This window comes from Phyllobates terribilis, unplaced genomic scaffold (genome assembly GCF_046119375.1).
Source record: "Phyllobates terribilis strain yellow unplaced genomic scaffold, ASM4611937v1 Scaffold_11__3_contigs__length_659146591, whole genome shotgun sequence".
NCBI classification, from domain to species: domain Eukaryota; kingdom Metazoa; phylum Chordata; class Amphibia; order Anura; family Dendrobatidae; genus Phyllobates; species Phyllobates terribilis.
The window spans coordinates 529,929,911-530,001,999 of NW_027362771.1; the positions used below are offsets into that span (position 1 = coordinate 529,929,911).

At 46.1% G+C, this 72,089-nt stretch overlaps 1 protein-coding gene across 1 annotated transcript; it reads right to left on the minus strand.

The window, feature by feature from the left end:
- Positions 1-25,145: 25,145 nt before the first annotated feature.
- Positions 25,146-49,420, minus strand: SLC25A37 (solute carrier family 25 member 37). The gene is made up of 4 exons (XM_073653730.1): positions 49,010-49,420; positions 37,899-38,127; positions 35,313-35,369; positions 25,146-32,414 (listed from the first exon to the last, which is right to left on the minus strand). Exons 1-4 carry the CDS (start codon positions 49,187-49,189, stop codon positions 31,915-31,917), a joined length of 966 nt encoding a protein of 321 aa, XP_073509831.1. The 5' UTR covers positions 49,190-49,420; the 3' UTR covers positions 25,146-31,914.
- Positions 49,421-72,089: the final 22,669 nt, after the last annotated feature.

Here is a 72,089-nt window from a genome sequence, read left to right on the forward strand (position 1 = left end):
GCAAGAGAGAGACAAGAGAGGAATTACAACCAGTATGCTCCTGCTGTTCCCCTGGCACCTGGAGAGCAGGTCTTGAAGAGGAAGAGACGGCTCCACAAGTTGGATGACCAGTGGGAGAAAGACCCGTACACCGTACTGCCCTCAAGCCATGAAAACCCAAAGGTATGTGTTATCAGTAAGGATGGAGGAGAGACCACAGCCACTGTCTCCAGAGACCACCTGAAGAGGTGTCCCGAGCAGCTGCAAAGCGCTGAGGAAGACCAAGATAGCCCTCAACCCGCAGAGGAAAGGGAAGAAATGGTCAGTACAGTGCTCGGAGAATTTCCCCGATCCTGGACACAAATCAGCAACGCTATAGTGGTACCCGTCCTCACCTTTCTCCAGCCAGCCCCTCAAGAGCCTGCAGAAGAGCCAGTAGTGTTGGAAGAGCAAGTGGCCCCGGAGGCAGAAGATTCCATACCAGCAGCTCAGGAGAATCAACCCTCTGCTAGTAGTGAACCTGCCATGCCCGTGGTGAGTTAAAGAGTGCGCAGAAAGCTGCCCAACCTACCCGTACCATCTGCAAACACCTCTAGTGCAGACACGAGCACACCCAGTACACAGGGGGTGGACACAGGGGACCCGAGTAGAGTACCACCAGACAGTGGGTTATTTAGGTCCACCAGGAGCACTAGAGGTCAAATGCCCGCTCGCTGGAGAATTTAAAATGTAATATATCTACCTGTACATTGCAAATGTTTTGTGTTTGTTGCCTGAATACTAATTATGTTTTTCTAGTTACCCGACAGGGTTCATGGACTAACAGGTCATGGACAATGAATAACCGGAACTGTACCTTGTACATAGTTGCACCTGGTAAGAAGCTGAAACTCCTAAACCCTTCATCCAATTTTAATGTGGATACCCTCAAATGAAAGCTGAAAGTCTGAACTTCAACTGTATCTGAAATGTTTTGTTTAAAATTCAATGTGGTAATGTCTAGAACCAAAATTAGAAAAATGTTGTCTCTGTCCAAATATATATGGACCTAACTGTATATATATATGACGCGCCCCCTGGGCCGTGGGGTACTCGGTGCCGGGCCGGTCGTTGCTAAGGGAGATGTCACAGTGGCGGTGACCCGGTCAATCAAAAGGGGAATTATTTACAGGGGATTTATAGTTCTTGTATAGAGTTTGTGACGCCACCTGTGGTATGCGGCTAAAGGGAGCCGCCGCTGCGGAACAGGTCCTCTGAAGCTGGTGTGAATGCAGCAGAGTTGGTTTAGCTCTCCACAGGTAGAGCTTAGCTCCAGGACAGTGTAGATGTTAACGATGTTCCTGTTGCAGTTGTGGTGCAGTGTAGTGCAGGGGGTGATGGCGCAGCAATAATTTCACAGAGACAGTGGGGTGCAGTCCTCAGGGTTTACTCACAGTTGTTAAATTCCTCAGGTTGTACTTTCCGGATTACGACCTCCCATGTCGCGCTGCCTTCACCAGGCAGGGGTTCAGCAAACTCCCAGGTGTTTCAAGAGTGCCTGACAGGACCCCGTTCTATATGACCCTTCTCAGCCGTCTTCCTGCTCTGGCTCTCACCCTTCTTGCCCTGCGCCTCGCCAAACAATGTCCCAAGCCGGTATCCTCGGATCTTTCTGGGCAACCTGGAGTTCCCTGGATCCTATGTGGTTACCTTTTTGGCGACTTGAGTGCGGATGTGGCAACTGCACCCTGAAAGTACAGAAGCCTCCGGTTTCCAGTTGAAGTTTGTAATTCTCACCGGTCAGGGGCCGGTCCCCTCTGCGGCTTGATCCCTCCACCGCCTGGCAGATTCGGGCGTACGGGTGGCCTCCAGCACTGCCCGTACCCCTGGGATCCCTCCTTCGTTCCTGGAGCCTTTCTCCTACTCCTCTCCTCCTCAGTCTGTCCTGGGCCTCTCTCTAGGCCCTCCTCCTGAGCAGAGGTCCTGCAGAGCTCCTGCTCCCACTACTTCTCCTCACAGACTCCACATACTAGAATGTTCCACCCTCTTTTTATATCACTTCTTTCAATGCTCCCCTGATTTACTTCCTCCACCCACACCCACTACATGGTTCCCCCTACTTTGGATCCCCCCACTCCAGCCAGGGACAGGGCTCAGCAGGAAAGCGATGCATCTTGCCCCTCCTGCTGGTCTGGAGTAGTGTAGTGTTGGATGCAGGTGTTAGGGTCCTGGGCAGCACTCTATCCTTACCTGAGAGTGAGATACCACACCTCTGGGTGAGATGCAGTACCTCTGTGGCGACTGAACCCTCAGGGGCACCACATACCCCGCACAGCATACATACACAGCACTTCCGTGGGCTGGAACAGAGTAAAAACCATATTTTAGACATACAATTTTTAGATGCATCACATATAAGAATTTTCAAAACAACTTTTCTTCCCTTTATGGGAGGCACATTACTTGAACGTTGCAGGTTACCATATAAAACTTTTTAACCGCTTCCCGACCACCCGCTGTATATAAACGTCGGCGCTGCCTGGGCTCTGTGCAGTGCCGACGTTTATAAACAGTCGGTGATCCTGCAGCGCTCAGGACCCCCAGGCTACTGCAGGCACGCCGGTTACGGTTCAGATCAGTAGCAGTGACAGGGGACATCATCGGGACCTGATTGTATCAGGTCCCAATGATGTTAACCCTTTGCTATCTTCTAGATGCCACGATCTATAGCGATCGCGGCATTTAGAAGATAGTGAGAGGAGAGGGGGTCGTCCACTTACCTCTCCGACGGCCCCCTGATGTCTGACAGGACCTGCTGTTGTCATGGCAGCCGGAGGTCACATGACCGCCTCCGGGTCTGCCATGTACGGTGTCCTGCTAGACTCAGCCTGCAGCTGAAGTCTAGCAGGAGACACTGACTGTGAAACTGTCAGCAAAGCTTTCATGCTATGCAATACATGTTTATTGCATTGCATGAGAACAGCGATTCGAAAAATCAAAATTAATGTCCCATACAGCGACTAAGTAAAAATGTAAAAAAAAAGTCTAAAAATGTTTTCAAACTGTTTAAAAAAAAATCACAAAATAAATAAATAAAAAAAATAAAATAAAATATTAAACAAATAAATCCGTATATTTATGCAAAAACAAAAAAAGTACACATATTTGGTATCGCCACGTCCGAAACAACCCGATCTATAAAACTGTCACACTAATTAACTCCTTCTCTGCACACCGTAATAAAAATAAATAAAAAACGGAGCAAAAAACTATGCTATTTCATCATATCGCCAAACAAAAAGTGGAAAAAAATGCGATCAAAAAGCAAAATGGAAATAAAAATGGTACCGCTGAAACGTCATCTTGTTCCGCAAAAAAAAAGCCGCCTTACAGCTCCATCAGCCGAAAAATAAAAAAGTTATAGCTCTCAGAATAAAGTGACGCTAAAAAATATTTTTTCTATAAAATTGTTTTATTGTGTAAAAGCGCCAAAACCTAAAAAAAAATACGGTAAGTGTAGTATCGCTGTAAACGTACTGACCCAAAGAATAATGCTGCCTTATCACTTTTACCACACGCAGAACGGCATAAAAAAACCTCAAAAAACATTTCCTGAATTGTTGGTTTTTGTTAATTTTACCACCCAAAAAACAGAATAGAAAGCGATCAAAAAATGTCACGTACCCAAAAATGGTACCAATAAAAATGTCAACTCGTCCCGCAAAAAACAAGCCATCACATGACTCTGTCGGCCGAAATATGGAAAAATTATAGCTCTCAAAATATGGCGATGCAAAAACTAGATTTTGCAAAAAAAAAGCGTCTTTTAGTGTGTGACAGCTGTCAGTCATAAAAACCCGACATAAATCTGGTATCTCTGTAATCGCACCGACCCGAAGAATAAAGTAATCTAATCAGTTATATCACACGAGAAACGGCGCAAAAAATAAATAAAACCAATTCTTCACCTGCTACTGATTTGTTTATTATGTCTCCCAAAGATCGCAGTAAGGCTCTGCTCACATTTATCCTGCGCTCTGCGCTGAGCACTTACACCAGAGTTTCCGTGTAAATCTCTGAAATACGTGATTCAGCCGGAACCCATGACGGAAGATTCCCTGTAATGAGGCAGATATAGGCCACTGTAGACGCCGTCTAGCCTGGGATCCCACGGTGTCATTTGTTTTAGGCATGCATAAAAGTGCGGTTGGCCACAATTTTGAGCACTTCTGAAAAAAAGGACACCACTAAACAGAGGCCAGACGGAGTCCAGAGTAACTCTGCTGCCTCATTACAGTGAATGGATCCCGCAGGGGTTTCATCTGAATTACATCACTTGGAAATTTAGATGGAAACCCCGATGTAAGTGCTCAGCCTAGAGCGCTGGATAAACAATATGTAAAATGTTCCCAATAAAAGCTTCAACTCAGTCCTCAAAAAAAGCTAGTCCCCACTCAGGTCCGTTATCTGTTAAAAAGATAAGGAACTTCCAAGTTACTGGTAGCAGAAAGGCTCTGGAAAAGCAAAATGGCCCTTGCCCCCCAAAAGAAATTCAGAAAATTTTGTGCTCTCAAATCCAAATGCCTATTCTACAATAATTTGTTCTCCAAATGTCAAATAGCGCTCCGTCCCCCCCAGATCTCGCCGTATGGCTGAGCGGTACGATACAGCCACATATGGGGTATTGCCGCGTTTAGAGCAAATTGTGTGACACATTTTGGCACCATTTTTACCCATTGCCCTGTGTGAAAATGTAAAATCTGAGGGTAAAACATTTTTTTGTGGTAAAAATATAATTATGTTTACTTCACTGCCCAATGGTATAAATGTAAAAATTAAAAAATACTCACTACTTCCCTAGATGAATTCCTTGAGAGGTGTAGTTTACAAAATGGGGTCACTTGTGGGTGATTCTGCTGTTTCGGCATGTCAGCCACTCTTCAAATGTTACATGGTGTCTGCAACTTATCCCAGCCAACATAGCGCTCCTTTCTCTTCCGAACCCTGCTGTACACCAAAGCAGTGGTTTTCCCTCACATATGAGGTATCGGCGTACTCAGGAGAAATTGCACAACAAATTTCATGGTGCAATTTATCATGTTACCCTTATGATAATGCAAAATTAGGGGATGAAAAACATTTTTTGTGGGGAAAATGTGAAAATGTTATTTTTACGGCTCAATATTATAAACTTCTGTGAAGCACCTGGGGGTGCAAGGTGCTCACCACACATCTAGAGAAGTTCCCTAAGGGGTCTAGTTTCCAAAATGGTGTCACTTGTGGGGGGTTTCCACTGTTTAGGCACATTAGGGGCTCCCCAAATGCGACATGGCGTCCACTAATTATTCAAACAAATTTTACATTCAAAAAGTCAAATGGCGCTCCTTCCCTTCCGAACCCTGCAGTGTACCCAAATAGTGGTTTTCCCCCACATATGGGGTATCGGCAAACTCAGGGGAAATTGCACAGCAAATTTCATGGTGCAATTTCTCCTGTTACCCTTATGATAATGCAAAATTAGGGTATGAAAAACATTTTTGTGGGAAAAAATTTGAAAATTTTATTTTTATGCCTCAATATTACAAACTTCTGTGAAGCACCTTGGGGTTCAAGGTGCTCACCACACATCTAGATAAGTGACCTAAGGGGTCTAGTTTCCAAAATGGTGTCACTTGTGGGGGGTTTCCACTGTTTAGGCACATCAGGGGCTCCCCAAACGCAACATGGCGTCTGCTAATTATTCAAACAAATTTTGCATTCAAAAAGTCTAATGGCGCTCCTTCCCTTCCGAACCCTGCAGTGTACCCAAACAGTGGTTTTCCCTCACATATGGGGTATCAGCATGCTCATGAGAAATTGCACAACAAATTTCATGGTGCAATTTCTCCTATTACCCTTATGATAATGCAAAATTAAGGGATGAAAAACGTTTTTGTGGGAAAAATGTGAAAATTTTATTTTTACAGCTCAATATTATAAACTTCTGTGAAGCACATGGGGGTTCAAAGTGCTCACCACACATTTAGATAAGTTCCCTAAGGGGTCTAGTTTCCAAAATGGTGTCTCTTGTGGGGGGTTTCCACTGTTTAGGCACATCAGGAGCTCTACAAACGCAATATGGTGTCCGCTAATTATTCAAACAAATTTTACATTCAAAAAGTCTAATGGCGCTCCTTCCCTTCCGAACCCTGCAGTGCGCCCAAACAGTGGTTTTCCCTCACATATGGGGTATCAGCGTGCTCATGAGAAATTGCACTACAAATTGTGTAGTCCATTTTTTCCTGTTACCCTTGTGAAAATAGAAAAATTGGGTCTAAAGTAGCATTTTTGTGAAAAAAAGTTAAATGTTCATTGTTTTCTTCCACATTCCAAAAATTCCCGTGAAACACCTGAAGGGTTAATAAACTTCTTGAATGTGGTTTTGAGCACCTTGAGGGGTGCAGTTTTTAGAATGGTGTCACTTTTGGGTATTTTCTGTCATATAGACCCCTCAAAGTCACTTCAAATAAGATGTGGTCCCTAAAAAAATGTTTTTGTAAATTTTGTTGGAAAAATGAGAAATCGCTGGTCAACTTTTAACCCTTAGAACTTCCTAACAAAAAAAATGTTGGTTCCATGTGGGAAATGTTATTTATTAACTATTTTGTGTGACACATCTCTCTGATTTAAGGGCATGAAAATTCAAAGTTTGAAAATTGCAAAATTTTCAAAATTTTCGCCAAATTTCTGATTTTTTCACAAATAAACGCAAGTTATATCGAAGAAATTTTACCACAATCATGAAGTACAATATGTCACTAAAAAACAGTCTCAGAATCAGGGGGATCCGTTGAAGCATTCCAGAGTAATTACTTCATAAAGTGACAGTTGTCAGAATTGAAAAAATTGGCCTGGTCACGAAGGCGAAAACAGGCTCTGGCGCGAAGTGGTTAAAGAACACATTTTCCTTTATACTCATAAAACATTTTTCACGCAGGTAAAACACTTCTCTCATCAAAACATTCTCAATCAAATACAGTGAAATTTTACTGCCGAATGTCCTTTCCACTGGTAAAGTGCACTTTGAAAAACATGAGGGACGCGTCCAAAAATCCTCAACGTAGGCCCTGGGCGTGGCTGCAGGGCACAGGTGATCCAGGTGTTGGACCACGTCTTCGGTCACGCCAAACGGGTTTTTGTTCTGAGGTCAGTCTTGTTATATAAAACCAAGAAGTCCCGCGCCATGTTGGGCTCTCTTATGAATCCCCACCCGGCCTCTAAGTCAAATTTCACCACGGTCCCGTCCGCGCGTGGCTCAGGCGTGGTCGACTTTGCCTTGCGGGCCCGGGTCTTCTCCTCCATGTTTCTCACTTCCATTTCCTCCCGTCTGAGGACGCACATACAGTTGAAGTGTATTGTGGCGCGCAGGTCCACGCACCATAACACACTCTGGCGGCCAATCAGAGGCCAGCAGCTAACGTCATGTGATGGGGTGCATGGCAGTGATGTCACACGCTCCCGTCCACATGTGTTAATTCATAGTTTTGATGCCTTCAGTGTGAATGTAAAATTTTCATAGTCATGAAAATACAGAAAAATCTTTAAATGAGAAGGTGTGTCCAAACTTTGTCTGTACTGTACATATCACATAAAATAGATAACAGTCACTTATATAATGAAAGAGACACCAGACCTGCATATAAGATCCCAAACCATAAAGGGATTAAATATACAATGATAAGGGGAATAGAGGTAACGTTACCTGTAGTGCACCACACCAGTGATCCACCATTCCCAACGCGCGTTTCACGAGGAAATGCTTTGTCCAGGGGTGATGGGTGGCTGGCAAAGGGAAGTATTTAAGGTGTCACTAGCCAATAAGGAGAAATCCAAGTTTACACTAATGGGTCTGAAATGTTGACGGCGAGTTTATTTTTGTTTTTTTCACTCTTAGGGCTCGTTCAGACAAACATATTTTCAGCTTGTGCTGGCCATGTACTCACAGACTATTTGTAGCCAATCTGCTAATCCACTCCACATGATAGACGGGAAAAAGAAACGGCAGCATGCACTATTCTTGTCTGTATAAGGGGCCAGAATTGTGCATGCAATAGCAGGCAGCTCCAGCATCTGTCCACAATGCGGACCAGCACATGGAGCGGATCAAAGCTGCAATTTTTGAACATGAAAAGCTCAATTTTTTATGTGGCCCGAACCCACTCGTATTCTCTTGAGGACTTCTCCTACACAAGACAACGTACACTCCTTTATTATTAAGGAATCTGGGAACATTTGCATCAGGTTTATTGATTCATGCAAATGTGATTTGTTGGGTGTAAGGTGATAGGTTTTCTTTATCGCATGTAACATTTTCTGATCTCGGGCTTATTGACTTATTATTGGTTTAACTCTGCATGAAAAGCAAGACTCCCAGAGCAAACAGTCAGTGCAGCGGTTTGGCCCGGCGCTCGCTGTACAGTTGGCAGCCGGCTTACTTCTCGTCCTGCCTGTCACAGAGGTGTGAAGTGTATGGGTACCACACGCACAAACCTCATCTGAAACAAACATTTTGCAGCAATTATATCCACTGCTACTGAGACCGGTCCATGCAGCCCCTGTCCTGAGCTTCTCAACGTCTGTAGACTATCGAAATTCCAAACTTGATAAAGCTAGAATCCCAACAATATAAGTGAATATTCATAAACGTACTTTTCAAATGAACTTTTCTCGTAGACCGGATTGTTTCAGGGGTGTCGCAGGGGACCTCCTTGGTTGCAGGAAGAGGTGCCAACAAGCCATTTTTCTACAGCTTTCGCCCAAGGTAAATTAAAGGGGTTGTCCAGGAATAGAAATACATACTGTCAAGCTCATGTCAGGAGAGCAGTCGGCCAGTCCGAGGATTGTGATGCGATTCTCGGGCATAAGGCAGTCTGACTCAGGAGGGGAAAATATTCATTTACATAAGCTTGACTTGCCGGCTCAAGGCAACAAAATTTGTTCGGGGCTTACAGCAAGACAAGGGGGACACAGAGAAATAAAAGCTACTTATCCTGAAAGGGCTGCCCAAGCCCCAATTAAGGTTACTATTAGTATACTACAAAGAAAGTACCTGACAGATTCCCTTTAAGAACCCTTGGATGCAGCCCATCTGGACCCAGGGCCTTGTTCACATTAATTTTATATATCTTTGCTTGGACCATATTAACATTTAACCAACTGAGAATATTGGATGTCACTAGGACACATATCAATCTCTGGCCCTCAGGGTGATTATATTTGGCCCGCAAATGCCTGCTGGGGACTATGTGGGGCCCATTATTCTGTATGGAGAACTATGTGGGGCCCATTATTCTGGATGGAGAACTATGTGGGGCCCATTATACTGTATGGAGGACTATGTGGAGCCCATTATACTGTATGGAGGACTATGTGGAGCCCATTATACTGTATGGAGGACTATGTGGGGCCCATTATTCTGTATGGAGGACTATGTGGGGCCATTATTCCATATGGAGGACTATGTGGGGCCCATTATTCTGTATGGAGGACTATGTGGGGCCATTATTCTGTATACAGGACTATGTGGGGCCATTATTCTGTATGGAGAACTATGTGGGGCCATTATTCTGTATGGAGGACTATGTGGGCCCATTATACTGTATGGAGGACTATGTGGGGCCCATTATTCTGTATGGAGGATTATGTGGGGCCATTATTCTGTATGGAGGACTATGTGGGGCCATTATTCCGTATGGAGGACTATGTGGGGCCCATTATTCTGTATGGAGGACTATGTGGGGCCCATTATTCTGTATGGAGGACTATGTGGGGCCCATTATTCTGTATGGAGGACTATGTGGGGCCCATTATTCTGTATGGAGGACTATGTGGGGCCCATTATTCTGTATGGAGGACTATGTGGGGCCCATTATTCTGTATGGAGGACTATGTGGGCCCATTATACTGTATGGAGGGCTGTGTGGGGCCCATTATTCTGTATGGAAGGCTGTGTGGGGCCCATTATTCTGTATGGATGACTATGTGGGGCCATTATTCTGTATGGAGAACTATGTGGGGCCATTATTCTGTATGGAGGACTATGTGGGGCCCATTATTCTGTATGGAGGACTATGTGGGCCCATTATACTGTATGGAGGGCTGTGTGGGGCCCATTATACTGTATGGAGGGTTGTGTGGGGCCCATTATTCTGTATGGAAGGCTGTGTGGGGCCCATTATTCTATATGGAGGACTATGTGGGGCCCATTATTCTGTATGGAGGACTATGTGGGGCCCATTATTCTGCATGTGGGGCTCATTATTCTGCATGCAGGACTATGTGGGGCCCATTATTCTGCATGAAGCACTATGTGGGGCCCATTATTCTGCATGCTGGACTATGAGGGGCCCATTATTCTGCATGAAGGACTATGTGGAGCCCATTATACTATATGGAGGACTATGTGGGACCCATTATACTATATGGAGGACTATGTGGGGCCATTATTCTGTATGGAGGACTTTGTGGAGCCCATTATTCTGTAGGGAGGACTATGTGGAGCCCAGTATTCTGTAGGGAGGACTATGTGGGGCCCATTATTCTGTATGGAGGACTATGTGGGCCCATTATACTGTATGGAGGACTATGTGGGGCCATTATTCTGTATGGAGGACTATGTGGGACCCATTATAGTGTATGGAGAATATGTGGGGCCATTATTCTGTATGGAGAACTATGTGGGGACATTATTCTGTATGGAAGACTATGTGGGGCCATTATTCCGTATGAAGGACTATGTGGGGCCATTATTCCATATGGAGGAATATGTGGGGCCATTATTCTGTATGGAGGACTATGTGGGGCCCATTATTCTGTATGGAGGACTATGTGGGGCCCATTATTCTGTATGGAGGACTATGTGGGGCCCATTATTCTGTATGGAGGACTATGTGGGCCATTATTCTGTATGGAGGACTATGTGGGGCCCATTATTCTGTATGGAAGGCTGTGTGGGGCCCATTATTCTGTATGGATGACTATGTGGGGCCATTATTCTGTATGGAGAACTATGTGGGGCTATTATTCTGTATGGAGAACTATGTGGGGCCATTATTCTGTATGGAGAACTATGTGGGGCCATTATTCCGTATGGAGGACTATGTGGGGCCCATTATTCCGTATGGAGGACTATGTAGGGCCATTATTCTGTGTGGAGAACTTTGTGGGGCCATTATTCTGTATGGAGGACTATGTGGGCCCATTATACTGTATGGAGGACTATGTGGGGCCCATTATTCTGTATGGAGGACTATGTGGGGCCATTATTCTGTATGGAGGACTATGTGGGCCCATTATACTGTATGGAGGACTGTGTGGGGCCCATTATTCTGTATGGAAGGCTGTGTGGGGCCCATTATTCTGTATGGAGGACTATGTGGGGCCCATTATTCTGCATGTGGGGCTCATTATTCTGCATGCAGGACTATGTGGGTCCCATTATTCTGCATGAAGGACTATGTGGGGCCTATTATTCTGCATGCAGGACTATGTGGGGCCCATTATTCTGCATGAAGGACTATGTGGGGCCCATTATACTATATGGAGGACTATGTGGGACCCATTATACTATATGGAGGACTATGTGGGGCCATTATTCTGTATGGAGGACTATGTGGAGCCCATTATTCTGTAGGGAGGACTATGTGGGGACATTATTCCGTATGGAGGACTATGTGGGGCCATTATTCCGTATGGAGGACTATGTGGGGCCATTATTCCGTATGGAGGACTATGTGGGGCCATTATTCCGTATGGAGGACTATGTGGGGCCATTATTCCGTATGGAGGACTATGTGGGGCCCATTATTCTGTATGGAGGACTATGTGGGGCCATTATTCTTTATGGAGGACTATGTGGGGCCATTATTCTTTATGGAGAACTATGTGGGGCCATTATACTGTATGGAGGACTATGTGGGCCCATTATACTGTATGTAGGGCTGTGTGGGGCCCATTATTCTGTATGGAGGACTATGTTGGGCTCATTATTCTGCATGCAGGACTATGTGGGGCCCATTATTCTGCATGAAGGACTATGTGGGGCACATTATTCTGCATGAAGGACTATGTGGGGCCCATTATTCTGCATGAAGGACTATGTGGGGCCCATTATTCTGCATGAAGGACTATGTGGGGCCCATTATACTATATGGAGGACTATGTGGGGCCATTATTCTGTATGGAGGACTGACTATGTGGAGCCCATTATTCTGTAGGGAGGACTATGTGGGTCCCATTATTCTGTATGGAGGACTATGTGGGGCCATTATTCTGTATGGAGGGCTTTGTGGGGCCCATTATTCTGTATGGAGGGCTGTGTGGGGCCCATTATTCTGTATGGAGGGCTGTGTGGGGCCCATTATTCTGTATGGAGGGCTGTGTGGGGCCCATTATTCTGTATGGAGAGCTGTGTGGGGCCCATTATTCTGCATGTGGGGCTCATTATTCTGCATGCAGGACTATGTGGGGCCGATTATTCTGTATGGAGAACTATGTGGGGCCCATTATTCTGTATGGAGGACTATTTGGGGCCATTATTCCGTATGGAGGACTATGTGGGGCCCATTATTCCGTATGGAGGACTATGTGGGGCCATTATTCTGTATGGAGGACTATGTGGGCCCATTATACTGTATGGAGGACTATGTGGGCCCATTATACTGTATGGAGGGCTGTGTGGGGCCCATTATTCTGTATGGAGGACTATGTGGGGCTCATTATTCTGCATGCAGGACTATGTGAGGCCCATTATTCTGCATGAAGGACTATGTGGGGCCCATTATTCTGCATGAAGGACGATGTGGGGCCCATTATTCTGCATGAAGGACGATGTGGGGCCCATTATACTATATGGAGGACTATGTGGGGCCATTATTCTGTATGGAGGACTGACTATGTGGAGCCCATTATTCTGTAGGGAGGACTATGTGGGTCCCATTATTCTGTATGGAGGACTATGTGGGGCCATTATTCTGTATGGAGGGCTTTGTGGGGCCCATTATTCTGTATGGAGGGCTGTGTGGGGCCCATTATTCTGTATGGAGGGCTGTGTGGGGCCCATTATTCTGTATGGAGGGCTGTGTGGGGCCCATTATTCTGTATGGAGGGCTGTGTGGGGCCCATTATTCTGTATGGAGGGCTGTGTGGGGCCCATTATTCTGCATGTGGGGCTCATTATTCTGCATGCAGGACTATGTGGGTCCCATTATTCTGCATGAAGGACTATGTGGGGCCTATTATTCTGCATGCAGGACTATGTGGGGCCCATTATTCTGCATGAAGGACTATGTGGGGCCCATTATACTATATGGAGGACTATGTGGGACCCATTATACTATATGGAGGACTATGTGGGGCCATTATTCTGTATGGAGGACTATGTGGAGCCCATTATTCTGTAGGGAGGACTATGTGGGGACATTATTCCGTATGGAGGACTATGTGGGGCCATTATTCCGTATGGAGGACTATGTGGGGCCATTATTCCGTATGGAGGACTATGTGGGGCCATTCTTCCGTATGGAGGACTATGTGGGGCCCATTATTCTGTATGGAGGACTATGTGGGGCCATTATTCTTTATTGAGGACTATGTGGGGCCATTATTCTTTATGGAGAACTATGTGGGGCCATTATACTGTATGGAGGACTATGTGGGCCCATTATACTGTATGTAGGGCTGTGTGGGGTCCATTATTCTGTATGGAGGACTATGTTGGGCTCATTATTCTGCATGCAGGACTATGTGGGGCCCATTATTCTGCATGAAGGACTATGTGGGGCACATTATTCTGCATGAAGGACTATGTGGGGCCCATTATTCTGCATGAAGGACTATGTGGGGCCCATTATTCTGCATGAAGGACTATGTGGGGCCCATTATACTATATGGAGGACTATGTGGGGCCATTATTCTGTATGGAGGACTGACTATGTGGAGCCCATTATTCTGTAGGGAGGACTATGTGGGTCCCATTATTCTGTATGGAGGACTATGTGGGGCCATTATTCTGTATGGAGGGCTTTGTGGGGCCCATTATTCTGTATGGAGGGCTGTGTGGGGCCCATTATTCTGTATGGAGGGCTGTGTGGGGCCCATTATTCTGTATGGAGGGCTGTGTGGGGCCCATTATTCTGTATGGAGGGCTGTGTGGGGCCCATTATTCTGCATGTGGGGCTCATTATTCTGCATGCAGGACTATGTGGGGCCGATTATTCTGTATGGAGAACTATGTGGGGCCCATTATTCTGTATGGAGGACTATTTGGGGCCATTATTCCGTATGGAGGACTATGTGGGGCCCATTATTCCGTATGGAGGACTATGTGGGGCCATTATTCTGTATAGAGGACTATGTGGGCCCATTATACTGTATGGAGGACTATGTGGGCCCATTATACTGTATGTAGGGCTGTGTGGGGCCCATTATTCTGTATGGAGGACTATGTGGGGCTCATTATTCTGCATGCAGGACTATGTGAGGCCCATTATTCTGCATGAAGGACTATGTGGGGCCCATTATTCTGCATGAAGGACGATGTGGGGCCCATTATACTATATGGAGGACTATGTGGGGCCATTATTCTGTATGGAGGACTGACTATGTGGAGCCCATTATTCTGTAGGGAGGACTATGTGGGTCCCATTATTCTGTATGGAGGACTATGTGGGGCCATTATTCTGTATGGAGGGCTTTGTGGGGCCCATTATTCTGTATGGAGGGCTGTGTGGGGCCCATTATTCTGTATGGAGGGCTGTGTGGGGCCCATTATTCTGTATGGAGGGCTGTGTGGGGCCCATTATTCTGTATGGAGGGCTGTGTGGGGCCCATTATTCTGCATGTGGGGCTCATTATTCTGCATGCAGGACTATGTGGGGCCGATTATTCTGTATGGAGAACTATGTGGGGCCCATTATTCTGTATGGAGGACTATTTGGGGCCATTATTCCGTATGGAGGACTATGTGGGGCCCATTATTCCGTATGGAGGACTATGTGGGGCCATTATTCTGTATGGAGGACTATGTGGGCCCATTATACTGTATGGAGGACTATGTGGGCCCATTATACTGTATGGAGGACTATGTGGGCCCATTATACTGTATGGAGGACTATGTGGGCCCATTATACTGTATGTAGGGCTGTGTGGGGCCCATTATTCTGTATGGAGGACTATGTGGGGCTCATTATTCTGCATGCAGGACTATGTGAGGCCCATTATTCTGCATGCAGGACTATGTGAGGCCCATTATTCTGCATGAAGGACTATGTGGGGCCCATTATTCTGCATGAAGGACTATGTGGGGCCCATTATACTATATGGAGGACTATGTGGGGCCCATTATACTATATGGAGGACTATGTGGAGCCCATTATTCTGTAGGGAGGACTATGTGGGGCCCATTATTCTGTATGGAGGGCTATGTGGGGCCATTATTCTGTATGGAGGGCTGTGTGGGGCCCATTATTCTGTATGGAGGGCTGTGTGGGGCCCATTATTCCGTATGGAGGGCTGTGTGGGGCCCATTATTCTGTATGGAGGGCTGTGTGGGGCCCATTATTCTGTATGGAGGGCTGTGTGGGGCCTATTATTCTGTATGGAGGGCTGTGTGGGGCCCATTATTCTGCACGTGGGGCTCATTATTCTGCATGCAGGACTATGTGGGGCCCATTATTCTGTATGGAGAACTATGTGGGGCCCATTATTCTGTATGGGGGACTATGTGGGGCCCATTATTCTGTATGGGGGACTATGTGGGGCCCATTATTCTGTATGGAGGACTATGTGGGGCCCATTATTCTGTATGGAGGACTATGTGGGGCCCATTATTCTGTATGGAGGACTATGTGGGGCCCATTATTCTGTATGGAGGACTATGTGGGGCCCATTATTCTGTATGGAGGACTATTTGGGGCCATTATTCCGTATGGAGGACTATGTGGGGCCCATTATTCCGTATGGAGGACTATGTGGGGCCATTATTCTGTATAGAGGACTATGTGGGCCCATTATACTGTATGGAGGACTATGTGGGCCCATTATACTGTATGTAGGGCTGTGTGGGGCCCATTATTCTGTATGGAGGACTATGTGGGGCTCATTATTCTGCATGCAGGACTATGTGAGGCCCATTATTCTGCATGAAGGACTATGTGGGGCCCATTATTCTGCATGAAGGACGATGTGGGGCCCATTATACTATATGGAGGACTATGTGGGGCCATTATTCTGTATGGAGGACTGACTATGTGGAGCCCATTATTCTGTAGGGAGGACTATGTGGGTCCCATTATTCTGTATGGAGGACTATGTGGGGCCATTATTCTGTATGGAGGGCTTTGTGGGGCCCATTATTCTGTATGGAGGGCTGTGTGGGGCCCATTATTCTGTATGGAGGGCTGTGTGGGGCCCATTATTCTGTATGGAGGGCTGTGTGGGGCCCATTATTCTGTATGGAGGGCTGTGTGGGGCCCATTATTCTGTATGGAGGGCTGTGTGGGGCCCATTATTCTGCATGTGGGGCTCATTATTCTGCATGCAGGACTATGTGGGGCCGATTATTCTGTATGGAGAACTATGTGGGGCCCATTATTCTGTATGGAGGACTATTTGGGGCCATTATTCCGTATGGAGGACTATGTGGGGCCCATTATTCCGTATGGAGGACTATGTGGGGCCATTATTCTGTATGGAGGACTATGTGGGCCCATTATACTGTATGGAGGACTATGTGGGCCCATTATACTGTATGGAGGACTATGTGGGCCCATTATACTGTATGTAGGGCTGTGTGGGGCCCATTATTCTGTATGGAGGACTATGTGGGGCTCATTATTCTGCATGCAGGACTATGTGAGGCCCATTATTCTGCATGAAGGACTATGTGGGGCCCATTATTCTGCATGAAGGACTATGTGGGGCCCATTATACTATATGGAGGACTATGTGGGGCCCATTATACTATATGGAGGACTATGTGGAGCCCATTATTCTGTAGGGAGGACTATGTGGGGCCCATTATTCTGTATGGAGGGCTATGTGGGGCCATTATTCTGTATGGAGGGCTGTGTGGGGCCCATTATTCTGTATGGAGGGCTGTGTGGGGCCCATTATACTGTATGGAGGGCTGTGTGGGGCCCATTATTCTGTATGGAGGGCTGTGTGGGGCCCATTATTCTGTATGGAGGGCTGTGTGGGGCCTATTATTCTGTATGGAGGGCTGTGTGGGGCCCATTATTCTGCACGTGGGGCTCATTATTCTGCATGCAGGACTATGTGGGGCCCATTATTCTGTATGGAGAACTATGTGGGGCCCATTATTCTGTATGGGGGACTATGTGGGGCCCATTATTCTGTATGGGGGACTATGTGGGGCCCATTATTCTGTATGGAGGACTATGTGGGGCCCATTATTCTGTATGGAGGACTATGTGGGGCCCATTATTCTGTATGGAGGACTATGTGGGGCCCATTATTCTGTATGGAGGACTATGTGGGGCCCATTATTCTGTATGGAGGACTATGTGGGGCCCATTACTCTGTATGGAGGACTATGTGGGGCCCATTATTCTGTATGGAGGACTATGTGGGGCCCATTACTCTGTATGGAGGACTATGTGGGGCCCATTACTCTGTATGGAGGACTATGTGGGGCCCATTACTCTGTATGGAGGACTATGTGGGGCCCATTACTCTGTATGGAGGACTATGTGGGGCCCATTACTCTGTATGGAGGACTATGTGGGGCCCATTATTCTGCATGCAGGACTATGTGGGGCCCATTATTCCGTATGGAGGACTATGTAGGGCCATTATTCTGTGTGGAGAACTTTGTGGGGCCATTATTCTGTATGGAGGACTATGTGGGCCCATTATACTGTATGGAGGACTATGTGGGGCCCATTATTCTGTATGGAGGACTATGTGGGGCCATTATTCTGTATGGAGGACTATGTGGGCCCATTATACTGTATGGAGGACTGTGTGGGGCCCATTATTCTGTATGGAAGGCTGTGTGGGGCCCATTATTCTGTATGGAGGACTATGTGGGGCCCATTATTCTGCATGTGGGGCTCATTATTCTGCATGCAGGACTATGTGGGTCCCATTATTCTGCATGAAGGACTATGTGGGGCCTATTATTCTGCATGCAGGACTATGTGGGGCCCATTATTCTGCATGAAGGACTATGTGGGGCCCATTATACTATATGGAGGACTATGTGGGACCCATTATACTATATGGAGGACTATGTGGGGCCATTATTCTGTATGGAGGACTATGTGGAGCCCATTATTCTGTAGGGAGGACTATGTGGGGACATTATTCCGTATGGAGGACTATGTGGGGCCATTATTCCGTATGGAGGACTATGTGGGGCCATTATTCCGTATGGAGGACTATGTGGGGCCATTATTCCGTATGGAGGACTATGTGGGGCCATTATTCCGTATGGAGGACTATGTGGGGCCCATTATTCTTTATGGAGGACTATGTGGGGCCATTATTCTTTATGGAGAACTATGGGGGGCCATTATTCTTTATGGAGAACTATGTGGGGCCATTATACTGTATGGAGGACTATGTGGGCCCATTATACTGTATGTAGGGCTGTGTGGGGCCCATTATTCTGTATGGAGGACTATGTTGGGCTCATTATTCTGCATGCAGGACTATGTGGGGCCCATTATTCTGCATGAAGGACTATGTGGGGCACATTATTCTGCATGAAGGACTATGTGGGGCCCATTATTCTGCATGAAGGACTATGTGGGGCCCATTATTCTGCATGAAGGACTATGTGGGGCCCATTATACTATATGGAGGACTATGTGGGGCCATTATTCTGTATGGAGGACTGACTATGTGGAGCCCATTATTCTGTAGGGAGGACTATGTGGGTCCCATTATTCTGTATGGAGGACTATGTGGGGCCATTATTCTGTATGGAGGGCTTTGTGGGGCCCATTATTCTGTATGGAGGGCTGTGTGGGGCCCATTATTCTGTATGGAGGGCTGTGTGGGGCCCATTATTCTGTATGGAGGGCTGTGTGGGGCCCATTATTCTGTATGGAGGGCTGTGTGGGGCCCATTATTCTGTATGGAGGGCTGTGTGGGGCCCATTATTCTGCATGTGGGGCTCATTATTCTGCATGCAGGACTATGTGGGGCCGATTATTCTGTATGGAGAATTATGTGGGGCCCATTATTCCGTATGGAGGACTATTTGGGACCATTATTCCGTATGGAGGACTATGTGGGGCCCATTATTCCGTATGGAGGACTATGTGGGGCCATTATTCTGTATGGAGGACTATGTGGGCCCATTATACTGTATGGAGGACTATGTGGGCCCATTATTCTGTATGTAGGGCTGTGTGGGGCCCATTATTCTGTATGGAGGACTATGTGGGGCTCATTATTCTGCATGCAGGACTATGTGAGGCCCATTATTCTGCATGAAGGACTATGTGGGGCCCATTATTCTGCATGAAGGACGATGTGGGGCCCATTATACTATATGGAGGACTATGTGGGGCCATTATTCTGTATGGAGGACTGACTATGTGGAGCCCATTATTCTGTAGGGAGGACTATGTGGGTCCCATTATTCTGTATGGAGGACTATGTGGGGCCATTCTTCTGTATGGAGGGCTTTGTGGGGCCCATTATTCTGTATGGAGGGCTGTGTGGGGCCCATTATTCTGTATGGAGGGCTGTGTGGGACCCATTATTCTGTATGGAGGGCTGTGTGGGGCCCATTATTCTGTATGGAGGGCTGTGTGGGGCCCATTATTCTGCATGCAGGACTATGTGGGGCCGATTATTCTGCATGGAGAACTATGTGGGGCCCATTATTCTGTATGGAGGACTATTTGGGGCCATTATTCCGTATGGAGGACTATGTGGGGCCCATTATTCCGTATGGAGGACTATGTGGGGCCATTATTCTGTATGGAGGACTATGTGGGCCCATTATACTGTATGGAGGACTATGTGGGCCCATTATACTGTATGGAGGACTATGTGGGCCCATTATACTGTATGTAGGGCTGTGTGGGGCCCATTATTCTGTATGGAGGACTATGTGGGGCTCATTATTCTGCATGCAGGACTATGTGAGGCCCATTATTCTGCATGAAGGACTATGTGGGGCCCATTATTCTGCATGAAGGACTATGTGGGGCCCATTATACTATATGGAGGACTATGTGGGGCCCATTATACTATATGGAGGACTATGTGGAGCCCATTATTCTGTAGGGAGGACTATGTGGGGCCCATTATTCTGTATGGAGGGCTATGTGGGGCCATTATTCTGTATGGAGGGCTGTGTGGGGCCCATTATTCTGTATGGAGGGCTGTGTGGGGCCCATTATTCTGTATGGAGGGCTGTGTGGGGCCCATTATTCTGTATGGAGGGCTGTGTGGGGCCCATTATTCTGTATGGAGGGCTGTGTGGGGCCCATTATTCTGTATGGAGGGCTGTGTGGGGCCCATTATTCTGTATGGAGGGCTGTGTGGGGCCCATTATTCTGCATGTGGGGCTCATTATTCTGCATGCAGGACTATGTGGGGCCCATTATTCTGTATGGAGAACTATGTGGGGCCCATTATTCTGTATGGGGGACTATGTGGGGCCCATTATTCTGTATGGGGGACTATGTGGGGCCCATTATTCTGTATGGGGGACTATGTGGGGCCCATTATTCTGTATGGAGGACTATGTGGGGCCCATTATTCTGTATGGAGGACTATGTGGGGCCCATTATTCTGTATGGAGGACTATATGGGGCCCATTATTCTGTATGGAGGACTATGTGGGGCCCATTATTCTGTATGGAGGACTATGTGGGGCCCATTATTCCGTATGGAGGACTATGTGGGGCCATTATTCTGTATGGAGGACTATGTAGGCCCATTATACTGTATGGAGGACTATGTGGGCCCATTATACTGTATGGAGGACTATGTGGGCCCATTATACTGTATGTAGGGCTGTGTGGGGCCCATTATTCTGTATGGAGGACTATGTGGGGCTCATTATTCTGCATGCAGGACTATGTGAGGCCCATTATTCTGCATGAAGGACTATGTGGGGCCCATTATTCTGCATTAAGGACTATGTGGGGCCCATTATACTATATGGAGGACTATGTCGGGCCATTATTCTGTATGGAGGACTGACTATGTGGAGCCCATTATTCTGTAGGGAGGACTATGTGGGTCCCATTATTCTGTATGGAGGACTATGTGGGGCCATTATTCTGTATGGAGGGCTTTGTGGGGCCCATTATTCTGTATGGAGGGCTGTGTGGGGCCCATTATTCTGTATGGAGGGCTGTGTGGGGCCCATTATTCTGTATGGAGGGCTGTGTGGGGCCCATTATTCTGTATGGAGGGCTGTGTGGGGCCCATTATTCTGCATGTGGGGCTCATTATTCTGCATGCAGGACTATGTGGGGCCGATTATTCTGTATGGAGAACTATGTGGGGCCCATTATTCTGTATGGAGGACTATTTGGGGCCATTATTCCGTATGGAGGACTATGTGGGGCCCATTATTCCGTATGGAGGACTATGTGGGGCCATTATTCTGTATGGAGGACTATGTGGGCCCATTATACTGTATGGAGGACTATGTGGGCCCATTATACTGTATGTAGGGCTGTGTGGGGCCCATTATTCTGTATGGAGGACTATGTGGGGCTCATTATTCTGCATGCAGGACTATGTGAGGCCCATTATTCTGCATGAAGGACTATGTGGGGCCCATTATTCTGCATGAAGGACGATGTGGGGCCCATTATACTATATGGAGGACTATGTGGGGCCATTATTCTGTATGGAGGACTGACTATGTGGAGCCCATTATTCTGTATGGAGGACTATGTGGGTCCCATTATTCTGTATGGAGGACTATGTGGGGCCATTATTCTGTATGGAGGGCTTTGTGGGGCCCATTATTCTGTATGGAGGGCTGTGTGGGGCCCATTATTCTGTATGGAGGGCTGTGTGGGGCCCATTATTCTGTATGGAGGGCTGTGTGGGGCCCATTATTCTGTATGGAGGGCTGTGTGGGGCCCATTATTCTGTATGGAGGGCTGTGTGGGGCCCATTATTCTGTATGGAGGGCTGTGTGGGGCCCATTATTCTGCATGTGGGGCTCATTATTCTGCATGCAGGACTATGTGGGGCCGATTATTCTTGTATGGAGAACTATGTGGGGCCCATTATTCTGTATGGAGGACTATTTGGGGCCATTATTCCGTATGGAGGACTATGTGGGGCCCATTATTCCGTATGGAGGACTATGTGGGGCCATTATTCCGTATGGAGGACTATGTGGGGCCATTATTCCGTATGGAGGACTATGTGGGCCCATTATACTGTATGGAGGACTATGTGGGCCCATTATACTGTATGTAGGGCTGTGTGGGGCCCATTATTCTGTATGTAGGGCTGTGTGGGGCCCATTATTCTGTATGGAGGACTATGTGGGGCTCATTATTCTGCATGCAGGACTATGTGAGGCCCATTATTCTGCATGAAGGACTATGTGGGGCCTATTATTCTGCATGAAGGACTATGTGGGGCCCATTATTCTGCATGAAGGACTATGTGGGGCCCATTATACTATATGGAGGACTATGTGGGGCCCATTATACTATATGGAGGACTATGTGGAGCCCATTATTCTGTAGGGAGGACTATGTGGGGCCCATTATTCTGTAGGGAGGGCTATGTGGGGCCATTATTCTGTATGGAGGGCTGTGTGGGGCCCATTATTCTGTATGGAGGGCTGTGTGGGGCCTATTATTCTGTATGGAGGGCTGTGTGGGGCCCATTATTCTGTATGGAGGGCTGTGTGGGGCCCATTATTCTGTATGGAGGGCTGTGTGGGGCCCATTATTCTGTATGGAGGGCTGTGTGGGGCCCATTATTCTGCATGTGGGGCCCATTATTCTGTATGGGGGACTATGTGGGGCCCATTATTCTGTATGGGGGACTATGTGGGGCCCATTATTCTGTATGGGGGACTATGTGGGGCCCATTATTCTGTATGGGGGACTATGTGGGGCCCATTATTCTGTATGGGGCCTATGTGGGGCCCATTATTCTGTATGGAGGACTATGTGGGGCCCATTACTCTGTATGGAGGACTACGTGGGGCCCATTACTCTGTATGGAGGACTACGTGGGGCCCATTACTCTGTATGGAGGACTATGTGGGGCCCATTACTCTGTATGGAGGACTATGTGGGGCCCATTACTCTGTATGGAGGACTATGTGGGGCCCATTACTCTGTATGGAGGACTATGTAGGGCCCATTACTCTGTATGGAGGACTATGTGGGGCCCATTACTCTGTATGGAGGACTATGTGGGGCCCATTACTCTGTATGGAGGACTATGTGGGGCCCATTACTCTGTATGGAGGACTATGTGGGGCCCATTATTCTGCATGCAGGACTATGTGGGGCCCATTATTCTGCATGCAGGACTATGTGGTGCCCATTTTTCCATATGAAGGATTATGTGGGGCCCATTATTCCGTATGCAGGACTATGTGGCGCCCATTATACTGTATGGAAGACTATGTGGCGCCCATTATTCCGTATGGAGGACTATGTGAGGCCATTATACTGTATGCAGGAATATGTGGCGTCCATTATACTGTATACTGGTTGGCCCACGACTTTGTCCAAGTTTTTAATTTTGGCTCTCGTCGTGTATTGGAGTTTGACATCCTGCATTGTGATTGGGGACATCAGCCGCTCTTTTCTTTGGTGTACAGTACAGACCAAAAGTTTGGACACACCTTCTCATTTAAAGATTTTTCTGCATTTTCATGCCTTCAGTGTGAATATACAATTTTCAAAGTCATGAAAATACAGAAAAATCTTTAAATGAGAAGCTGTGTCCAAACTTTTGGTCCGTACTGTATGTACGGAGCTAAAAATAACCCATTTAGTAATTCTGCTTCTCTTGATCCTCAGTGACCAACTCCCCATAACCATTATTTAGGGGTTCCACCTGTCTGGACTTTTTTTTTTTTTTTTTTATCTATTTATTAAACAATTTCTTTGGATTTTTGTGGCATTCATTGGCTACCTGCCATCATTTTCTACTTTAACTGATTTTTATTTTATTTTTTAACAGATTGTATCCAGCTCTTTGTAAATGCCGTCACTGACTTCTCAAGATTTATATCTTTGAAATGCCCTTTTTTTTTTGTTGTATCAAACATATCAGCTGAAAACCATCACTGGCAGAATTGGTCCAAGAGATAAAATCCCAAACTAAAAGAGACCTGTAATTAACCAAAGAGAAAAAAAAAAAAAAAAAAAATTACCCAGTCCCATACCACTCTGGCAATGCCCCCTTTAATTTACAATAATCTCTGGAGGCAGATTCTCGTGGAGATCTATGTCCGGCCCGTAGATCTTAACAGCTCATTTACATATAAGAAAAACGTGGATTTCTCTGAAATAAGACACCAGATCACAGATATCAAGGTATCATTTTATTCAGCTTCCTATGACCTACATGGTCATATGGACGGACGGCTTAGGAGGGTTCATCCTATGGACAGGTTCCTTCTAATGGTTGAACAGCCAGGATCGGAGGTTTCTCAGATTTTGATCATTAGTGCAAACGTCAGTGACTTCGCTCATGATCTAAAAGGGAATCATGATCATCACCAAGACATTTTGACATGGACACTTTAAAATTGGTAAATCAACGGTCTTAAAGGCGAAGAAAAAAAATAAAACAAAAGCAGCTATGTAAAGTGTGATTTCCAAGTCTGGCTGGAGCAGAGTTGAGCAGATGGATAAAACACGTGGTGAGACGGGGCATTTTCAGGGTAATTTTCTATCCAAACCAAAACTCTCCTTTATTTTCTAAGTACACAAACGATTTGCATGCAAATAAGCCGAGGACAGAAGAGGGCGCAAGAGTTTATTGTGACAATGTGGGAAGGAACACAACGGAGCTGTCACACGGGATATCAGCGCCACCTAGTGATCAGGAGGAGAATATGAGTAAATATAGCAAGTCAAATAAACATCCCTGATAATGGGAAGAGCGGGGTCATCGCCCTCCCAACAAATGGTGCTGAAGTAAAAACAAAAGACACTTCAACATTTCAAGAATTGGTATTTATTTTAAAGCTCCAGTGTCCAATATTAGCAGCACAAACTTTACTAATATACAAATTACAAAATTTATATATATTTTTAAAAAAAAGTATTATAGACACAGAGGAGATCACAAAGTATGAGACACGTCAGGCAGTGACGACTATACAGTGATGAGGTCAAGAATTATTAACAATGGAGAACTCCTTTAAATAAGTCATACTGCAATGTATCAAACCAGGTAAGGGACGGGGAGTAAAAATGGTAATCTATATAGTTATAGGGCTTTGTGCTATAGGGCTACATTCACATGGCTCAGATTGCAAATCCAATATGTATTTAGTACAAGGTTAGATTGATTTCTGCCCTGGATCTGCTCCATTGTGATGTACTGGGGCCAATCCTTGACTTTTCCAAGCATAATCCACGGAAAATAAATAAAAAGTTACCGGTACTTATTTTTGTGTTATACCCCCCCTCCTCCCCAACAGCAGAGCCGAAAAGTAATGCAGAGATTTACTGCTGCATGTGAACGGGGATTGCACAAACTTTACATTCCCGGGATGTGGATTGTCATCCGTTTTGATGCGGATTTCAGCACAGAATTCGCAGCCAAATCCATTTCAAATCTGATCCCATCAACACAGCCAAATGCCTCATTCAGACACCCGTCATATTTTGATGCCCATATTACGGCTGAAAAATCCCCCAGATTTCCCATAGTTCAAATGAACAAATACCTCCAATTAGAAATGTAGTATAGTTCTTCTGATTTGCCACGTTGCTCACCCCAAGTGCAGGGCATTCCAGTAGCTTAGGTATCCATTGTTACGGACCACCAGCAACAAACTAGCTAACTGCCACTATATGAGTGGTCGTAACCATGGATATGTAAGCTACTGCAATGCCCTGCACATTGGGCAAGAGACATAGGTTATCAGGAGAACTATACTACATTTCTAATTGGAGCTATTTTCTATTATTATTATTATTATTATTATTATTATTATTATTATTATTATTATTATTATTATTATTATACCTACTACATAATGGGATAGGATCTTGGAGATGGGAATACCCCTTTAAGACCCATTGTACCCAGTGTACAAAGAAATGGCAAAATTACATAATGTCTCTAGATATTACAACATAATATTTTGCAAAAAAATAAAATAAATCTCAAGCAACAGTTAAAAAAATATATTCCCAATATTAAAAAATAAATAAATATAAAACCCCACAAAAAGGCCAAAAGTGACAAATTTTCAGCTATAAGGCACATAATAAGCTTCTGATAAAAGAAACACAGCTCTGTCCTCCAACCTACAAACAGGGGCAATAAAGCTCAGGAAGGAGAAAAGTGGTTCAACTAAAAGATTAGAGACGGTACTGTTGCTTTAGTTTTTTTTTTTTTTTTTTAAATAATTTAATGTCATTATCCTCACGATCCTGAGAACAGGGACTTGTAAAGACCTGCTGGAATGGAGAATGTATGCGGTTCCATTCATCGTTTATGGGACTGTTGGAGATATACAGCACCCGGTCATCCGAGGCAGATCCATAGAGAAGTGGAGTGGTGCCACGCCTATGTATGACCACTGCTTCATTATGACGGGGCAGGTCCCCTTTTCAGGGATCAAGGGGCATCCCAAATGTCAGTCCCAACCCATATGCAGCTTATCAACGATCCTGATAGGTGGTAAAGTTGTAAGTTAAGAAACTTAAAAAAAAAAAAAAAAAAAAAAAGTCACAAGGAATGTTGTGACTACTGCAAATTTTGGACACTGCCACTTGTGGCTCCCCCCCCCATAAGGGTGAGCGTGCATGTATTTTTAATGGTAAAAAATGCTGCTGTTATGGTAAGCATTTTATCACCAATAGTAACAAGGGCTTGAACATGCTGAAATCCAACATGCCCAATCCTTCATCCACATAAATCTAAAAGGCAGCCATACACATTAAAATAGTTTTTGGACCAAAGACGGCTCAGCCATGAGCCATCTGTGACCACTCCCCCATAGACAGGAACTCCCGTTTTCTACATGAGCCCCCACCAGACTCTTCTCTGGGGAGAATAAGGCTATGTTCACACTAAGCGTTTTTTTTCTGCAGCAAAACCTGATCTCTTGGCAGGAAAGAAGCTGCATCAAAGAAGCAGGTTTTGGTGCGTTTCAGGATCTCAAAGTTCAGCTTTGCTTCCACCACAGAAGCATGAACACAGGTCACCAATGAAAGACATATGGGAAACAATATTGACCAGAATTCCAAATGTAACAGTGGGGGGGGGGTGAATTGTTCAGGAATAGTTTTTCTAAGACATTGGCAGAGCATTGAGTTTGTAGGACACTATTTATTTTCACACTATGGTCTGCCATTGAGTTGCTCAGAGATTGTTCAATTTCACACCTCCATAGGCCCCAGGTATTGTTCAATCTCACACCTTACTCAGCCAATGTTAAGACTGTACACATCACTAAATTAAATGGTCCTAATCCAAACTGCCATATCAGGTGACCAAGACAAGAGGGTAAAAATCACAAAAATAGACGAGTTTCACATACTGCTGTACTTGCTTTTTTTTTTTTCCACTAAAAACACAGCAAAACCTAATAGCTATGTTCACGTTTTTTCACCGCCCATTACTTTCAACAGGTGAAAAACGCAGAAAAAAAACGCTGAAAGAAGTGACATGCTCTATTGTACAAAATACTAATGACACAAAAACCAATGTGTGTGCATGAGATTTCTGAAATCTCAGACTTAGCTGGTACAGTAAAACGCAGCTGAAAATTTGCATAAAAAAACAGCCTAGTGTGAACATAGCCTAACAGGAACGACTGTTGAAATTCCAACTATCTGATCCTTATGTTCCCCGTCATCATCTATAAGGGCAGAGACGGGAGACCCCCCAAACATATTGGCTGATCTGCCAAATTCAATGGGATCAGCTGAACCTTAATGTGTGTGGGGAGCGGTAGATAGGCCGCCCGTCCCATCAAAATCCGCAGGTTCGCCAACTTCCATCTAAGGCTTATGGGCATTTAACCCTTACAGCCGTATTAGATCCCTGTTATACAGATCAGTAGTAAGACATAAATGCACGGCGTACTGTATACCCCCTCATCAGACACTTGCCCCTTCAAGGTCACATTACAGATCAACATATTTCCAGTACAATTTATTTTAGTAGTTGTAATTTCAGATACATAGTTCTCTAATAATCAAATATTTGCTCATCGTCCCCATAAATCCCAAAAATTAAACTTGGATGTGTGCCGCCACATGGTGCCTCCAAAAATGCCGTATTAATGAGTTATTAATAACAGGGCATGATGGAACCGGCAACATTTTCACAAGTTCACTCAGAATACAAGAAGAAAAACCTCTGTATGAGCTCAAAAGGCGTGAAGAAATGTTAAAAGCCCCGTAGAAATCTATGGGTGCCGTGTTATTCTGCCATACAGCGTGGAATATTTATGGAGCCATAATACTTCTACTATGAAAGAAGAATAGCCAGGAACAAAACTAACGGCTCAGCTTCATATATAGATCGAAAAAACTGAATATAAATAGATTTATTGACATGTCGGGGGAAAGTTAAGGTATAAAAATAAAAGATAAAAAAAACTCAAGTGTTCCTTCATACATCACTACATACAGCAGACACTCTTCGGTAGTACCAGTTTCACATTTTTTGATTAAAGGGGATTGAACACCTTTAACACCTGTCAGATTATATAGCAAAAACCTGGGGAAAGATTCCCTTTAAGGACTTTTTTTTTTTTAAAAAATAGAACAAAAAATTCTGCTACTGCAATACCATAATCAACCCCTAGATGGCAAATGCTGTATATGTAAGAGACAAAGGTCCGGAAAATGGACAAAGCAATAGATTTATTTATTTTGCAATTTTTACTCATTTTTAAAATATATTAAACTACCAATCAAGTTTCTTTCTGACTTGGGGGGGACACAAAGAACTACATTTCTCCTTTAGTGTCACTAAGGGTCCTTTACCAAGTAAACGACAGTATAGTGAGTCTATCAACATAAGTTGTCGGCTGCCCCTGGAAATAATAGCCATAGTCCAAACAGCATTCAACTTTATGTGCGCAGGGACCCCTTTAAGCAATATCACCCCCTTTTAATCCATCAGCAGCCTTGAATGATAGTGTTCGCTGTGTGTATAAATATCCCATAATGTCGCCCATTTGTACTGCAAAACATGCAGTAACCAGCAGAGGGCAGCGTTGTCACTACAGAGGTATGAAGACAGGAGGGCCGATGGTGCAGATGGGTGGGGGGGTCATGCAATGATAGTGTTAGTGGGATGCCGAAATGTTGCGATGACATTTTTAGCTTCACAGGGTGATAAATGAGCCCCTCGTAACGAGGATGATTATGATCGCTCGCAGCATGCAGGACTTTAAAGCCAATTTAGGAAGGTTAGGGAATGTAGAAAATCTCTCTACAGCAGCAGGACGCCATATAAAAGCACTATAACACCCATCGTCAGTGATCAGACACTAGATATAAAGGCTTGGCACTGAATGAAACAAAAACACTTGTTTAAAAATGAGCAGATTGCAAGTCTAAGGAAAGAAGGATCAGGCATGCTGGATCTCAATATGCCCAATCCTTTGTTCTCAAGGGGGATGAGCTGCTGTCAGAGAGGGTTGAATAAGCAGAGAGGAATAAGCAGATTCCAAAGTACATGCACGCTCTGCCGAGCTGAGGGTTCACGTGTATGGGCGAGTCACGAGGAATAGCATTCAGGGAGCTTTGGTGTCCGCCCCCCCTTTACTGACCCAACGCTTCTAATATAAAAGGTAACCACTCTGCAGGTAGATTTTTTTTTTTTTTAAAGTGTACAGCTCCTATGCAGACCTATTAGTATCCATGGTAACAGACTACAAACAAAAATTCTGCAGTCGTACAACCTTGCTTTTCAGCAAAAAGCAGCTGAGGGACATGGCCTCTCCGTGCTCAAGGGGGCTACAGCAAGCCCCTCCAGTCATCACTTGCCGTTTCCCCATCAGTAAAGTACCTTTATAGGGCAGCGCTAGCTCACAGTCCTCACCAGTCACACAGCAAAGTCTACGCCTGTAGGTCTATTCCCACACTCATTGCACCGACGTACTTAAATCTTTACTAGCCACTTTTGGAAAATCTATAAAATTGCACCCCATGTCAACGAGGCCCTATGCAACTGCCTACTCCTTGGTCCTGGGCAGACAGAAGAAATTATGGATTCAGGACTAAACTACAGATTTAGTTACCACAGATACGCATCGATCTGCGCAGGAGCTGTGGACACAAAACTGTGTGTAATAAATGCAATTTGAATGTTTCAAACTTTTTCACCCCCGCGTAGTGATCACATGACATGAATACGCTGTGCATAATAATATAAAATATATATTACACACACACACACACACACACACATTATATATATATCATACATATTACATATATACTTATATTTTCTTTAAAGAAGCACTCCTCCTCCTCCTCCTCTCAAAGTTTTTATCCTCTTAATGTATTGCAGTCATCATATTATACAGCACTGTGTACTTACAATTGCTCATTTTGCCTTTCTACCCAGATAATTGTTCTCTTTTCCCAGCATGAGTCATGCCCCTGTTCACCTCCTGACCCAGCTGCTCTGCTCCTCCCTGCTATAGACTTCTGCAGTGACTTATGACTCATGTAGGGAAAATTGACCTCCTGTTTCTACATAGAGCTTAGAAGGATTCAGCTCGTCAGTTTTTAATCAGGTGATGTCATGGACCTAATGGAAAAGAGAAGAATTAGCTGGGTAGAAAAGCAAAATGAGCAATTGTAAGTACACAGTGCTGTATAATAGGATGACTGCGATATATTAAGAGGATAAAAACTTTGATGGGAAAATGCCAATATGGGGGAGCGGGTCAGCCATCAGACAAGTTGCATTCTTTTGGCCTTCTCTTAGAATTTCCTCCTGCATAGACAAAAGCATGATCGCTGAGATGAGCCAAACGTGCTTTTTTTAATGAAAACCCCCCTTCCTGGGCTGCCAACTAAAATCAGCTTACACCAAGAGCCTGTGAAGCCCCCCATGCTGTGAAACTACACCTCCCAGCATGCTCTGACAGCTGCAAAGCCTGCTGGGACCTATACCTTCACAACCAGGGAGCCAAAAGATTTCCTCTTAATAAAGTATATGACCCCATCTTTTTATCTGCGCCGACATAACACATTCACACCTAGAATATAAACCCTGTCTTTTCCACAATTAAAAGAAGAAAAAAAAAACACATTAAAACAATTTACATTCTCTGGAATAAAATATATTCAATATATTCTCTGGAATAAAAAGTGTCGGACTTGTGCGTCTTCTTGTTCTTGGCGTTACACGACTACGAGAAATAGCATAAATAAATATATATATATATATTTCTATATATAAATTGGACTTGTGGGCAGTGATCTTGGCCGCTATAAAACTCTCTGTATAATAATATATACCTGTATGCTGTTACAGCAAAACTACAAGCCAGCATTGCTGGTCACCAGTATACACACGAGGACGAGTCGTCAGAAATCAGGAAGCTCGGAGACAAAAATGGCACTTCATCTGGTGGAGGTGACGCTGCACCAAAAACGTGGCGTCCTTCATGGCTGTAATCAAATAAATGGAATTTTCCATTTGTTTTTTTTTTCCAGATGTAAAATACCGATTCTCCATCAGCAATGGCTTCCTCTTCTGCGGCCGTGTATGTGTATATACCTATTTCTTTTTGCTCAGGAAGTACTTGAAGAACTCATACACCGACCAAGCAATGGCCGTAGAAGGCATCTGATAGATGACCCGAGCCTGCACGCCCTTGAAATACCCTCCTACCCCTCCGAGTTGGTACACCGTCCTTATGGTATTGGCCAGGCCTGAAAGATGTCCGCTGATGTTTACAGAGCTGAGGGCCATGTTCTCTTGGGTGTTTAGTAACGTCTTGCACACGTCTAGTGGGGTGGTGGCTGCAGCGGCCACGGCCCCGGCGATGGCTCCGGACACTATGTGAGAGCCGGGGTGGTACTGCCGCTGGGGGTTCAGTTGTTCTTGGGTGAACTCATATGTGATGAAGTGAATGGCTTGGAAAGGGATGTTCATGAGGAGCTGGGTGGTGTAGCTCCGATAGAAGGCCCCCACGCCTTCGGTTCTGCTCACGGTCCGGATGCAGTGCAGCATGCTCCTGTAGGGGGAGTTGTACATCTGCATCCTCTGCTTCACCACTAGTGACGGAGGAAAAAAAAAAGAAAAGAACAGATCATCAGTTATTGGAGTTTTAGCATACAATATACTTTTATGAGTAAATTTACAAGCCATGACTTTCTGCTGCAAGTCAGCAAAAAAAAGTGCAGTGCAGAGGAGTTTTTTTTTTTTCCACTGACTAAACCTGTGTGTATAAATCGCAGAGTACACTAGTTTCCTCCCTATCAGATCAGACACATCCATTCAAGTCTAAGAGTGCGCAAAAAATAAAAAAAAAGATAAAAAATAAAAAAAATCGGAAGCATACGGAGACACAGCGTAGCTTCTGATTGTTACAGATACAATTTCCTATGTTACCGAATTGCAATGTAAATGATTAATAGCCGCTGTAAGACAGATTGTATACGGATAACAGGTGATAAAGAAATCATCCCACTTTTCTGGAAGAAACTGAACGATTTTTTTTTTTCGTGTGACCCCACCCTGAGGATGACAATGAATACACCCAGCTATGGGGCCGATGCACCGAGACTTGCTTCTTGTACGCCAGTCTTGATCCAGGGAGCGCCGGAGTAACATGTACAATGCAGGAGCCATTTAATGAATCTGGCGCATCTTTCACCGTCCGTGCTGCAGTCATGGGCTAGATTGTATTTCTGTCTTAATTTCCACCATTTTTGTGGCACAAATTGTGATAAATGTGTCTGCTTGATGAATCGGCCCATATATGTCCTGAGTATTCTCAGAATGTCCCCATTATCCAAACAATATTTTTTCTACGGATTTAGCCAACAGGAGAGCTCTCCGGTCCCCGTACTAGCCCGGCCTTACATGGATGACCCTACCCTGAACTTGGTGGAAAGTGGCAATAATGTGGCGGCTGTTCGATATGGGTTATTCCCAAAATAGAATAGAATAGAATAGGATAGGATAGGATATAATTTACTGGTTGCTGGGGATTTGACCCATAAAAATTCCAAAAAACGGGGTTGTGCAGAGCCAAGTCTTGAATGTAGCGGAGGTGTACATGCTTGACCACCGCTCTATTCATTGCCGGAAATAGCGGTCTCTTAGACAATGAATGAAGTAGTGGCCAAGTGATCAGTAAGTTATCCCTTATCCTATTTTGGGAATAACCCTTTACAAGACTCCTACTTTAAGGAGTCAGGATGTAATGGCTGATCTTCTTGACATATATAGAGGGATTCTTTACATACTACTCACAGTTTAAAGTGCCTTGTGCATTTGCTGTTAGCGCTGTGGGCTTCTGCTGTAGATAGTTGTCTTACAGCCAGAAGTGACTCGTCTCGCCTCTCTCTGGCTGTAAAGAAACTCTCTGCAGCAGAAGACCATTACGCTATCTGAAATATGAAACTAGGCTTGGTCTTCCTACTCATCTGCCAGCCAAAATGTACACTTTCTATGTAAGATATGTACACCATTAGTCTGTCCGTAAAACCATCAAGGAAACTGAACTCTATACAGTAAACAGCCGACTGCAAAGGTAATGATTACAAGGCCTGTATAACTTACAACACATTATATGAGGTCCTGTAGCTTTTTCTTTTGGCAAATACTATAAAAATTGCTAAAGGCTTCCTACAAGGATATGCTGCCAATGGTTACAGTGTAGTCAGGACACTGAAACCATTACGGAAGAAACCGATTTTATTTAACCGATTGGTTTAAAGAAAAAAGTATGAATGGGTATCAAATCTTCTTCAAATCAAACCTAATCATCAGATAAGGAAAAGTGAAGCAGCCGCCTATTATACTTTGTATTGTTTGCCATCTTCAGAATCTCTACTTGCTCCAAGTGAATAATAAAACTTGTTTGTAATCCTGGATTGAAAAACAGTTATTCATTTATCTCCTCTATTCCTACGTTCACACAGCTGCAGTTTGTTGCACTGTAAGAGCATTCGCCATGGGCTCCGGGATGGGAGATTTTTGCACCCATGTTGTACATGGGCCATTACCTACACTAGGGGCTTCTCAAACCCGCCCCAGCTGCAGCACCCGCGCCCCAGCTGCAGCACCCGCGCCCCAGCTGCAGCACCCGCGCCCCAGCTGCGGCTGCGGCACCCCCGCCCCAGCTGCGGCTGCGGCACCCCCGCCCCAGCTGCGGCTGCGGCACCCCCGCCCCAGCTGCGGCACCCCCGCCCCAGCTGCAGCTGCAGCACCCCCGCCCCAGCTGCAGCTGCGGCACCCCCGCCCCAGCTGCAGCTGCAGCACCCCCGCCCCAGCTGCAGCTGCGGCACCCCCGCCCCAGCTGCAGCTGCGGCACCCCCGCCCCAGATGCGGCACCCCCGCCCCAGCTGCAGCACCGGACAGCATGTTCCCACATGAATAATCTGAGTCATGTTCTGGATCAGCAGGACTGTCCATAATCAGACCGCTGTGCCCCGACTGACCAACATGAACATACAGACTTATATATGCCTGTAGGTTTGGGTTAGGTGACCTGCGGTCAATCCATGCACTGAGGTCTGGAATCGGCCGTCTGAACATAGCCTAATATGAAAGACATTTTTCTCCCAACATGCTCCATTGAGGAGAGTCAGGACACCCGCGCACACTTAGGATGGTTGGCCGGTCTAGCCAAATTCAATGGGTTTGATCAATCATGCTCCTGCATGCTTAAGTTAGGCGAGTGTGCATACATGTTCCATAATAGGATGGGAGTAAAACATCTCAGATGGCGGCTTATGGGAAGGAATGAACCACAATAGTAGTTTTCCTTATATAGTGATTCAGCATTATTTAGAGCGAGGACTACAGACCAAGATTTGGGGGGGGGGGGAACAGATTTAAAATGGATAAAATAATCGAGAAGTAAGAAAAAAAAAAAAACAAGAAAAGAAGATGGGTCCAAGAGCCGGAGTGTTAGCACACAGGCAGAGGGAAAAGTACAGTACCTTCCGCCGGGTTCATGACGGCATCGTGCAGCACTGTTGCCAGACTTCCTGCCACCCCTGCAGACAAATGAAGAATTAGTCAGATGGCAAATGTGATGTTACAAGAACAAAGACAAGAAATGGTTATTTTTATAAAAATGGGAACAAAATTCTGTGCAGATGAATTTCTGACTTTATAGCAGCTTGTGCTCAGGTTTTCCCTTTCAAAGCGCTAAATCCACTGCACAGACTATGGCTGGCCACACTCCGTACATACAGCTGCTTCTCACTAAATTAGAAGATCATCAATAGGTTAATTTATTTCAGTTCTTCAATACAAAAAGTGAAACTCATTATATAGAGTCATTACATACAGAGTGATCTATTTCAAGTGTTTATTTCTGTTAATGTTGATGATTATGGCTTACAGCCAATGAAAACACAAAAGTCATTATCTCAGTAAATTAGAATACTTTATAACAACAGCTTGAAAAATGATTTTAAAATCAGAAATGTCCTACTGAGATGTATGTTCAGTAAATGCCCTCAATACTTGGTCGGCTCCTTTTGCATCAATTACTGCATCAATGCGGCGTGGCATGGAGGCGATCAGCCTGTGGCTCTGCTGAGGTGTTATGGAAGCCCAGGTTGCTTTGATAGCAGCCTTCAGCTCGTCTGCATTGTTGGGTCTGGTGTCTCTCATCTTCCTCTTGACAATACTCCATAGATTCTCTATAATAGATTCTCTAAGGGGTTAAGGTCAGGCGAGTTTGCTGTCAATCAAGCACAGTGATACTGTTGTTTATAAACCAGGTATTGGTACTTTTGGCAGTGTGGACAGGGGCCAAGTCCTGCTGGAGAATGACATTTCCATCTCCAAAAAGCTTGTCAGCAGAGGGAAGCATGAAGTGCTGTAAAATGTCCTGGTAGACGGCTGCGCTGACTTTGGTCTTGATAAAACACAGTGGACCTACACCAGCAGATGACATGGCTCCCCAAACCATCACTGATTGTGGAAACTTCACACTAGACCTCCAGCAGCTTGGATTGTGGCCTCTCCACTCTTCCTCCAGACTCTGGGACCTTGATTTCCAAATGAAATGCAAAATTTACTTTCATCTGAAAACAACACCTTGGACCACTGAGAACAGTCCAGGTCTTTTTCTCCTTGGTCCAGGTAAGACGCTTCTGGCGTTGTCTATTGGTGATGAGTGGCCTGACACAAGGAATGCGACACTTGTAGCCCATGTCCTGGATACGTCTGTGTGTGGTGGCTCTTGAAGCAATGACTCCAGCAGCAGTCCACTCCTTGTAAATCTCCCCCAATTTTTGAATGGCCTTTTCTTAACAATCCTTTCAAGGCTGCGGTTATCCCGGTTGCTTGTGCACCTTTTTCTACCACACTTGTTCCTTCCACTCAACTTTCCGTTAATATGCTTGGATACAGCACTCTGTGAACAGCCAGCTTCTTTAGCAATGATCTTTTGTGGCTTACCCTCCTTGTGGAGTGTGTCAATGACTGCCTTCTGGACATCTGTCAAGTCAGCAGTCTTCCCCATGATTGTGGAGCCTACCGAAACAGACTAAGGGACCTTTCTAAACGCTTCGGAAGCCTTTGCAGGTGTTTTTTGTTAATTATTCTAATTTACTGAGATAATGACTTTTGTGTTTTCATTGGCTGTAAGCCATAATCATCAACATTAACAGAAATAAACACTTGAAATAGATCACTCTGTGTGTAATGACTCTATATAATATAGGAATTTCACTGTTTGGATTAAATAACTGAAATAAAATTAACTTTTTGATGATATTCTAGTCTAGTGAGAAGCACTTGTACATGTCAGCCACATGGCCGGCAGCGGTCCCTCCCTTGCCCCATACATATGCACACTAGGCTTGGATGAGCGTGGCCTGGAGCCAGAAAAGCACAACTCCTTATCCTGTGTAGTGGCCGTTCTCAGGTGTTGCAGATCAGCTCTTACTGAAGCAAATAAGAACTGATCTGCAGGACCCAGGAGCGGCCACTACACTGAGCACAGAAGGGCTGGTTTTCACAATTTGTTACATCCAGCAGCTAATTGACGCAATATCAGCCAAGTGGTGGTGGGTGCCAGGTTTTAGACCCCCACTGATATGATATTGAATGTCATCGATATCAAAATAGTGGACAATCCCTTTAAGAGAGAACATTCTCACTACTAGCTGTTACCACTAGAGGGAGCTTACACAGTTTGCACCATGTTCCTAAGCTCTTCATAGTGGCAGCCGTGTCTCTTGCTGTCAGGCATGGAGATGTGACCTCTGTCTATTCATTTCTCTGAAAGCCCCCATAGAAATGAATCGATAGTGCCATGAGTGCATGGAGGAGGAGGGGGGGGGGGGCTTCATCTATAAGACCTTTTAAACCAAAAACAATTAGCGAAAGGATCTCGTGATCATTTCCATGATCCACACAACTGTCGGGGAAGAACCTTGCTATCGTTTCAAAGCAAGAACCCTTAAAGGGGACTAGCCAGACAGGGAGAAACCTGTCATTGCCAGCAGTCAGGCAGAAACCGCCAAAGACCCGCCAGTCGTCCATATGGGGTTGGATGGGGACTTTACCATTAGCCACGTGGCTGTTGCCCACATGATTAATCATGCCTCCTATAGTGGTCTTCATTTTCTCATAGCAGGCGAAGTACAGCGCGTGTGCCGGCCCAGCTCCCAGCACGGTCACATTGATTCCTCGCAAGGGGGTCAGCAGCCCTTCACTGCGGATCATCTTCCTCAGCGCCTCCATGACTCCCCGGTACTGAGCGTTGGGGTCGGGCTGCAAGCTCTGCATTCTGGTCTGAAAAATGAAATGGACAAAGATTAGAGGCTTAAACAGGGTCTGGACATTAGGTTTTAGGTGTCAGACGGCAGCATTTTTACCATTCTCCACAATCTTATGTCTATTATGCAAACAAAGGGCCAGATTCATCTGTTGTACTTTTTTTTTTTTTTGGTCTTCATTGATTTTTTTGTGTGCCAAATTCGCTAAAATGGCGAACGTGGGTTCATGAATTTTGCACAAAAAATAATAATAATAATAATAATACTCTTTAGTTCAAAAATTCACATGTTCTTCTAAATGTAGCAAGATTTGCATTAACATTGCAAATGCTCATAAGATCACTCTAGGTGGGGGGAATGGAGAACATCTGCAGCAAAAATGTGACAACTTTTAAAGAGTAACCATTGTTTTCAATTTTATTTTATAAATCAATAGTGCACATGAAAATAAGAAACTTTGTAATATATCAGATCAGAGAAGTCTGCGATCTCCTGGACTGATCGTTCATTCTCAATTCACAGGTGAAATCTGTATTCAGTGAAAACAGACTTTCCCATTACTGAGAGAGATGACAGTTGGTGCTGATAAGATTCTACGTAGATTGGAAGAGGGAGGAGCTAGAGGCAGAGCTCCTCCCCCTGCATAGAATCTTATCAGCACCAACTGTAATCTCCTATCTTAGTGATGTAACATTCTGTATTCACTGAAAATAGCTTTTACCCAGGAATTGTGACAATGAATTATCAGTCCAGGAGGAGAAAGAAGCAGATTTCTCTGATAAGATATATTACAAAGTTTCTCGTGTACTAATGATTTATGTAAAAAATATATATATATATATTGAAATAATTCTAAGATTAAAAAGCTTCAAACCCACCTAAAATTATGAACAAGAGAAAAAAAAATGGGGAGAAAACACATAAAATGGACTATAAAACGAAAAAAAAAAAAGAATAAAAGCACAAATGAAAAAAAGACTTAAACCATCAAGAACTAAAAGCAACAGTGGGTGTAAAAGTCTGATCTTTTCTTTCCCTGAGATAAGCAGCACCGAGACACCCGATTGTCGCTTATCCCCCAATTAAAATACCATGAGTGTTCAGCCCCAGGAGCATGGTATAACGGCTGGCAAACATCCAACTAATGTCTAATGGGATTACGAGTCGAGGCGATAAAACTCTGAACCTTGTGTATTATGCAAACCAGATTACACAACCCTAGTGAAAATAATGAATCTGAGATCTAAGGGTAAAGCGAGCACATCAGCGCCACCTCAACACACACGGGGTCACCGGGAGGAAAGCTTCCTGCTCCCGGGCATGTACATACTTGAGGGGTTTTGTAAAAGCATCCGCTAAAGACTGGCACAGAAAGTGACAGCTGGTGGGAAAACAACCTGGGTGTGCCAGGCAATTCCTTTCCACCAGTGACACCCCGCTGGCTGGGTTCCCTGGATGGCAGAAATGCTGGCCTGGAATGGATATCCCGACCTCTGTAGCTTCCATATCTGCCCTCTTCGGTGCCGGCTGCCCATAGACACTGCTGGTAATGGCACTTGTGTCCTGTTTATGGATCCACAAGGCGCTGGAGCACTCCAAGCTGTAGGGATGGAGACTCTAATGCTAGAGATGGTCCCGGATCATAAATAAGACCGGTCTGTACTCCAGCCTTGATGAAGAGTCTGCTGGAACAAGATCCAACAAATTCATTACTAATGCATTTGGTGCATCTCTTAGCTGCTGTGCACCACTGCAAGTAATGTACTCCAGTCTGTCGAATTTAGTCCCACTTTTATTTTTTGCCACTTTTGGAGTTTTTCCAACCAGATCAACTTTTTTTTTTTTTTTTTAATAGTGTAGTGTATAGAGTTTAGCCAGGACAGAGGGTGTCCGAGAGCAGCCAACAAATACATTTACACATACATATATATATGCCACCGTTGATCCCCTAGCCTCGAGATCACTGCTCGCTGTCAGTGTAAAACTTCAGACAAAAATTTGTCCTGGACACGTGATGAGATGACGGACACACCGAGCAGCCATGAATTATGTCACCGAGTGTCATACATTGGGGAAATCTAAAGATAACGAACACTATATATAACCACGAGACCACGACCTTCATGACAATGACATCGGAGGAGCTTTACATACGACCCAAAGGACATAAAAAGCTACAGACCTACTATTCAGCCTCTCCATGCCGACACTCAAATGAACCTGCTCCAAAAGTCTATGGAAGTCAAAGCCGCTGCAGAGACAATTTTTGCACAATGTAGTCATGTTCCTCCTTACTTCAGATGTGCAGAAAGCTGGTAATCTTACATTTACATGGTGTCACGTCCCTCCGCTGATGAACAGGCAGAGGAGAAGCAGCGCGATTGTTGGGCAATTCTCCCTGATGTAAAAACTAGATCTGGTTGTGTAAAGTGCCCATCGGCACTCACATGAGGTTGCGTCGCTCCTTCCTCATCCTCTTCTTTTGCAAGAACTTCATTATAAATACACTGCTAAAAAAAGTGCTGGAGACACTTGCAGGTCACAGTATAACCTCAAGACAATAAACCTCAGGGATATGGCTCTGTGCAGTGAGGAAGCAGAAGCCATTGTGGGTCCATTCCACCTGAATTTGGTGCCAATGAAAATGACAACAGGAGCACAGGAGAGTTACAGAGAGACAACCCCCAAAAAGGGACTGTTTTTCAGGTGGTGGCACACACAATTATTCCCTCCTTATCCTTTCTAGCTGATTCTTCTCTCGTTTTGGATGTTGGTGGTGTCCTTGTCACTGGTGGCATAAGGTGCCACCCATTCGGGTTGCACAGGTCATCCAGTTCCTCCAGGATGGCACCGCTGCAAGGTTTGCTTGGTCTCTCGGGACAGGGTCAAGAGCTTCCAGCAGATACCAGGACACAAGAAGATCTGGACAGGACCCCAGAAGGGCGTCAACCCAGCAGCAGAAGAATCACCTCCATTGTGCGAGGAGAAACAGGAAAAGCACAGCCAAAGACTTAGAAAATGACTTCCAGCAGCTATTAACGTGCAGGTTCCTGACCAAACTGTCAGAAACATGCTATAGGAGGGTGGCATGAAGGCCTGGCTTCCAGTGGTGGGACCTCAGCTCAAGGTCCCGCACCATGAAGCTCAATTGGCCTGAGACCATCAGAATTAGCCCCAAAAAAAAAAAAAAAACACTTGTGAGGTCATTATAACATGTTAGAAGGTGCGTTTGTTGAGTATCTTGTTTGTGCTCTTTAGGCTCAATTAGGACACCCATGAAACATAGTCAATGTATGGACCATGATCTACGGGACTGGTCGTGGGCCAAATGCATATATGAGGCGGTGGAGTGCGGGTCAGGAGACCTGAGGCCGGTCCGGACATCCCGGTCTGTACATGGACCACGTGTCTTGTCTAAGTTCGGACTAAGCCCGTGTTCAGATGAGCGATTGCAAAACAGTCTTTTGTTCTAGATTAGAAACTGATTATTTTTTCATCCGCATGGTATCAACAATTAAATAAAGGGTCAAATACAATTAAACATAGAAAACTACTGTATCTGTGAAAGCCGCATGACACACAGATGGTGACCGTATGTTATCCAGTTTTGTACACCCGTTGGCTTGCGAGGTTTTTTTTTTTTTTAAAACACGCCGACCATCGGTCCGTGTGTCGAACCGTTCATGTCAATTCCACCTTTGCATTGGTCAGTGTCCAGTCCTGTAGGCTAGCCATTTTGGCTACAGGCAGAACACGGACCAATACGCTTGTCTGAACAAGTCCTTAGACTGCATTTGCCTCGGCCGAGTGTAGAAAAACGCAGAGAGCGTACATCACTTTCTCTTTTTCCGACGATCAGCTGAGCTGTGGGGGGGCACAAGGCTCAGCTGAATGCTTATGGCCCCTGGTTATAGTAATTAATGGGGGATTCAGGAGGATCCCCACTGATCAAAACATCTAACTTGTTGCTAAAAGCTTAGTTACCTTTGAATCAGATTCTCATCTTGGATATCTATATCATATCCATCACTCCACATATTGGAAAAAAAATGGGGGTCTCCAGGCAAGTGGGCGATAGCGATAGAAAGCCGCTACATCTGGCTCTGCTACACCTGCCCCACAGCGATACCATGTCACAACGTTCATCAGCACACGCCAGGAATGACATAGCACTTTTACCTCTGCCCTTCAGCCAAACAGACTGGGTGGGGAGTTATACAAGCCTTTAGCAAGATCCTGATATTAGGCCTTTCTGAGTCCAGCCCTGGCTGTGCCGCCGAGCCGCTCGTGTGCTGCATAAACTGCACGTTTTATGAACTCTCTGTGAATGTTACCACTAAATAAGAGGCGCCTGCCAGCGCTGGTTAATGTGCCGTGCCGCCACGTAATGATGCTTTCCCTGCTCACTACACTAATCTCCAGAGTAATTCTGGAAATCCTCTGCATTACAAGACATTGCTGCTCACCACAAGACTTCAAGGAAGTTTTGGGATTTCGAAAGAGCTGGCATCTTGTACGACTGCCAGAAAAAGTGCTCATTTTCTAATGCCACTTCCCAGTACAAGAATATACAAGCTCACGAGTCGCCCTATCCCCAGAGGGTGAAACGTTCCCCATTACTTCACTATCCGGTTGTGGGGACGCAACAAACCTAAGGCCATTAATAAACTCCTGTCATTTAGAGTTTCTAGACCGGCCAGCGAGAGATGGTCCTGCACTATTCCATGGTCAGCGCGAGAGCCAGAGCCAGAGCGAGACCGTGGCCAAAAGAAGGCCCTTCCCATTAAGAGAACAGCAAAGAGCAGTCCCCAGCCAGCAAGAGAGATAGCGAGAAAGAACATGGCGCAGAGCATGCCCTTCCATTTAAGCTATCTGAAGAATATATCCTACATCCAGTGCCTTGGATACGTCTTAATGGAACATACTAACTGGGTCACAGTTAACAGTGGGGTAGCACAGGGGTCAGTATTGGGTCCTTTTCTTGTTAACAAATTTATTACTGATCTTGTAGTTGTAGAGGGCATACAGAGTAGATTTTTCATATTTGTAGATGATACTAAACTCTACAAGGTAATAAACACTAGAGGAAGATAATTTAAAATTACAGAGGGATTTAAGCTGGATGTTTGGGCTGAGAAAATTGAAATTTAATGTAGATAAATGGAAGGTCTACAACTTGGGCCGAGAAAATAAAATGTATAATTATTTACTAAATGGTAAAATTGTCACTGCAAGAGGACTTCGATATATTGGTGGACAGCAAACTCAACTTTAGTGAGCAATGCCAGGCAGGTACTGCCAAGACACACAAAATAATTGGATGCAATGATGGCGGCCTAGATGCTCTTGACAAGAGTAATTGTTGGAGCACTAGTGACTTGTATAGAGGCAAAACGGAGTACAATTTTGGGCTCTAGTATAAAAAGGACATAGCTGAACTAGAGTGGGTGCAGAGGAGAGCGACCAAGGTTATTAAAGGAATGGGTGGACTGCAATACCAAGACAGGTTATCAAACTTGGGGGTTATTCAGATTGGAAAAGCGAAGGCTTAAGGCCCCGTCACACTAAGCGAGATCACTGCTGAGTCACAAGTTCTGTGACGTAACAGCGACCTCAGCAGCGATCTCGCTACGTTTGACACTTAGCAGCGACCAGGCCCCTGCTGTGAGATCGCTGGTCGTGTCGGAATGGTCTGGACATTTCTTTGATCGTTGAGGCCCCGCTGGGTAGCATGCATCGCTGTGTTTGACACCTTACCAACGACCTTGCTCACGACTCAGACACAGAAACACATAGGCGTGCATTGTTATACAGGTCGCCGTATCGTTGCTGTGTCATTGGGAAGATCTGACTGTTTGACATCTCACCAGCGACAACATAGCGACGCAGCAACGATCCCTGACAGGTCGTATCGTTGTCAGGATCGCTGCAGCGTCGCTTAGTGTGACGGGGCCTTTAGGCCATGTTCACACACGTTGTGTTTTGCTGCGTATTTTGCAGCAGATTTCTATGGAAATTTTCAGCTGCGTCTTGCAGTACCAGCAAAGTCTATGAGAAACCAGAATTCTCTGGTCACACACGTTGCTTTTTGTTTGCTGCGTATTTTCTGCCTTGCTTGCGTATTTGGAAAATAGAGCATGTCACTTCTTTCAGCATTTTTTCACCATAGGAAGTAACGGGTGGTGCAAAAAACGCAACAAAACCTGTGTTTTCCTGCCAGAGAAAAGTTAGCAGAAGAAAAAAAAAAAAAAAAACACAACGTGTGTGAACATAGCCTAAGGGACGATCTTATTACAATGTACAAATATAGGAGGGGACAGTACAGAGATCATTCTAATGATCTTTTTACAGCTGGCCTGAGGTGGGGACAAGGAGGCATCATCTATGTCTGGAGGAAAGAAGGTTTCATCATAATCACAGAGGCAGATTCTTTACTGTAAGAGCGGTGAGATTATGGGACTCTCTGCCACAGGATGGTGTAATAGTTGATTCACTACTATATAAAAAAAAAATAAAAATACAAGCAGGGCCTGGATGCCCTTCTTGAAAAATGTAATATTACAGGTTATGGGTACCAGATTCTATGATGGGACGTTGACCAAGGGAACTAGTCTGATTGCCGTTTGGAGTCGGGAAGGAATATTTTCCCTAATAATCAGGGTCCCAAAATCCATTGTTTGAATGAAGTATGAGCTGCAGCACTCACAATCCTTGGATGTCCGAGGGAGGCATGAGCGCTGCAACTCAGAGGTCGATGATGGACTGCAGCGGTCAAATGGCATAACAATATCATGAGAGTGCTGGGAGACAGCACTGACATCGCAGGAATCGGTGAGCAGAAGTTTTTTTTCTCATACTTTGGGAACTACAACTGTTAAGAAAGGGATTGTCAAAGTAGTGGGCAACCCTTTCATTGGAGAAGTGGTCTCACATGCTCACTAAGGCTTCATTCACACAGAGGACTTTGGGATCTGCTTTCCTTTGACAGTTGAGGATCTCAAGGAGCATCCATTTATCACCTATTGGATAATGCCTGTGAAGCGCAGTGGAATTAATGGCGCTATATGAGTAAAATAAAATATTAAGAAAAATATAGAGAAAATATTACTTCAGGTTTTTTTGACATAAGAGAAATAAAACAGAGCTGGATCCATCAGAGCAACAGCGCCGCAATGTCCTCACTAACCATAATGGGGTTTTCTGGGTTTCCTGCATGGGATATATACACATATATACAGTGGCGACTAAAAGTTTTGCATTTTTTTTTTTTTTTTTTTAAAGTGTGATCACTTCTATCTGGTTGATGTGATGCCATTTCACTAGTGATTTTAGTTACCAGGAAGCAAAATTGTGTTTGACGTAGTTTTATCCCTTTATGTGTTAGTTTTCAATGTTTGCTGGGCCAAATGTTTTGCATACTTTGTCATGGGTAGTCAAATTTTGCCTAAATTTTTATTTATTTTTTTTTTTTTGTGTGTTTTTAGGTTAAAACATGGCAAATACAAAGCCAAATTAATAAGCTTCCTGACATCTGGTGATAATTCTGATAGTGAAGTCAGGCAAAAGCCAAAAAGACAGCTATGGAATTCACCTGTTCTCAGAGTCAAGTGTCACGTATATTAAAGAAAGAAATAGAAGGCTATGGAACAGCTGACAAACCTAGAAGTGGACGACCACGGAAAACTTCCTCCAGAGTCGATCACATTATTAAGAAAAAGTCAGTATCTGATGTCCATAAAAGTGCTGGACAGATTTCACACGAAATGAAGGAAGAATATGGGGTCAAAGTGAGTCGCCAAACTGTGGTGCGACGGCTAAGAGCAGTAGGGCTGAATGCACGAGGTCCAGTCAAGAAGCCTTTCATCTCTGCAAAGAACCAGAAGGTCCGACTTGAGATTGCCAGGGACCACAGCCAATGGAAAGAGACAGATTGGTCTAAGGTGTTGTGGTCGGATGAATCCAAGTTCAGTCTGTTTGTTAGTGACGGTAAGCACTATATATACCGCCCAATTGGAAAACGTAATGATGTAATGTACCAAACCACCTACAGTGAAACATGGTGGTGGCATTGTCATGGTGCATTGTCATGGTTTGGGGCTGCTTTTCTGTATCTGCCATTGGCCCTCTGAATAGAATTGATGGAAATATGAATGCTACCATGTACAAGGATATACTGGAGAATGTAATGCAGCCACACAGTAAAACCAAAGTAGGCAGGGGACGGAAATTCCAGCAAGGCAATAATCCTAAGCAAGCATCCAATTTAGTCAAAAATTGGTTAGAAAGAAAAATGTTCGCCTGTTACAATGGCCAAGCCAATCCCCTGATTTACACCCTATAGAGCAGGGTTCCCCAACTCCAGTCCTCAAGGCCCACCAACAGGTCATGTTTTCAGGATTTCCTTAGTATTGCACAGGTGATAATTCCATCATCAGCACAGGCAATAGTTACATCACCTGTGCAATACTAAGGAAATCCTGAAAACATGACCTGTTGGTGGGCCTTGAGGACTGGAGTTGGGGAACCCTGCTATAGAGCACCTTTGGGGTGAGTTAGGGCGACGAGTTGGGGCCCGGACCCAGAGCAATAAAGAAGAATTGTTTGCAGATTTGCACATGGAATGGAGCAAGATCCCTCAAGATATCTTGAATACCCGAGTGGCTTCAATGCCCCGTCGGTGCAGTGCAGTAATTAAAGCAAGAGGTTATGCTACAAAATACTAAGTTATGGCATTGTAAGCAATGAATTACTCTCTATGTTGTGATCAATAAATAGTAGATGCAAAACTTTTGGCAGTCAGTTTTCTTTAATTAAATGACCAAACCTATAATCAAAAGCATTTTAGTGAAAATTAAGGTCTTGTACGATGTCAACTTCATGCACTTTCAATTCATCACCAGGGAAATGGTGTCACAACAACCAGACAGAAGTAATCACACTTTTAAAAAAATGCAAAACTTTTGGTCGACACTGTATATATATATACACATAAAAATGGTACAAAAGCCATAACGATTTTGGAGCAAACATAAAAAATGCCTAAAACCAAACTTTTACCGCATAAAAAAAAAAAAGGATGAAATTGGAGCTCAAGTCTTGAAAATATAAAACTTTAAATGGACAAAGCTAGAATTTTAAATTGAGAATAAAAAGTTCTCCATGTCTTCTTTATGTACATCACCAGTACGACACAAGGGCATCACCCACGTACTACACAGAACATATGTACCCCCCTTACCGATATACTAAATCACTACCCCCTCCCCAGCTCTACACGTGCAGAACTGACCCCTTTATAGATGACACCGAGTGTACAGGACAGATAAGGACAAAGATCAGCAGCGAGGGAGGGGGCACAGCCATGACCTACAGCCTACAAGGCAAACGTCACACCAGCCTTTACAATGCCGGCACCGCTCCGAGCACGGTGGATATAGTCACTCTGTAAAAAAAAGTTATAGGCAAAGGATTTCTTAATGCATTCAGATCCCTACATTGAGGCACATTTTGGGGGAACAAGAATTCAGATTCTGACCCATCAGAATGTGGTAGTTTCCCGTTACACAATGTACTATTAAAACATGTCATGAGTTATGTGCCATCCTGGTTGTGCATCTGTTCCGGCACTTATCGCTTCCACAAGCGACGTGAAGGCCCCCATATTGGTACTCCAGTCGAGCCTAGCAAGAGGAGACTTTGTTATATACTGCAATATGGGGGTACTACACCATACAATACAGGCAATCAGACCATTGCAGACCCAAGACCCCTAATGAGATAAAAAAAAAAATATTAGTGTAAAGTAGGAACAACATTTTTTAAAACTATATAAAAGTTAAAATCACTCCCCATATTTGGCATCTCTGTTTCTGTAAGAAGGAACAAGGTGAAGAGGAAGATCAGAAACCTGATGGTGTAATACTATGAAGATAATGGCGGAGAAGACCCTGGTGGATCTATCTTCCTACAGATCATTCATCCATCAAGTCGCCCTGGCTCAAGATCGAGCCGAAGACCATTAAATAAATAGTTTCTGTAAGAGTCTCAGCAAAATATGAAAAGGAAAAACACTGAAAAAAAAAAATACAGAACAGCCTTTTTTTTGGGGGGGTCACCACACCTCCCATCCAAAAAATGCAATACAAAATCTAATAAAACATTAAAATATATCTCAAATGGTACCGATAAGAACTCCAGATCGCCAAGCAGAAAACAAGCCCGGATAGGCTCAACTACTGACCAAAAAAAAATAAAAGTTATGGGTCTTGGAACAAAAAGGAGGAAAAAACTAAAAAGTACAAAAAAAAATAAACTGACTGCACCTTATATGGGTTATAGGTTTTTTTTCCCATAAAAGAAATGTGTTAAGATGTGTCCAAGCAAAGAAGTGGTGGCAGTGGGTACTCACTGCCCAGCATGGTGTATGGAAAGTACGGCTTATTCATACACATCCGTGGACCCCCACACACACACATCCGTGGACTGTAAAGCCACCCTGGTTGCCCCCAACCTCTGTGTTTCCGAAGATCACCCACCGGCAGACGCGGACCCCTTACCATATAGTGGTGCTCTCCAAGCTGTGGCTCACTTGATATTTTGACACTACAACTCCCAGCATGCCCTGCCAGCTTCAGACATGAATAGCATGCTGGGAGTTGTAGGGTTACAAGCCACAGGTCACCAGTAGCCCCCATCACTGGCTATCAGTGATCTGCCCAGCACTGGTTATGGGGGGTGGTTACTGGTCACTCTGTGGGGGTCCTGAGAGGAAACACAGTAGGTGATGTGCAGTGAGGTGCCAGCCAGCCGCCCATCACTGTCCTGTCACAGCCATGCCATGCTCCATGCACAGCGCCATGACACCTGTCACACGGCCCCGCCCCCTCCCGGGCTCTCACCTTGACAGAGTCCACCGGATACATGACTGTGTGCTCCAGAATCCCAGCCACAGCCCCGGCCGTCATGTGCGTCAGCGGAGAGACTCCCTCCGGTAAGCTCTCGTAGTCGTCACCATCGCCCGGCAAGGCGGGAACTCCCTCCCTTGCTTCCATTGAGAGACCGGGGCTTCGTAGCTCCATGGAGTTGACAAACACACGAGAGCAGACCCCTCCCCTCTGAGTGTAGCGAGCAGGCCAAGCTCTGCCCGCTGACTGAAGCCAAAACTCTCACTCTCCAGCCTACTAGTTCCCCATGACGTCACGGAGAGGGCGGGGCTACCTGTTGGTCCGCGACCCTCAGCCGCAGCGTCCTCTCTCTACCTTGGAGACCGGAGTGAAGGGAGTTCCTGATTGGCTCTTGTAAAGTTACAACTTTTACTCTTGCCACGCCCACTCTGGTAAGGGCACGAGCGTGTCACGTGAGCACAGCCTGGGATGGAATGCGGGAGAGATCAGAAAACTCGTTTTCGCTTTAGAGGTGTGGAGGCTCCATAATAATGATTACAATATGCCCCGCCCACTACCACACCCCTAACAACCAGGCATTGTAGTAGTACCTTTTAAAGGGATATTCTCCCTTTAAGATTTAGAGGGGACGGACAGGTTAAATAATAAACTTGTAAGCTGCAAATACACTTTCCTCATTCTATTTCTGTCACCGTCGGACCCCCGCCATGTCTGTCTTTACACGATTCATTCGGAGAACGTCATATAAATGAACAATTATGGGGGCTGTCACTGGCTCTGGGGACGTCCTGGCGGCAGTATAGTGACCAGGCTGTCATTACGCCCCAAAAGCTCCTTCGCCCGTTCTGTGGCTACAAATCTGATGCGACGTTGTAAGCAGAGAACCATTCAGATCAATGACCTGATGCAGCGGCGTCGCCATCACCAGGCTTCCTCCATGCCAGCCCCAGAACCCCAAATGTACTTTTTTCTAGTATCTATTCAAAATGTTCCCAAAAAGTAGTGGATAGATGGATGGCAAAATGACTGCAGGATCCGACTACACAGGGTATATCTGTTACCATGGAGACACATAGCTCCACACAGGGTCTGTAGACATAAAACGATAGGACATTTTGAAACATTATACTGTATGTCCACTTTTAAGGGATCCTCCAAAGACCTGGTGGGCACAGGAGCGTCGGTGCAGCAGGCAGGTGAGACCCACAGGAGACAGGTAATAGATGTACTGGAGACCGCCAGTGCACAGGAGACGGGACAGGTAGCCGAGGTACTGGAAGATGCAGGCGGACTGGAGACATCCGGGAGACCGCAGACAAGTAGCAGAGGTACTGGAAGCCGCAGGTGGACAGCTAAGGTACTGGAAGCCGCAGGCGGACAGCTGAGGTACTGGAAGCTGCAGGCAGACAGGTAGCTGAGGTACTGGAAGCTGCAGGCAGACTGGAGACGTACTGTAAGCCGCAGGCAGACAGGTAGCTGAGGTACTGGAAGCCGCAGACAGATAGCTGAGGTACTGGAAGCCGCAGGCAGACAGGTAGCAGAGGTACTAGAAGCTGCAGGCAGACAGGTAGCTGAGGTACTGGAAGCCGCAGGCAGACAGCTGAGGCACCAAAGCTGCAGGCAGACAGGTAGCTGAGGTACTGGAATCCACAGGCCGACAGGTAGCTGAGGCACCGAAGCCGCAGGCAGACAGTGAGGTACTAGAAGCCGCAGGCAGACAGGTAGCTGAGGTACTGGAAGCCGCAGGCAGACTGGTGACATCCAGGAGACCGCAGACAGGTAGCTGAGGTACGGGAAGCTGCAGGCGGACTGGAGACATCCGGGAGACCGCAGACAAGTAGCAGAGGTACTGGAAGCCGCAGGCAGACAGCTAAGGTACTGGAAGCCGCAGGCAGACAGCTGAGGTACTGGAAGCTGCAGGCCGACAGCTGAGGTGCTGGAAGCTACAGGCAGAAAGCTCAGGTACTGGAAGCCGCAGGCAGACAGTGAAGTACTGGAAGCCGCAGGCAGACTGGAGACGTCCAGGAGACCGTCGTCAGACAGCTGAAGTACTGAAAGCCACAGGCAGACAGGTAGTAGAGATATTGGAAGCCGCAGGCAGACAGCTGAGGTACTGGAAGCCGCAGGCAGACAGGTAGCTGAGACACCGAAGCCACAGGCAGACAGGTAGCTGAGGTACTGGAAGCCACAGGGAGACAGGTGACAGGTAGCTCAGGTATTGGAAGCTGCAGGTAGAGAGGTAGCTAAGGTACTGGAAGCAGCAGGTAGATAGGTAGCTGAGGCACTGAAGCCGCAGGTAGACAGGTAGCTGAGGTACTGGAAGCTGCAGGTAGACAGCTGAGGTACTGGAAGCCGCAGGCAGACAGGTAGCTGAAGCACCGAAGCCGCAGGCAGACAGATAGCTGAGGTACTGGAAGCGGCAGACAGATAGCTGAGGTACTAGAAGCTGCAGGCAGACAGGTAGCAGAGGTACTAGAAGCTGCAGGCGGACTGGAAATGTCCAGGAGACCGCAGCAGGCAGACAGCTGAGGTACTGGAAGCCGCAGTTGGACAGGTAGCTGAGGTACTGGAAGCCGTAGGCAGACAGGTAGCTGAGGTCCTGGAAGCCTCAGGCAGACAGGTAGCTGAGGTCCTGGAAGCCGCAGGCAGACAGGTAGCTGAGGTATTGGAAGCCGCAGGCAGACAGGTAAATGAGGTATTGGAAGCCGCAGGCAGACAGGTATCTGAAGTACTGGAAGCCAAGGGCAGACAGGAGACACTGGAGACCGCAGACAGGTAACTGTGCGCAGACAAACTAAAAGTCTTAATACCAAGACACAGGTCATCCAGGCCATCTGCAAAGCTCGATGTGGAGCACAACAGAGTTTAACGGACCGGGGTGAGGGAAGCAAAGCACGGATCCAGGACAGGTGCAAAATATTCATGGGAATATTTTTAAAACCTGGAAAACCCCTTTAATGGGTAAAGCCGGGTCAGTCACAATGTGTCAAGATCTCGTCATGAAAGGAATCTTTGTTCACATTTGAGATGTAAATCTGGATTTCCCTGGAATTTGTACACCGCACATACAGAGCGCACAGCTCCATATGTGACCGTCCACATTAATCGGGGTGGAAGATCCTGTCAGCTGGAAATTCCATCCAAAAAATGAAAGTGAAATTTTCCCAGAAATGTCCTGAGCTGGTGAATAATTTAGGAATAACTCTGTCCTGGACCTCTAATGACATTTTCACCACTATTAACAGGTTGACCAGGTAATAAAATATTACGTCTATTTTTATTTCTTTTTTAAAGGTTGCAGAACAGCAGCTCTGCAGGGAAAATGATGCAGACGATTCTGTTGTTCCTCTTTTACTCCCCCTGGAAATGTATGAATAAATTCATGGCTGGATGCACCCTTGTCGTCCACCTTTGATGCTTCTCCCTGACTTTAAGTAGATTAAAGGGATAATCCGGCTCCGCTCACTTTCGGATCTGGCGTTGATCAGACCCGGTCACATCACATTTTCGGATATCTGCCGGATTGCGTTCAGGTATCATGCACCTTTCCAGTTCAGTGGGCACGGCCTTATTACCCCTTTAAGGCTGTCCACAGACATAAAGAATTTCTACTTGTTCACTTTTTTGTGGCCTATTTCATTGGAAAACAAAGCATCGGGAGCTGAAATTCGGGGGGACCAATCCGAGTCCCACTGACTGAAGAAAGTCAGTGAGTCACCATACATAATCATTCAGCTGACCCTGTGGTCTTGTCAAAATCGGTGGCTTCAGCTGAAGTTTTCCTAATACATATGGAGGTCTTAAAGGTTTATTCTCCAAATCACAAGTTATCCCTTATCCTTGGCATAGGTGATAACTTCTTGATCATTGAGGGTGCGACAACCATGGAGTACCCCCAGCCATCCCCAGAGCGGAGCTTTGCAGCCTTGCCTTGAATGAAGCGGGAGAAATGTGCATGATTGGCTTCTGCTTCATTCATTGTCAATGGGACTGTTGGAAATAGCGGAGCTTTTTTTTCTCCAGTAGTCCCATAGACAATGGCCTCAATTCATCAAAGCTTTTACACCAAATTTTTGATGTAAAAAGCTTTACAAAGTTGCAAGATTTTGGCGCAGTGTGAGCCTGCTCTAAAATTTGGTGACTTTTGGTGCTCTCACACCATTTTCACCGAAAATTGTCAAAGCTGGGGCGGAATGTGGGTTTGGCGACACCCTCCTCTCGTTAAACTCATGATGAGTAGTGGTGTTCCCTATGACACAAATCTTACTCCAGTCTCTGACTGGAGTAAGATTTGTGGCGAGGCGAATGCCCCTTTTTCCAACGCGCTGGATTCATCAAGAGACATGCGTTTCTTAATGAATAAGGAATGTCTGACTCCAGCACGCCTCCTCATCAAGAATGGCATGAAAAACACCGGTCTTGACTCATCGTGGCCAATAGATGGCCGGTTGTCACGCATGTGCACTTCTGCTTGATTCAGGGTGGGGCTGCAGACCCCCATTCTTGTGGTCCAAGAGCCCAGATCTTGGGATTGATGGGGACTCAACGGTCAGAATAACCCTTTAAAGGGAATCTGTCTTTTGATTTTTTAGTAGGATACTAATAGCATCCTGAAATAGGGTTTGGGCCGTCCTTTCAGAGTATGTAACGTTTATTGCTGTACCTTCTGCCGTTTTCTTGCTGTGTTTTATTTCCAGGCTACAAGCCCCCCATTTCAATTCTGTAATACGCCCAATTGATGACGCCTTATGTAGCACCCCGAGGGCTCGGCTGCTACAGGGGTATTGCACCTCGAACCAGAGGTGTGGTATTCCACTCCCGGGTAAGGATGGAGTGTGGACTAGAACTCAGTTAGCTGCATGCACCACATACATCCCATTTCCAGGGGACAGATCAACGGTACTCCCACCAGATAGATGTGCAGGTACGACAGCGTCTGTCCCTGGCTGGAGTGGGAGGGGGGGGGAGGAATTTCCCAGTGGTGCAGGAGCAGAGAGGGGAGGGACTCTGGGCATAGGAAGGAGCCCATTGGTGGCTAGTCACCTGGGCTCGGGTATCAGAGGGAGTATAAAAGGTGGGCACCATCTTAGGAGTTCAGTTCAGTCAGACAGAAAAAGAGGAGAAGAGTAGTGACAGGGAGCAGCAGCCCTGTCTGGGTGCTGCTCCTGAAGGGAGCCAGAGAGAGAAAGACAAGAGGAAAGGAACAAGGAACAAGGAAGGAATGGAACCTGGAGAAAGGCCCAGAGACATGAAGGAAGAGGGAACCCGAACACGCTAGGAGTCAGCGGGTGAAGGGTTGGCAGATCAGGGTGCCGGATCCCGAACTGGTGGAGGCCACTTATCCTCAGCCAGGAACCGGAGGTCGTGGCCACGTCTTGGCGCGACCACTCACTACACTCACCACGAAGGCACGCCACATAGGGTCAGGGAAACCGGAGATAGGTTTCGCCACCAGAAGGCCCGAGGAAGCTGGACATGGGTGGGTCCCTAGTGGGGACGGTCAGAGAAAGGAACGGAGAAAGGAGTTCAAGGTCACACTCTGGAACTGCCTGGGGGTTGGTCGAGCCCCGTACCTGGTGGACGCAGCACGGCTCGGGTCGTCATCACCTGCAGGACTGACACTGATAACATCTGTGAGTAAAGCATTGAAAACTGCAATCAGTCTCTGTGTTCCATCGCACTACCAGCACTAAAGGTACCGGGACGCCCTTTCTATCACTCCCTTCACCCGCACCAGCTGCCCTGAGGCCATACCTCTCCCGTTGGGGGTTATACCACCATTGCTGCACACATACCACCGGCCTCAGCGGACTGTTCTGCAGCGGCGGCCTTGCGACCGCAAATCAACGGGTGGCGTAGTCGACACTTAAACAACATCTACAAAGACTGCCACACACTTAGTTTGACCACCCTGGGCACGGACCGGGTCCCCGCCACTCGGAGACTACTACCCCCATCGGATCCGGCTCCGGGTATTCCCCCGCGCACACGTGCGCCGCACTACAGCACTGGCCCAGGGGGCGCGTCAACTTTGGCGTAGTCGGCAGGATTACGTGCCCGCAACCACCGGGTACTGCGTGCCTGAAAAAGAGACTTTTTACTTACCTGTGGTAAAGTTTCCCGCCGTCCGGAGTCGTTTCCCGCCATCCGGAGCCGATTCCCGCCATCCGACGCCATCTTCTGCCTTCTTCCCGCCATCCGTGGAGTTTTCCCGCCATTGGGCGCCATCTTGAGGACGCCGCGCGGGAAGAAGAGGGGTGTGGACTCCGAAAGCCCGCGAGAACTGAAGCCCCGCCTCACGTCCGGACGTTGCGTAAGGTCCTGGAAGGAGCCCAGTGACGCCGACGTCACAGGAGCGCGACGGAAGGTCCTCAACCCTGACGATCCACTGCGAAGCCGCGGCCTACGGAAGAGGATCATCGCAAGGTAGGCCACGGTCCAATAGGGGGGAGGAGGATGTCGGATACGGAGGAGAGCTTCACCGCCACAGCCGCCATACCAGATTGCAGAGCTGCTAGCGGTGCTCCAGAAGGAAGAACCGGAGTACGCGCAGGCCGCGCTGGAAGAGCTGAACAGGAGGATGATCTGGGCGCAACGAGACGTGCTCGCCGGGTGGAAGGAGGAGTTGACCCGGCGCACGCTGACCTGCCAACCGGAGGTGCAGCCACCATCCAGCACCGCGTCGATCCCGAGAGGCAGCAGAAGCGGACCGGAGGCCGGGGACGACGCCGCGGGGGAGGCCGCAACGACAAGTAAGGGGAACGCCGTTACTCCGGGCCCTGAGGCCGCGGACCTGCCCCTACCTCCCGCCGCGGGACCCGAAGCTCTGGGTGCCGCACCGCCCACCGTACCTCCACCACCAGTAGTCAGCCCTCCAGCAGCAAGCTCTGCAGCGGAGCCTCGCCCTGAACCGTGCTCCCCAACACCGGGCACGATCAGAAAGTCACCGGCTTGGTTAAAAGGCCGAGTGCCCGCGGGCGCTGTACCCCAGCCGGGGCCCCCAGTCGTGCCATCATTGGGGAAAGACCTGTATGAGCAGCACACCTGCCCGGATGGGACACCATTCGTCTGGCCGCCTGAGTACACCAAACCCCGCTCCAGGAAGAGTCATCCCGTAGGAGCAAGGGCCCCAGATGAACCGCTAATCCCAGCTCCGGAGCCCGTGGACCTCTCTTCACCCCGCTGGAGGACACCCAATTCGAGGGGGACCCCACTGGAGAAGACCTGATGGGGTTCACTCAGGAGACCCGGGCGGGCGCCGCCCGGGGCTATGAGACCTGCCGCCAACAACTAAGAGGGCCCGGACGGGTCTGAACCTGAGGAAGAGAAAGGAGCGTGTGGAGCACACCGTTAATCGTAAACGGTAAAAGAGGAGATGTAAATAGTTACCCGACCGGGTATAAGGACTGTTGTGGGACTGTTTCCACTAAGAGTGTGGTCCCCGTTGGGACAGAAAGAGAACTGTTGCATATTTTTGCCCTAATCCCTAACCTGACCGAGGACTGAGAGCGGTCATCCCTTCCCTCTACCTGGCCGAAGACTGAGAGCGGCCAGATCCCAAGAACCCGAGAATTCAAGAATGTTTTATTTGAGAATGCCTTAATGTGAAATTTGATATGATGCCAAAGTTTTACATAGTGTTTTTGTAAAAGAGTTCCGGTGGCATTAGCCAGCTGTTGAGAAAACCTCCCATAAAGGGATGGATGAAAGTTGATGTGTTTTATGTGTACGTACACTTTAAAAATTGTTTTTACTCTATTTCAGCCCGAGGACGTGCTGTGGTTTACCAGGGGGGAATGTAGCACCCCGAGGGCTCGGCTGCTACAGGGGTATTGCACCTCGAACCAGAGGTGTGGTATTCCACTCCCGGGTAAGGATGGAGTGTGGACTAGAACTCAGTTAGCTGCATGCACCACATACATCCCATTTCCGGGGGACAGATCAACGGTACTCCCACCAGATAGATGTGCAGGTACGACAGCGTCTGTCCCTGGCTGGAGTGGGAGGGGGGGGGGAATATCCCAGTGGTGCAGGAGCAGAGAGGGGAGGGACTCTGGGCATAGGAAGGGGCCCATTGGTGGCTAGTCACCTGGGCTCGGGTGTCAGAGGGAGTATAAAAGGTGGGCACCATCTTAGGAGTTCAGTTCAGTCAGACAGAAAAAGAGGAGAAGAGTAGTGACAGGGAGCAGCAGCCCTGTCTGGGTGCTGCTCCTGAAGGGAGCCAGAGAGAGAAAGACAAGAGGAAAGGAACAAGGAAGGAATGGAACCTGGAGAAAGGCCCAGAGACATGAAGGAAGAGGGAACCCGAACACGCTAGGAGTCAGCGGGTGAAGGGTTGGCAGATCAGGGTACCGGATCCCGAACTGGTGGAGGCCACTTATCCTCAGCCAGGAACCGGAGGTCGTGGCCACGTCTTGGCGCGACCACTCACTACACTCACCACGAAGGCACGCCACATAGGGTCAGGGAAACCGGAGATAGGTTTCGCCACCAGAAGGCCCGAGGAAGCTGGACATGGGTGGGTCCCTAGTGGGGACGGCCAGAGAAAGGAACGGAGAAAGGAGTTCAAGGTCACACTCTGGAACTGCCTGGGGGTTGGTCGAGCCCCGTACCTGGTGGACGCAGCACGGCTCGGGTCGTCATCACCTGCAGGACTGACACTGATAACATCTGTGAGTAAAGCATTGAAAACTGCAATCAGTCTCTGTGTTCCATCGCACTACCAGCACTAAAGGTACCGGGACGCCCTTTCTATCACTCCCTTCACCCGCACCAGCTGCCCTGAGGCCATACCTCTCCCGTTGGGGGTTATACCACCATTGCTGCACACATACCACCGGCCTCAGCGGACTGTTCTGCAGCGGCGGCCTTGCGACCGCAAATCAACGGGTGGCGTAGTCGACACTTAAACAACATCTACAAAGACTGCCACACACTTAGTTCGACCACCCTGGGCACGGACCGGGTCCCCGCCACTCGGAGACTACTACCCCCATCGGATCCGGCTCCGGGTATTCCCCCGCGCACACGTGCGCCGCGCTACAGCACTGGCCCAGGGGGCGCGTCACCTTACAAACCCTGATATCAGCAGAATGAAGACACCGGCACATGGAGATGGGACTGTCCAGAATGTCTGCTCAGATAAGACTTTGGCAGATAATGTGGACACTTACGGCGGCAGCAGATAGCTCCAATACTGCCGTAACGCTCATCAAGAAAGGGTTGAAAATGTGACATTTCTGAAAAAGATTTTTGCTTCATATCCTTAAAGTCTATATGGTGATATAATAATAATAATAATAATAATTATATATACTGTATATATAAAACCAACATATAGCTGATGCCTGTTGTGAAACATGAAAGGACAGGGATAGGGTTATAGAGGTTGTGCAGATTTCTACAAAGAGTCAGTCCAGGTTTCAGATATGGCGCCAGTCTTGTTCAGAGGCTAGAAGTCAATAGCTGCAATACCAGACGCAGCCAGTGAACAAAAGTGGCACTGTTTCTTAAAAATTAGCTCACTTTTTCTTTTCTGAGATCTAGAGTGATGTTACAAGATAGCAACCCATTTTTTAGTGCATGATAGCCCAGCTTTTTTTTTTAGGTTACTGCAGGTGAAATGTAGCATTACATGCCAGCCATTTGAACAATTGGCCAGTCTTGTAAGGCGTACAGAGAGATGGTGAAGTGAAATACTCCACCTGTCATCCGTGTGCTGCTGATATCACCTATGAAGAGACTGCTCCAAAGCCGTGACTTACATTTATTTGTATTACTGAAGACAACGCGTTTCGCGGTCGTACTTGTGCCTGAAATAAAATAAGAAATACTATTGTATTGCATGCACTTGGTTTTCAGGCAGGGCTGCACGGTAACTTGTGGCCCCTTGACTTTAGAATGACAATTATTGCCATTTGCAGTAAGGTTGGGGCCACACGGTGACATTGGCAGGTCTCGCCACAAAAGATCGCTCCATGCCAGTGCTACATCGCAGCATAAAGCAGGTGAATGGGGTCTTCCAGGTGCTGCAACAAGAAAGTCACAAAAAGTCCGAACCTGTTGGAATTTTTGCAACTAGTTTGTCATTGTCGCAGTTCCCTGCAGCTTGAAATGCGACATCATTCACCTGCTGCGATGTAGCATAAAGCCGCGACAATTGGCCACGTGACCTGTGTGTAGCCAGAGACGCTGAGTGGCCACAGCCTCATTGAATGTCATGGTGCTAAAATGCGGCAAGGTTGGACTTCCACTACTGTCGAGTCGCAACAACCTTCACTATCAGTTGCGATGTTCCCCAACATTGTGATCTCATGTCGCAGCGTAATGGACGTGCACTGGTCTTTATGAGAGGCTGAACATATGATTATATGTGTGTCAGGTGTAAGATGGCTTCTATAAATGCTCCTAGCAGACGCACCCACGCCATACAGGTTGCTGCAAGTTTGCTTTAGCTAATACTGAAAGTATTCCAAGATTGTCATGAAAAAAAGTGTTCAATATGGTATATACTACTAGTACATCCTACACTAACATACTAACATTATGCATTGCTTTATAAACTATTCTTTAGGCTTTATTCACACATCAGTTTTATTAAATCAGTATTTGTATGCCAAAACCAGGAGTGTCTCGAAAACAAAGAACAGATGTCAATCATTCAATTACAGTATTTCTCTGTAGGTTCCACTCCTTTTTCCACTCATTCTTTTTTGGGTAGGAGCAGTGGCGTAACTATAGTCTGATGGTGTCACGGGTATGTAAGAGGTGACAGACAGTCGCCCTGAAGTTGGTTGCAGGAGATCTCTACGTTTGGCATTGCAGACAGCTTCTTAGATGAGAAGCTGTCTTTAGGACCTAGCGGCTACCTCCCTCTGCTAATTAGCTCTCTGGCCTGGGTGTATATACACCTGGTGTGTCTGAGAGGGAGTCACCGGCTGTATTCATTTCTACTTGTGAAGCTTAGCAGGATTAGTACTTCATCCCCTCTGGAGCATGAGGCCGTGTGCATATTTGGAGTCATCTAAAGCTAAGTTATTTCCCCCTGTTTTGTCTACCCTTGTTGTCTATAGTGTTTAGTTTTGTTTGACTAGTGCTCATTTCCTCCCATCTCTAACCGTAGCCATATGCCAGGAAAAGTAGGGCGAGGCTTGTGTGCGGCGATTGCTGAAGAGCGAATATAGGGCTGGTAGTTGAGTCAGGGTGACGCTAGACCACACTAGGAGGTCTCCACTTCCCCCTTTTCCTAGTATCTGGACTCCCTTTCTCTTTTTCCTCTATGTTGCACTAACACCTGGCGTGATAGATGGACCCCGGTACAAGATTTGTACTGGGTCCCCCATCCTGAATAAATTATATATATATATATATATATATATATATATATATATATATATATATATATATACAGTACAGACCAAAAGTTTGGACACACTTTCTCATTTAAAGATTTTTCTGTATTTTCATGACTATGAAAATTGTACATTCACACTGAAGGCATCAAAACTATGAATTAACACATGTGGAATTATATACTTAACAAAAAAGTGTGAAACAACTGAAAATATGTCTTATATTCTAGGTTCTTCAAAGTAGCCACCTTTTGCTTTGATGACTGCTTTGCACACTCTTGGCATTCTCTTGATGAGCTTCAAGAGGTAGTCACCGGAAATGGTTTTCACTTCACAGGTGTGCCCTGTCAGGTTTAATAAGTGGGATTTCTTGCCTTATAAATGGGGTTGGGACCATCAGTTGTGTTGTGCAGAAGTCAGGTGGATACACAGCTGATAGTCCTACTGAATAGACTGTCAGAATTTGTATTATGGCAAGAAAAAAGCAGCTAAGTAAAGAAAAACGAGTGGCCATCATTACTTTAAGAAATGAAGGTCAGTCAGTGTGAAAAATTAGGAAAACTTTGAAAGTGTCCCCAAGTGCAGTTGCAAAAACCATCAAGCGCTACAAAGAAACTGGCTCACATTAGGACCGCCCCAGGAAAGGAAGACCAAGAGTCACCTCTGCTTCTGAGGATAAGTTTATCTGAGTCACCAGCCTTAGAAATCGCAGGTTAATAGCAGCTCAGATTAGAGACCAGATCAATGCCACACAGAGTTCTAGCAGCAGACACATCTCTACAACAACTGTTAAGAGGAGACTTTGTGCAGCAGACCTTCATGGTAAAATAGCTGCTAGGAAACCACTGCTAAGGACAGGCAACAAGCAGAAGAGACAAGTTTGGGCTAAAGAACACAAAGAATGGAAATTAGACCAGTGGAAATCTGTGCTTTGGTCTGATGAGTCCAAATTTGAGATCTTTGGTTCCAACCACCGTGTCTTTGTGTGACGCAGAAAAGGTGAATGGATGGACTCTACATGCCTGGTTCCCATCGTGAAGCATGGAGGAGGAGGTGTGATGGTGTGGGGGTGCTTTTCTGGTGACACTGTTGGGGATTTATTCAAAATTGAAGGCATACTGAACCAGCATGGCTACCACAGCATCTTGCAGCGGCATGCTATTCCATCCGGTTTGGGTTTAGTTAGACCATCATTTATTTTTCCACACAGCAATGACCCCAAACACACCTCCAGGCTGTGTAAGGGCTATCTGACCAAGAGGGAGAGTAATGGGGTGCTACGCCAGATGACCTGGCCTCCACAGTCACCAGACCTGAACCCAATCGAGATGGTTTGGGGTGAGCTGGACCGCAGAGTGAAGGCAAAAGGGCCAACAAGTGCTAAGCATCTCTGGGAACTCCTTCATGATTGTTGGAAGACCATTTCCGGTGACTACCTCTTGAAGCTCATCAAGAGAATGCCAAGAGTGTGCAAAGCAGTCATCAAAGCAGAAGGTGACTACTTTGAAGAACCTAGAATATTAGACATATTTTCAGTTGTTTCACACTTTTTTTGTTAAGTATATAATTCCACATGTGTTAATTCATAGTTTTGATGCCTTCAGTGTGAATGTACAATTTTCATAGTCATGAAAAAACAGAAAAATCTTTAAATGAGAAGGTGTGTCCAAACTTTTGGTCTGTACTGTATATATATATATATATATATATATATATATATATATATATATATATATATATATATATATATACACTGCTCAAAAAAATAAAGGGAACACTCAAATAACACATCCTAGATCTGAATGAATGAAATATTCTCATTGAATACTTTGTTCTGTACAAAGCTGAATGTGCTGACAACAAAATCACACAAAAATCATCAATGGAAATCTAATTTATTAACCAATGGAAGCCTGGATTTGGAGTCACCCCCAAAATTAAAGTGGAAAAACACACTACAGGCTGATCCAACTTTGATGTAATGTCCTTAAAACAAGTCAAAATGAGGCTCAGTATTGTGTGTGGCCTCCACGTGCCTGTATGACCTCCCTACAACGCCTGGGCATGCTCCTGATGAGGTTGCGGATGGTCTCCTGTGGGATCTCCTCCCAGACCTGGACTAAAGCATTTGTAGCGCCCCGAGGGTTCGGTTGCTACAGGGTAAGGATGGAGTATGGACTAGGGCTCAGTTAGCTGCATACACCACACACACCCCATTTCCGGGGGACAGCTCTACAGTGCTCCCATTTATATATATATGCAGGCACATCTGACTATGTCCCTGGCTGGAGTGGGGAGGGGGGAGGAAAACCCAGTGGTGTAGGAGCAGATAGGGGTTGGATTCTGAGCATAGATAGGAGTTCATTGGGTGCTGGTCACCTGAGCTCACACGCAGAGGAGGAGGTGTAAAAGGCGGGCACCATCTTAGTTCTGAGAGGAAAAAGAGAGAGCTGACAGGGAGCAGAGGCTCTGTAGGAGCTCTGCTCAGAAGGCAGGCCTAGGGTGAAGGCCGGAGCCAGAAGTAGGAAGGAAGGAGAAGTAGGCCTGGAGAGGAGGCCGAGTGAAGGGGGAGAAGAAGGAACAGGAAAGAAGGAGAAGAGACAGAGAAGCAGAAGGGCTCAGAAACACGAAGGCAGAAGGGACCCTAAGAACCCATGAGATAACAGGTGAAGGGTCAGGCAGAATAAGGGTACCGGATCCCAAGTTGGTGGAGGTAAATTATCCCTCAGCCAAAGACCGGAGGTCGTGATCATTTATTGGTGCGACCCCCCGCCAAACCTGCTAGGAAGGCACCATATAGGATAGCGGGAAACGGGGCCCACGTTTGCCCGCATAGATCCGTGGCAGCTGGACAGAAGTTTGGTCACTGGTGGGGCATGAGCCAGAGAGAGGACAGAAGGCAGTCCTGTGCCATACTCCTGAATTGCCTGGGGGTTGACCGAGCCCTTCACCTGGTGGACGCAGCACGGCTTGGGCAGTCATTACCTGTACAGAAGTGGCTTGGAGTATACGAACTGTGAGTAAAAGACCCTGGACTGCAACACGTTGTCTTTGTGTTTCTTACCTCGCCAGCACTAACGGTACTGGGACTCCCTGCACCATCACCCCCACCATCTACTCTCACTGCCCTGAGGCTACACTCCTCCCGTGGGGAGTCGTACTATTCCCTGCTGCACCCACAACACCAGCCTCAGCGGTCTGTTCTGCAGCGGCGGTTCACTCTGACCGCAATCCACGGGTGGCGTAGTCCGACATTGCAAAACATATAGAAAACTGCCACTGGTCTGACCACCCTGAGCCACAGACCGGGTTGCCACTACTACCCCCATTATTGCCCTGTTGCCCGGCTCCGAGTGCCCCACGGCCCAGGGGGCGAGTCACATTCGCCAACTCCTGGACAGTCTGTGGTGCAAAGTGACGTTGGTGGATGGAGTGAGACATGATGTCCCAGATGTGTTCAATCGGATTCAGGTCTGGGGAACAGGCGGGCCAGTCCATAGCTTCAATGCCTTCATCTTGCAGGAACTGCTGACACACTCCAGCCACATGAGGTCTGGCATTGTCCTGCATTAGGAGGAACCCAGGGCCAACCGCACCAGCAAATGGTCTCACTAGGGGTCTGAGGATCTCATCTCGGTACCTAATGGCAGTCAGGCTACCTCTGGCGAGCACATGGAGGACTGTGCAGCCCTCCAAAGAAATGCCCCCACACCATTACTGACCCACTGCCAAACCGGTCATGCTGAAGGATGTTGCAGGCAGCAGATCGCTCTCCAGGGTGTCTCTAGACTCTGTCACGTCTGTCACATGTGCTCAGTGTGACCCTGCTTTCATCTGTGAAGAGCACAGTGCGCCAATGGCGACTTTGCCCATCCTGGTGTTCTGTGGCAAATGCCAAGCGTCCTGCACGGTGTTGGGCTGTGAGCACAACCCCCATCTGTGGACGTCGGGCCCTCATACCACCCTCATGGAGTCGGTTTCTAACCGTTTGTGCAGACACATGCACATTTGTGGCCTGCTGGAGGTCATTTTGCAGGGCTCCTCCTGTTCCTCCTTGCACAAAGGCCGAGGTAGCGTTCCTGCTGCTGGGTTGTTGCCCTCCTACGGCCCCTTCCATGTCTCCTGGTGTACTGGCCTGTCTCCTGGTGGAGCCTCCAGCCTCTGGACACTACACTGGCAGACACAGCAAACCTTCTTGCCACAGCTCGCATTGATGTGCCATCCTAGATGAGCTGCACTACCTGAGCAACTTCTGTGGCTTGTAGAGTCCGTCTCATGCTACCACGAGTATGAAAGCACAACCAACATTCAAAAGTGACCAAAACATCAGCCAGAAAGCATTGGTACTGAGATGTGGTCTGTGGTCCCCACCTGCAGAACCACTCCTTTATTGAGGGTGTCTTGATAATTGCCAATAATTTCCATCTATTGTCTACTCCATTTGCACAACAGCATGTGAAATTGATTGTCAATCAGTGTTGCTTCCTAAGTGGACAGTTTGATTTCACAGAAGTTTGATTTACTTGGAGTTAAATTCTGTTGTTTAAGTGTTCCCTTTATTTTTTTGAGCAGTGTATATATATATATATATATATATATATATATATATATATATATATATATACAGTACAGACCAAGAGTTACTCTGCGGTCCAGTTCACCCCAAACCATCTCGATTGGGTTCAGGTCTGGTGACTGTGGAGGCCAGTTCATCTGGCGTTGCACTCCATCTCTCTCCTTTTTGGTCAAATAGCCCTTACACAGCCTGGATGTGTGTTTGGGGTCATTGTCCTGTTGAAAAATAAATGATGGTCCAACTAAGCGCAAACCGGATGGAATAGCATGCCGCTGCAAGATGCTGTGGTAGCCATGCTGGTTCAGTATGCCTTCAATTTTGAATAAATACCCAACAGTGTCACCAACAAAGCACCCCCACACCATCACACCTCCTCCTCCATGCTTCACGGTGGGAACCAGGCATGTAGAGTCCATTCGTTCACCTTTTCTGCGTCGCACAAAGACACGGTGGTTGGAACCAAAGATCTCAAATTTGGACTCATCAGACCAAAGCACAGATTTCCACTGGTCTAATGTCCATTCCTTGTGTTCTTTATCCCAAACAAGTCTCTTCTGCTTGTTGCCTGTGTAGCGCCCCGAGGGTTCGGTTGCTATAGGGGTATTGCACCTCAACCAGAGGTGTGATATTCCACTCCCAGGTAAGGATGGAGTGTGGACCAGGGCTTAGTTAGCTGCATACACACACTCACCCCATTTCCGGGGGACAGCTCGACGGTGCTCCCATTTTATGCAGGCACAACTGACCATGTCCCTGGCTGGAGTGGGGAGGGGGGAGAGAACCCAGTGATGTAGGAGCAGTAGGGGACGGTTTCTGAAGCATAGTAAGGAGCTCATTGGGTACAGGTCACCTGAGCTCAGACACAGAGAAGCAGATAAAAGGTGGGAGCCATCTTAGTCAAGAGAGAAGTCGAGTCAGTGGGTTCAGAAGGGAGAGAGAGCTGACAGGGAGCCGAGGCTCAGCCTGAGCTCAGCTCCACGAGGCAGGCCTAGAGAGGAGGCCGGGGCCAGAGAGGAGAAGAGAAGAAGAAGAAGGAAGGAAGGAGAGACAGAGGAGTAGAAAGGCTCCAGAAACAAGAAGGCATAAGGGACCCTAAGAGAGCAGAACGGACAGCAACCGTTGCAAACCCGCGTTTTATCGGGTGAAGGGTCAGGCTGTGGAAGGGTACCGGATTCCCAAGTTGGTAGAGGTAAATCATCCCTCAGCCAAGAACCGGAGGTCGTGATCATTTATTGGTGCGACCCCCCCGCCAAAGCTGCTAGGAAGGCGCCATATAGGATAGCGGGAAGCGGAGGCCAACGTTTACCCGACACGGTCCGCGGTAGCTGGACTGAAGTTTGGTCACTGGTGGGGCACGAGAGGCCAGAGAAAGGACAGAAGGGGGTCCTGTGCCATACTCCTGAATTGCCTGGGGGTTGACCGAGCTTCTCACCTGGTGGACGCAGCACGGCTTGGGCAGTCATTGCTGACAGAAGTGACATGGATAACAACTGTGAGTAAAAACCCTGGACTGCACCATTGGACTCAGAGTGATCTTTGCTGCGCCTACACCAACACCCCCAGCATCCACCTGCACTGCCCTGAGGCTACACTCTTCCCGTGGGGAGTTATCCTACCCCTGTGCTGCACACCAACACCAGCCTCAGCGGTCAGCCTTGCAGCGGCGGTTATCTCTGACCGCAATCCACGGGTGGCGTAGTCGGACATTCAAAACACTGATAAATCAACTGCCACAATTTGGTTTGACCACCCTGAGCCACGGGATCGGGTTGCCACTACTACCCCCATAAGCACCGTACACCAGAAGGCCCGGTCCCGGGTACCCCATGGCCCAGGGGGCGAGTCACCTGTCCTTAGCATTGAGTTCCTAGCAGCTATTTTACCATGAAGGCCTGCTGCACAAAGTCTCCTATTAACAGTTGTAGTAGAGATGTGTCTGCTGCTAGAACTCTGTGTGGCATTGACCTGGTCTCTAATCTGAGCTGCTGTTAACCTGCGATTTCTGAGGCTGGTGACTCAGATAAACTTATCCTCAGAAGCAGAGGTGACTCTTGGTCTTCCTTTCATGGAGCGGTCCTCATGTGAACCAGTTTCTTTGTAGCGCTTCATGGTTTTTGCAACTGCACTTGGGGACACTTTCAAAGTTTGCCCAATTTTTCGGACTGACTGACCTTCATTTCTTAAAGTAATGATGGCCACTCGTTTTTCTTTACTTAGCTGCTTTTTTTTTGCCATAATACAAATTCTAACAGTCTATTCAGTAGGACTATCAGCTGTGTATCCACCAGACTTCTGCACAATACAACTGATGGTCCCAACCCCATTTATAAGGCAAGAAATCCCACTTATTAAACCTGACAGGGCACACCTGTGAAGTGAAAACCATTTCCGGTGACTACCTCTTGAAGCTCATCAAGAGAATGCCAAGAGTGTGCAAAGCAGTCATCAAAGCAAAAGGTGGCTACTTTGAAGAACCTAGAATATAAGACATATTTTCAGTTGTTTCACACTTTTTTTGTTAAGTATATAATTCCACATGTGTTAATTCATAGTTTTGATGCCTTCAGTGTGAATGTACAATTTTCAAAGTCATGAACATACAGAAAAATCTTTAAATGAGAAGGTGTGTCCAAACTTTTGGTCTGTACTGTATATATATATATATATATATATATATATATATATATATATATATATATACACTGCTCAAAAAAATAAAGTGAACACTTAAACAACAGAATTTAACTCCAAGTAAATCAAACTTCTGTGAAATCAAACTATATATATATATATATATATATATATGCGTCCTCCATATATATGTACCTCATCCTGGCCCCATTCTGATATATATGTCACTGTCACCCATCCTGGTATATGTCCCGTATCCTGGGCCCCCTCCTGGTATATTTGTCCACTATTCTTTAACGTATAGAAGAAAATAAACCATTATAGTCATCGGGCGTACATAGAAATCATGGGGCTCCATAGAAGAAGTATAATGCACCCCTCATAGTCCTCCATATAGTATAATGCATTCCTTAGTCCTGCACAGCTCATAATCATCCATGTAGTATAATGCATAGCCCATAGTCATCCATAAAGTATAGTGCACATCTCATAGTCCTCCATAAAGTATAATGCTTAGTCCATAGTTCTTCATAAAGTATAATGTACAGCCCATAGTCATCCATAAAGTATAATGCACCATCATAGTCATCCATAAAGTATAATGCACCCCATAGTCATCCATAAAGTATAATGCACCCCATACACACCCATAAAGAATAATACACTCCTCACAGGTCTCCATATAGCATAATTCACTCCCCATAGTCATCCATAAAGTATAATGCACTCCCTATAGTCATCCTATAAAGTATAATGCACCCCATAGTTATCCATAAAGTATAATACACTCTCCATAGGTTTCCATATAGTATAATGCACTCCCCATAGTCATCCATAAAGTATAATGCACCACCATAGTCATCCATAAAGTAAAATGCTCCCCCATAGTCATCTATAAAGTATAATGCACCCCACAGTCACCCATAAAGTATAATGCCCCACCATGGTCATCCATAAAGTATAATGCACCCCATAGACATCCATAAAGTATAATACACTCCCCATAGACCTCCATATAGTATAATGCATTCCCCATAGTCATCCATAAAGTATAATGCAGTCCCTATAGTCATCCTATAAAGTATAATGCACCCCATAGTCATACGTAAAGTATAATACACTCCCCATAGGTCTCCATATAGTATAGTGCACTCCTTATAGTCATCTATAAAGTATAATGCACTCCCCATAGTCATACTATAAAGTATAATGCACCCCACAGTCATCCATAAAGTATAATGCACCCCATAGTCATCCATAAAGTGTAATGAACTCCCCATAGTCATCCTATAAAGTATAATGCACCCCCATAGTCATCCATAGTAGTATAATGCACCCTGATAGACATCCATAGTATTATAATGCACCCCCATAGTCATCCACAGTAGTAAAATGCACCCCTATAGTCATCCACAGTAGTATAATGCACCCACATAGTCATCCATAGTAGTATAATGCACCCCCATAGTCATCCATAGTAATATAATGCACCACCATAGAGATCCATAGTAGTATAATGCACCCCCATAGTCATTCATAGTAGTATAATGCACCCCCATAGACATCCATAGTAGTATAATGCACGCTATAGTCATCCATAGTATAATACATACCCATTGTCATCCATAGTAGTATAATGCACCCCCATAGTCATCCATAGTAGTATAATGCACTCCCATAGTCATCCATAGTAGTACAATGCACCCCCATAGACATCCATAGTAATATAATGCACCGTCATAGACATCCATAGTAGTATAATGCACCCCATAGTCATCCATAGTAGTATAATGCACCCCCATATATATCCAGAGAAGTATAATGCACCCCCATAGACATCCATAGTAGTATAATGCACCCCATAATCATCCATAGTAGTATAATGCACCCCCATATACATTCATAGAAGTATAATGCACCCCCATAGACATCCATAGTAATACAATGCACCCCCATAGACATCCATAGTAATATAATGCACCACCATAGACATCCATAGTAGTATGGCCAATGATTATGTAAAAAAATAAATAAATACTCACCGTTCCTTCGCTCCTGCGTCTGGCTCCTCCTCTTGTGATTGAAGCCAGCAGGACTTGGCGTTCGACAGGAGTGCGTGACGTTACTGCCATGTGCCCCATCATGTGCACACTGAGGTCAGCTGCTGGCTTCTGATTGGCCAGCAGCATATATTGTGGCTTGCGGACTCGTGTGCTGCAATACACTTCAGCTGTATATGCATCCGAGAATGAACATCCAGCTGAAGCTTTTGCTGGCGTTGGCGGGCCTCGGCCTTGACCTGCCGGACCTGGTCACAGCGACAACCGCTGCAACCGCGGTTGTTATACCCCTGGGTAGTAGTCTTATCAGCATGGCACATCTAGAATTGGCAACCTTTGCCCATTCTTCCTTGCAGTTGTACTCCAGATTGTGAAGGCATCTCCTGTGTACAGCGCCCACTCCAGATTAACCACAGATTTTCTATTGGATTCAGTTCTGGGCTTTCACTAGGCCATCCCAAAACTTTGATCTTCTTCTAGTGAAGCCATTCTTTTCTTGATTTGGAGGGATGCTTAGGGTCGTTGTCTTGCTGAAAGGGGAAATTCCTCTTCATCTTCAGCTTTTTAGCAGAGGCCTGAAGGTTTTTGTGACACTAATCACTACTCACGGACAAGCCGTGAGGCTGAATAGTCAAGTGGTCCGAGGTCAAAAGCCAGGAGGGTACATCATAGGCAGAGGGGTGAGACAAAGGCGTAGTCAGGTAAACAGTCCAAAGTAAGAACTCCAAGAAGGTAGCGGATCATGACAAAACGGCTAATTAAACGGATGGACAAGGCAAATCCAAGGTCGAGCGGTAAAGATCAGAATACAAGACTAGGAGCACAGAGCAAACACACACCAATTGAGCAAAGCTACAGTTGGCAGAAATGTAAGGCAGTGAGCCAGCTAAATAGGCTAAATAACCAGGTAACTACTCCGAACAGGAGAAACATGGAGGAAGCCCCAGCACGCCCTTGCACAAATTGGACAAATAAACTGTCACTCAAGACACTGACAGTTTAGCACGCCTCAGCTACCGATTGGATGGCTGAGCTGTCGATCACCATACCGACAGCTCAGCACGCACCTGCCCTAGATTGGCCTGCAGAACAGTCATTCACTTGAGTCCAGACACACGGATAAGTGTAATCGTGACAGTTTTCTTGCAAAATTGACTGATATCTGGAACTGTTTATAATTCTCTCCACCTTGACTAAAGCACTAGTTCCAGATGCCAAAAAAACAGCCTCAAAGCATAATGCTGACTCCACCATGCTGCTCTGTGTATATGGCGTTATTTTTTGGAGATGCGCAATATTGGCTTTGGGCCAAATATACATTTGGAATTATGGCCAAAAAGTCCAACCTCATTCTCAACAGGCCATAACATGTTTTCCCACATGCTTTTGGCAGATTTGATGTAGGTTTTAGCGCAAAAAATAGCCAGGCTTGGATGTTTTTCTTTATAAGAAAAGGCTTCCATCTTGCCACCAAACCCCACCCCCAGGTCAGACACATGAAGAATATGGGAAATTGTCACATGCTGTACACAACCAGTACTTGCCAGACATTCCTGCAGCTCCTTTAATGTTGCTGTACCAATTTTTTTCTTGTCTTTTCAGAAATTTTTTCAAGGACTTCCAATTATACTTAATGTCAGTGTTGTGCCACTTCTTCATTACCGTCTTTACAGTGTTCTGTGGTAGATCTAATGCCTTGGAAATGTATTTGTACCATTTTCGTGACTGATAACTTTCAACAATGAGATCCCTTTGTTGTGTTGTAAGCTATTTATGGACAATGGCTTTTGCTGTAAAATGCAACTAAGAAAATGTCAGGAAAATCCTACTAGAACAGCTAAACCATATATGGGGTTAATCAGAATCACTGTACATGATGGCAGCTGTGTACTGACTATGTCACATGAGTGTACATGTAATTGGCTAATTCTGAACACAACTACATCCCTAATTATAAGAGAGTGTTCACACTTATGCTACCACATTACCTTAATTTTGTTATTTTTATTTCCCCCCTGAAAATTATTGCAGTTTATTTTTCAATAGAGTTCTGAAATGATACTCCTTGGTTTGATATTTTTCACATGAAAAAACCTGGAATTTTAACAGGGGTGTGTAGATGTTTTATATCTACTGTATGTATAATCTGGGGGAAACCTATGTCTGATATGATGGGGGGCATAAGAAGAAACTGACATAGCTGACTAATATCAGGTTCTGTGTTGGATGGAATATTACTCAACAGTTTGGTGTTAATATTTACTTATTATATGGCAGTATTATTTATTCATAGTATATTCAGGACCAGTATTGTCCTAATATTTGGTATGGTAAAACAGTATTCTCATTAGTGTTTCTTTCAGAATTTTTTTGTTTTGTTTCTTTTACAGCCAGTTACATTTAGTAAATTTATTATCAGTATGTCCCATAGAAATGAATAGGATCTGTGGACCGAT

Bases quoted from the DNA above. Each gene is read 5' to 3' on its own strand.
- SLC25A37 (XM_073653730.1), bottom strand. From the start codon at position 49,189: ATGGAGCTACGAAGCCCCGGTCTCTCAATGGAAGCAAGGGAGGGAGTT. The intron at 38,128-49,009 runs GTGAGAGCCCGG...TTCATTTTTCAG, and splicing joins ATCCGGTGGACTCTGTCAAG to ACCAGAATGCAGAGCTTGCA. The intron at 32,415-35,312 runs GTACTGTACTTT...CTCCGTCACTAG, and splicing joins CGTCATGAACCCGGCGGAAG to TGGTGAAGCAGAGGATGCAG.